The 71,755-nt window shown below is 44.9% G+C and overlaps 1 protein-coding gene and 1 long non-coding RNA gene across 6 annotated transcripts; one reads left to right on the forward strand and one right to left on the reverse strand.

Annotated features, from left to right (window-relative positions):
• Positions 1-7,668: 7,668 nt before the first annotated feature.
• PLP1 (proteolipid protein 1) lies at positions 7,669-26,629 on the reverse strand. 5 transcript variants are annotated; one of them, XM_017953984.2, is made up of 9 exons: positions 26,482-26,629; positions 25,960-26,109; positions 23,302-23,451; positions 14,504-14,690; positions 13,547-13,808; positions 12,313-12,481; positions 11,770-11,843; positions 10,879-10,944; positions 7,669-9,764 (listed from the first exon to the last, which is right to left on the reverse strand). In XM_017953984.2, exons 3-9 carry the CDS (start codon positions 23,303-23,305, stop codon positions 9,693-9,695), a joined length of 834 nt encoding a protein of 277 aa, XP_017809473.1. In that variant the 5' UTR covers positions 23,306-23,451; positions 25,960-26,109; positions 26,482-26,629; the 3' UTR covers positions 7,669-9,692. The 5 variants fall into 5 exon arrangements, with proteins under 5 accessions (XP_017809473.1, XP_003918123.1, XP_017809471.1 ...); XM_003918074.4 differs by having other exon boundaries at positions 13,652-13,808; positions 25,954-26,109; XM_017953982.2 differs by having other exon boundaries at positions 25,954-26,109.
• On the forward strand, positions 9,681-33,329 carry LOC103880832. The gene is made up of 5 exons (XR_642083.4): positions 9,681-11,870; positions 23,652-24,275; positions 24,628-24,730; positions 28,921-29,132; positions 32,911-33,329. It is a non-coding gene; the product is annotated as an uncharacterized LOC103880832 (long non-coding RNA).
• The last annotated feature ends 38,426 nt before the right edge of the window (positions 33,330-71,755 follow it).

Here is a 71,755-nt window from a genome sequence, read left to right on the forward strand (position 1 = left end):
AAAGTTTTAAAATAGTGTTATTGAATTGATTGTATATTTTAAATGTTTTCTCAACCAATGGTAATACCTCCCTCCACCTGTTATAGTAGAGGCCTGAAAAACTTATTACCTTAGAAAGAGATTTCCATCTTCAAAATGTTTTGGAGAAACTGCTACACAGTATGACCTCTAATGTGAGATATGTGTGCACTCTGTGGTGATTGCAACATGATCCATTTGAACTAGTATTTGTATTAGATGTTTTAGACTCTTAAAATAGAGAAATCCCCAAGCTTTGTACTCTAATACCTAATATGAATAAATATTAACAAGATTGACTCTGGTGTTCTCACTCTGCAGATTTGTCAGGGAAATATGCCTTTTTAACAATCAGTGAGAAAGTAAGTGCCTTCCTTTTTTTTCTTTTAGACAGAGTCTCACTCTTTCGCCCAGGCTGGAGTGCAGTGGCACGATCTCGGCTCACTACAAGCTCCGCCTTCTGGGTTCAGGCCATTCTCCTGCCTCAGCCTCCCCAGTAGCTGGGACTACAGGCGCCCGACACCGCGCCCGGCTAATTGTATTTTTAGTATAGACGGGGTTTCACCGTGTTAGCTAGGATGGTCTCGATCTCCTCACCTCGTAATCCACCCGCCTCGGCCTCTCAAAGTGCTGGGATTACAGGCGTGAGCCACCGCGCCTGGCCAAGTAAGTGCCTTTCAAAGGAAATGTGCCATACAGAGAGCATTTGAAAACAGATATGTGGAGATACCTTCATTAGCTTGTGACTTTGTTGCTGAAAACTATGTGTGTCACTTCTTTTCCATATATATATGGAAAATTTATATATATATATAAATTTGAGCAGATTTGCTGTGTGTAATTATATAACATGTATTAAAATATATATTAAACATATGCTTTAAGTATTGACATTATATTCATGTACTGCTGTTCTAATATACACATATAAGGCATGAAAAACAGAACATTTAAAAGTATAAGATTTTATATATATATATATATATATTTAAAGTAACAGGATATGTTTAACTTGCCTGAAACATCCTACTCCGATAGCTTGAACTCATTTGTAAAAATACTTTAGTTTGGGCCGGGCTCGGTGGCTCACGCTTGTAATCCCAGCACTCTGGGAGGCTGAGGCGGGCGAATCACGAGATCGGGGGTTCGAGACCAGCCTGGCCAACATAGTGAAACCCCGTCTCTACCAAAAATACAAAAATTAGCCAGGTGTGGTGGTGCATGCCTGTAATCCTAGCTACTCAGGAGGCTGAGGCAGGAGAATTGCTTGAACCCGGGAGACGGAGGTTGCAGTGAGCCGAGATCGCACCACTACACTCCACCCTGGGTGACAGAGGGAGACTCCGTCACAAAAGAAAAAAAAAAAATGTACTTTGCAAGGACCACTGAATGATGGAAGGGAGAGCGAAAATTTAATAGTCAAATTTCAACAAAAATCTTTGCATAACTGCAAAGTGAGGCTGAAAAATTAACATAATTTATTGAGCACTGCCACTGTCATACTACATCCATTTACATCTATGAATCTTTGTAAGTTATTATTTTCGGCTATAACATCCATTCAAGCCAAGGGTCAGTTTAAACTGAACTCAGTATTCTAAAATGTTAAACCGTGATTTCAAAATTAATGAGGCATATTCAGTCACATTGTTCTCACTAAAATATTAATATTATCATGTTTCAAATAAGATATAAATTGTGTATGTATATACTATCAAATAAAATATATTTTAAAATATTACTTCATATTTATCTTATATTTTTAAAAGTTGTTTTTCATGCTTTATAATGTGTATATTAGAACAGCAGTACATGAATATAATGTCAATACTTAAAGCATATGTTTAATATATATTTTAATACATGTTATATAATTACACACAGCAAATCTGCTCAAATTTTAATATGTATACAAATCGTCCTGGGATCTTGTTAGAGTGCAGTTTCTGATTCAGTGGGTGTAGATCAGGCTGAGATTCTGCATTTCTAACTAGCTCCCAGGCGGTCCTGATGCTCCTTGTTCTAAGACCACACTTAGAGCAGCAAGGTCTGGGGGCGGGGGTGTGGGCTCCATTGTGTTTTACTGATAGGATTGCACAGTAAAAAATATTTGGAGATGCCTGGGGAATGAATGGAGTACACTTCCTTCAGGTTATCCCCGCTTAACCACTGCTTCTCTCAGGGGAGTTTTTGGCAGGTACTATGAACAAATGTGAACCTGAAATAGGCAATACTTCAAAATGGATCCTGAGTGGCTAACTGGGCCTAAATTTTAAATAGAGCCAAGTGGGGCCATCTGCCAACTAAAGGTCAAAGGTCTCAAGTTCCTCCAAAACCCACACGACTGTTCAACTTTGGGACTTCCAGAGCTCACCTGAACCAACCAATCAGAGGCCATCTGCCTTGACCAATTATGACTTAGCTGCCTCAACCAATCAGGGCTCAGTTGCCTTGACCAGTCAGGGCTCAGTTCTATCAATCAATCAGAACCAGGTGAGTTTGAATACTTCATTTGCATAAACTTTTGCTATAAAAGTAGAACCCTACCTTTGCTCTCTGGAACACACCTTCGTTTTACACCTAAGGTTGTGTGTCTCTGGTGTCCAAACTGTTCTCTGGAATAAAGTCCCTTTCCTTGGAGCTAAGAGCAGTGACTCATGCCTGTAATTCCAGCCCGTTGGGAGGCCGAGGTCGGCCAGGAATTCAAGACCAGCCTGGGCAACATGGCAAAACCATGTCTCTACAAAAAAATTTTTTTAATTAGCCCTGAGCCTGGTGGCAGTCGCTTATAGTCCCAGCTACTGTGGAGCCTGAGGTGGGAGGATCACTTGAGCCCAGGAGGTCAAGGCTGTAGTAGCTGAGCTGGTGTCACTGCACTACAGCCTGGGCAACAGAGTGAGACCCTGTTTCCAAAAAAAAAAAAAAAAAAGTCTCTTTCCTCCAAATTCCTTTTTATTTTTAATAATTTTGTTTTATTTTTTATTCAAGACAGGGTCTCGCTCTGTTGCCCAGGATGGAGTGTGGTGGTGCAATCACAGCTCACTGCAGCCGCAGCCTCTGGGGCTATAGCTATACTCCGACCTCAACCTCCAGAGTAGTTGGGACTACAGGCACTAGGTACCATGCTGGAGTAATTTTTTTTTTTTTTTTTTTTTTTTTTGTAGAGGCGGGGTCTCGCTTTGTGGCCCCTTTTCAGAGAACTTCTGTTCACAATACTGAGCTACAATGATAGTGGTTCTGCTCCCTGACAAATAGCTGAATGCAGCTAGTCCCTGCAGTTTTGCCAGTCAGTTGAACTAGGATAGGATTAACATGCTCATGTGTAAACTGATGTGACCAACAAGGCCACATGCTCCAGCATGGAACTGAAGGATAATAGTTGCTTCTGCCTCGTAAGACTGATGTGACGATGAAATGAGATAAGATGTGTAACGTACTTTGCAGATACAGTGCTTGATAAAGTGCAGCTATTATTGTTGGAGGTAAGGTTGCCTACAGTCCTGACCAAGATTCTCTTCAGGCAATTATTATTATTATTATTATTATTACTGAGGGTCTCCCTCTGTTGCCCAGACTGGAGTGCAGTGGCACAATCTCAGCACTCTGCAACCTCTGCCTCCCAGGCTCAAGCATTCTTGTTCCTCAGCCTCCTGAGTAGCTGGAATTATAGGCTTGAACCACCATGCCTGGCTAATTTTTGTATTTTTAGTTTTGCGACGTTGGCCATGGCAAAACTAAACTCCTGACCTCAAGCTCAAGTGATATGCCCTCTTTGGCCTCCCAAAGTGCTGGGATTACAAGCATGAGCCACCACGCCCTTCCCAGACAATTATTTTGAATCTTCTTTAACACCAAGACAAATAGGGCATAAAGCATGACTTAACATTTTTTAACCTGGAAATACTTTAAAGTAGTTGTAACCCGCTAAGCTATTAAAGACAAACAAACAACAACACATGTGTAGAAATTCCATAAGCACCCATATATTACCTGGCTTTGAGAAACGTAATTTACTTTTGTCCTTTCAGATAAGCCAGCTGCAGAATATATCCTGAAGTACCTGCTTTATGGAATTACTCACACTATTCACCAACAAGAAGGTGGGAACATCTACTGAAAATGACAAATTTATTTTTAGGAAAGCTGATATGTATACTTTCTTCCTAGCAGTAATTAGCTGAGCCATTTGTTTGCTAAGACCACTCTGAGCTTCTGAAAATAATATCATTTGCATATAGGATAATTTTTATGTTTCTGTTCACTTTTATTTGATAATGTGGGCAGATTTCATATTTTAAGTCAAATGAGATGTCACCAAATTTCTATCTGGTACATGTTGGGGACATGGAAGGAAGCTTTGATTGCAAGAGCCACATTTCCCTGTTGTTTTTTAAAGTTGGTCTACATGCAAATTCATCATCAACTAGAATTAAAACCATCTATACACTTTCAAATATCAGTTGGCTTGTTTGGTTTTAATATTGCAACCCTCAGAATCAGCTTTGTATTTTGCCCCTTTGATGCTTGAAAGGTAGGGTTTCACATAATATATAGATCCATGAAGCTAGTTCCTTTGGAACCTAGAGCTGAGTCACTTTCCACATTGGGGAACAAAACAGTCCAAGCCTATTTAATGTTTTCCAATCTTAAATACCATTGCATTTATCTAAATACAGACTTGCATGTCTATATCTTTTTTTTTTTTTAATGACTCTTTGTTTCTCATGGGACTGTGCAAGTTTCTCCCTGATTCTATCTTTTCCACTGTTTCTGTGGAAGGATGTTAGCCTCATTCTTCACCATGCTCCCTGTCTCCCTTCCTACCCCTTTCTGTCTTTAGTTGAACTCCGTGAGGGCTGAGACTGTATCTCTTTTATTAACTGCTATACCACAAACACTTAGCATAACACTTGACACAGATAATTTATCAAATAAGTATTTTTTGAGAGTTTGGGTAAAATGTTAAGACTGGATTTCCTTGGACTGATCCATGATCAGTAAAACACTCATGACCTTATCTGATATTTTCCTGTAGAATAAAGTCAGTCAATTCAGGGAGTCCCAGAACAGGAGCACATAGACACCAAACTTTGTGGGACAACAAATATAATGAAGAGCATGTTTGCTTCTTTCAAACAAGTGAGTGAACAAGGAAAATCTTTCCCAATGTATAAATATTGACTTGAAGTCCTTACCTGCTTATTGATGTAGGAATAGCCAAGTATTGATTTTGTAAATATAATTATGAGTATTTCTTTTGTTACTTAATATTCATGAAGTTAACTGTTAATGTCAAAATAGACACACTGCTCACGCCTGTAATCCCAGCACTTTGGGAGGCCGAGACGGGCGGATCACGAGGTCAGGAGATCGAGACCATCCTGGCTAACACGGTGAAACCCCGTCTCTAGTAAAAATACAAAAAATTAGCCAGGTGCGGTGGTGGGCACCTGTAGTCCCAGCTACACGGGAGGCTGAGGCAGGAGAATGGTGTGAACCTGGGAGGCGGAGCTTGCAGTGAGCCGAGATCGCACCACTGCACTCCAGCTTGGGCTACAGAGGGAGACTCCGTCTCAATTAAAAAAAAAAGAAAAAGACAAAAAAAAAATAGACACACTACCTGTGTTCACAATTAAGGAAATCCAAACAGAGAAAGACTTGTTATCTTTTTTGTTGTCGTTGTATAAATTTAGGGGGTACAAGTGCAGTTTTGATATGTTGCATCTTACATTACCCTTCCTTGGCTTCTCAGATTTAGCCTGGATAGAGACAAAAGGCCAGGCTGAATAGCCTGTGTTTATGTAAATCTTGATTCATGTGCCCTCTGACTCCCCAAATGATTGAGTGGGTGGAAGCACGCACATGCATTGTGACAGTGTGTGCATAAATGCTGTCACATGTAAGGCAAGAAGCAGGGTGACATAGAAAGAGCAAGTCACAAGTTGTCAGGACTCTAAATTGAAGTTTTGTTTGTATCAGTGCCCTAAAAACCCAGAGCCACGTGAAGTCAAGGCCCTTAACACCCACCTCTCCCACATACTGAGGGGAGAATTCAGATGCCCACTGCAGTCAGCTGGTCAGACTGCACACTCCTTGCCTCCACTCCAGTTTACCCTGGGAGATCTCTCTGCTATGGCTGAATCTGAGAGAGATCCTTGAGTGTAAGATCTGGTCTTGATCACCTTTCTACCCATACCGCCCCCAAACTTGAACTTCCTGGGGTTTAACACAGTACTTAGTAGTTTCTCAATGAATGTTCACAGAAGGAATTAAGGAATGAACAAATGTTGCTCTGGACAAAGCTGCACCTTCCACATCCTGCATCACTACACTCAGTACTGACCCTGAAGATAGGAAAAGCAATACAACTGGTGCTGTAAGAAAATGTTTCTTGTTTATACTGCTGCATCTTGATCTTTGGCTGATCTAAGCACAAAGAGAGCTCTTTCAGTTAGAAAAAAGGAGGTTTATGGTGTGTGGGAGAGCTAAGAACAATGGACTCAATTGAGAGACTGGAGATGCTCTCAGCTTCTGAGAGCCTAGAAACTCCATCTATAGATTCATCCCAGAGGGCAGAGCCAAATAAGGGCAGATGGAAAACATAGCTTTCTTGGGAACTGGCTTTCGGTTCCTGTGAGGCAAAAATACAATCACTCTGTAGCACCCTGAATCAATTCTCCAAAATATGGTGCTGTGTCCTTGTTTGCCAGTGTCTTAAAATAAGTCCCTGTCATATTTTTATTCTTTATGTCTTAAAGTCATTCAACCAGACTTGCTTGCAGAATATTAATTGTGGTTAAGCAGAAATCAGGAAATTAAATTGAAACTGCTTTTGAACGGAGCTCCTTAACTGATGACTGATTTGTTATCCCTCCAGCTAAAGATTCCTTTCTCTCCAATCTTTTGTCAGCTGCAACTATGGGGCAATGAATCTGCAGCTGATTTTAAGTCAGCTTTCTTTAAGCTGGTCATCAGAGTGCTGTCCAACGGTGCCAAATTCTAACCTAGGGTTGTGAAAGGGCTTTAATGCTATGTCCCCGGTGAGCTAGTAGGCTGGCCATCCAGGGTGGTAGGTGTCACTAATTTATTTTAGTACTGCCCTGCCACAGCCTGTTTACATTTACATTGCCTTTTACATACCTGCTCTGTCCTTTAAGTACTCAACCTTCCATCCAGTACTATTCAAATAAAACTAAATATTAGTCACGTATGAATTACTAAGGGATAATTACTGGAACATCCAAACCATTTAAAGAGAAGGTAACAATAACTTAAATCTAAATGCACCGGGAACTGGGGCACCACTATGGTATTGACAAAGTAACCATGGTTGACTCTGAACACTCTAAAATCCAACTTCGAAGAGAAAAGAAACCTTTAAGTAGGCAATAAACTGATTTCAACATCTGTGTTTTAACACAAGCTCAGACATGTACTTATTGAATTTTTTGGGCAAATTACTTTGCTTCTATATCTTAGTGTCTTCAACTATAAAAATAGAAGTAATCTATTCATCTACTATTTATTTCAGAGAAATGTTATGAGAATGACTTGGATGACCTGAAAAATGAATGAGCTCCTTGAACAAGGTACGATTATTAAGTTTCTATTGTGAAGTCAAATAGAACAATTCACTCAAAGGACACAATGTTTGATTGAGAACATTCTTAATTTTATTTTCTTTAATTTTATAAAATACACTTTGTAAGATAAGTTTCTAAAAGTTTATCCTTTATGTGTGTTAAAATTGCAATTCTATATCAGAAATGAAGGAAACACTTTCAGTTGATTAACTCTCTTTGTGTGTGTATATATGTGTATGTATGCATGTGAGGTTTTCAGGGAAGGGTTGGTTATTTGTTATGTTATTAAATCAAAACAAAACGCAAGGTACGGATTACTTCACTGTCCTTTATCTTGATTGGTTTCTTACAAAACATTTTCCCTCTCCTCCCTCTATGCAGCCTGGAAGCTTATCTTGTATACTGGTTTGAAAACAAGTATCAAGTGTCTTTTTGTAAAGATCTTACATCTCCTTAAATATTTCTGAAACCACTTTGGGGGAAAAGAACAATACAACTCTTTACAACAAAAGAGCTGTAGTACAAATCTTTCCTTCAATTAAAACCAATCAGACTTTTTTTTTTTTTAACCCAAAGTTAACAAAAACAGGAAAAGACTGAAATCTGGGAGCTATTCAAGTTTCAAACTCTTTCTGCCTGTACTTTTTCCTGGAAGCTTACCAACTGAATAGCTGATGACTGGTGCATTCTGTTATGTGATCTATATCAGGAGAAAATAACCTTTATGTTAAACCTAACTCTTAACACACCAAGATAACACTGCTAAGTAAAATCATTTTCCATTAGCTAGAAAGAACGATTAGATTACTCAAATTGAGATTCAAATTCACCAAATCTGTTTCTGCAAAGGCAGAATACTTATAGAAAATCCCAATAGATTCATTTAACTAGCCAATTTTTAGTATGATTTGTGATGCTTAATGTCCAATTTTCCTATTTTAAAAAAGAGTCATAATCAAATAATTATTCTCCAGACACTTCTGATGCAATCCCAAATAAGTAATAAACAAACTGGAATACACGAAATGTGCATCATTCTAAAACAAATCAAGATCTTCAAATCCCCTACGATGACTGAATGGATAATACCCCATGAAAAGAGCACCATTGTGAAGATATGACAGAGGCCAGAGTACACAACTAATTAAAGAAAAAAAGACATGCTATCCAAAGAGTTATCTATCCTGTGTCTACCAGAGGGCCATCTCAGGTTACACCGTTAGCCACCAGCAACTGCTGCTCCTCAGGCCAGTCTGTTTTCATGTAAGCTAGTTTCCTTCTATTCTCAGCTCCTTGGAAACCACAGGGTTGTCATGGTAGCTGTTATCAAGGAGAAGGGAGTGAGAAGATGCTGACAACACCCTGTTTCTCTTCCCTAACGAGGTGTAAGGCCAGATGCCCCCTTCGTCTACACAGATTCTATGCTCCCTTATGCTGTAAGTAAGGTTGGCTGAGTTAGGGCTTCAGTAGTCCATCACCATCGGGGTCAGTGCTCTCTTTCTGTGGGTGAAAGATCCTTGCTTTGACCCCCTTCTCCCAGCTGCAATAGGCAGATTTGGGCAAACACTCTTATTGTTTTTCTGACATTCTTTTTTCTTCTGTCTTCAGTGGTAATAGGGAGACCAGAGTGAATTCTGTTTTGTACACCAAAGAGAATATATTTGGCCCCTATAAATGGCAAGGGGACCAAAGACATTCCTTCTCTGTACCTGAGCATCTTTCCTTCCACTTTGTTTCCATCAGTGGAAGTACTCTTTGAGAAGAAATTACTTTCTGATCCTCAGGAGATGCTTGAAAATTCAATTAGAGCCTCCATTCCTTTGTGACTTGCAGTTGGGGAGTCATCTTCTTAGGCATTTCCCATTTCTAGCAGGAACCAGCTGTGAAGCAAAATGACTAAAAGAGGTACATAAGAGGGGAGAGTCCAAAGAGAGACCTTAATCACTGCAAGACTCTCCTTTCTTGTTACACTCGTCAAGTAAGAAGAGGGCCAGTCGGTGGCAAAGGCAAAGAGTTAAGATGGGAGACGCAGCATTGTAGGCTGTGTGGTTAGAGCCTCGCTATTAGAGAAAGGGGGATTTCTATGGGGGATCAGAACTTGGTGCCTCGGCCCATGAGTTTAAGGACGGCAAAGTTGTAAGTGGCAGCAATCATGAAGGTGAGCTGTAGGGAACAGAAGAGAGAATGTGAATGAGGGTAGAAAAGAAAGAATGCCCTCCTCAGATCCCTTTGGGAATGAGGAAGGGTAGAAATAAAATCATAACTAAATAAGGGAAAAACTCCTGCTCTGCAAAAAATAGTACATCCCAGGCTTGGCTTTCTCCATATACACTTGACTGGAAGTCCGATGTGTCTCACGGCCCAGGCCCAGAGAATCAAATCATAAAGATTTATTCAACACCTCTGTTTGATCTAGCACTGAGTTTTCCTCAGGGAAGTGAACAATATTTGGGCTTTGCCACATCCGTATGTCCGAGTGACTTAGAGTCATAGGGTGCTTGCTGTAGACACACAGCCACATCATGCAGTACCGCCCTCTCCTGGTTAATGAATCAATTTATTTTACAAGATGAGAAATTACTTGACTCTGTATAGAAACCTTAGCAGTAGGGGCCAGGAGTTCTGTGAACTCATCTTGTCTGATCACTGCTTATAAAATGACTTCAGATAAATCACTTCACCCTTCAGTGCCTTACGTTTTTAATCTGCACAATGAGCACACTACATTCACAGGGCACTGTAACACTATCAGCAAGACCTGGGACATAGCATTGTATTATAGTCAAAACAATTCTAATAATGTTAGGAGGTCCTCCCAGTAGTTCCACATGAGTAACTAAATCCATTGGAGAGTATCTAAGGTGGATTCATATTGATAGTATATAGAATTCCAGGCTATAGCAAGTCATGTTTCGTGATGTTTCAGTGTTTTGTCATTGATCTGATCAAAATGTATTGAGAATTAACCATAATTTATGACTGCAAAGTACTTGGCAACATTACATGTTCTATAAATACTAAATATTATCATTGTGTCTATGAATCTCTTACCCCCTCTTTCCTCATACCACTTTTCTTGTTCCTATCTAATCTGTGATGTTTTTCTGCCTTGCCAGTGCAAGTAGAAGTACGGAGCCTCTACCCTTTGCTATTTTCCCAGAAGCTTCCCTCCAGCATTTCAAGGATGGAAGCAGTCTACCTTCTTGCCTTTCAGAATAGCTGTACCCACACTATCTCAGTCCTATTTACTTGCCAAGATCATTCAAAGTCAACTCACCAGGGAAATCAGTGTAGCTGCAGCCCCCACAAATGCAGCAATAAACAGGTGGAAGGTCATTTGGAACTGCAGGAAAATGAAAGAGGAAGAACTGTTTCTTGCAACAGCAATAATATGCCTCAGGGTAAATCATGAATACAGCTTTCTGAATGTGTTGATATCTTTCTTGTGTGCTAATTCTACATCTTTAACTAAGTTTTCACTTCCCTAAATGTGGGCCTCCCAGTCTTCAGTGTACACCATAGCACCTTGCCCATAACACCCAGAACACAGAATACTCGTGAAATAGCATAGTACTCCAAAATAATGAACTGGTTCCCTACAGTTGTGCCCAGGGGTCCAAAATTTAAAGTCAATATTTTGCTTTCAAAGAAATAATTTACTGCCTTTCTCCCCAGGATTCACTTTTATTCCCCTTGCCTCATTTGTATATAATATCTGTTCTCAATACAGTGCTTTCCTTTTCAAATGTACTTATTTTACCTCTCATTTGAGATAAAGAAGTTCCAAACTGAAAATGTTTTTATAAAACCTATGAATGCCTCTGTGCACAGCCCATTTTCTTGATACGGTTTTTAACTAAAGGAATGAAAATTTTCATGTGGGGGATTTTGCCATCAGGCTCTATCTTTACCTAAAACTACAAACTTCTCTTTTAAGAGGGGAAGGGTTGGAAAGGAAGTCTTTCTATGCAGCTCTAGGGAAAACAGGTGTTTTACCTTCTATGCTCATTGGCTCAGGCATACTTAGCCAATATGTTGTAGAAGGCAATCGGCTAATTCAAAATCCAGCAAAGATAAACTTTTAGTCCTTAAAATTGAAGACCATGGGTGTAAAAATTTGTATGGTATTAGCTACTCCCTTGTAAAATAACCCAAATAACCCACTCACCTCAGCTGTTTTGCAGATGGACAGAAGGTTGGAGCCACAAACCTTGCCAGGGAAAGCATTCCATGGGAGAACACCTAAGTAAGACACAAACATCAACCAGGGTAAGCTTTATGGAGTTACGGGGCCACATGGAGACTTTCCCCCAGAGCCCTTCTTCCGTCTCTAATTATCCTGGCTGTAAATTTGGATTCTACCAACAATCAGGATCCTCTTTTCTACAGGTTTACAAAAAAGAGAAGGTGGTATTGAACAATGGTGAAACCTTGTGTTTGTTATTGAAATGTGCTGCTTTGGGGTTGGGAACAGCAGTCAACTAGAGTAGGTCCACATGAACAGCCAAGAAAACTGCCACCACTTCCAAGTTCCCTTCCCAGGGAAGAAACCTCTCTGGTTTCAGTAGGAAAGATTAATAAACTAAGACCCAATCATTCATCATCTTATATTTTTCTCGTAATCACCACCCTCCTTACACTAAGAAAATAACCAAATACATAGTGCTTCCATAGTGGGTAGGACAGCCAAAGCACCCGTGCCCTTACTCACCATACATTCTGGCATCAGCACAGAGACTGCCTATACTGGCAGAGGTCTTGCTGGGGAAGGCAATAGACTGGCAGGTGGTCCAGGTGTTGAAGTAAATGTACACAGGCACAGCAGAGCAGGCAAACACCAGGAGCCACACAACGGTCAGGGCATAGGTGATGCCCACAAACTAAAATGATTGACATGGGGTGGTTAGAAATCAGAATCAGCCTGCAGATGTAGAAACACAAACTGGGAGATCCTGGAGTGGCGTGTGCCAGACATTGAAACCAGGTTCCAGGGCTCTCCCTCAAATGAAATTAGTGAGCAGGGCACCTCTGCCAAGGGTCATTGGCAGTATCTACTAGAGAACTGGCCCCAGCATGACGGAGGGTGGGGGGAATGGGTAGGGGAGGAGTGAGGAGGATCCCTGGGTTAGAGAGGCTTCAGAGGATGTTTTTGGGCAGATAAGGTGTAAAGAAATCAAAACAGATCTTGAAAGAAAGTCGTGCCGTTTTGTGCCTTAGGCTGAGCTTAGAAAATGTTCCTTGCCACAGGAACATTTTTGTTCCCTAGTCATTGAACAAAGCCAATAGGAGATTAAAATTTCAGATACAAAACCTTTCTAAGCTAACTGCTGGCCACAAAAAGACATTGCTAGAACCCACACATGTTCAGCCCCCAAAGGATCTTTAACTCCAGAGACTGAAAACAAATGTGCGCCTCACTCAAAGCATGGATAACCCTCAGGCAATGATAAAACATTCAACGTGCAAACCTACTCCAATGCCCTCTGGGACCTCCAACAGCGCAGGATCCCAGAATATTGTAAATTTCATCTTGGAGTCAATTATTTAATTTTTATTATCAATCCTCCCTCTCAGATCAGGTGCCCAAGTCTCAATCACATTTTAGATTCTTGTCCAGTTAGATCTTCTCTTGTGGTCCCTGCTAGGAAGGGAGTAAAGGGATACCAACAGATGGCTTAGAAATGGTCTGGTTGTACAAAGCATCCCACAAAACTCATGCTTTCCGTTTTGAGAAGAAATTTGCTTAGGGAACCTTTGAAAGGTGAGGCTAAGCCAGCTGGGCACCACGTTCTTCCTGACCTTCTCGTTCGGCTGCAGCCATCGCTTCCTCACTCAAATGCCAGGCCCCTAGAGAGGACCCAGCCTTGGGTGGGGACGAGGCCACAGACTCGCGCCCAATTTTCCCCCACCCCTTGTTATTGCCACAAAATCCTGAGGATGATCACCTTGTCGGGATGTCCTAGCCATTTTCCCAAACAATGACACACCCGCTCCAAAGAATGAGCTTGATGTTGGCCTCTGGAACCCCTCCCCTTCTGGCCCCCTGTTACCGTTGCGCTCAGGCCCTTGCCGCAGATGGTGGTCTTGTAGTCGCCAAAGATCTGCCTGACTGCGCCGGTGGTGTAGAAGCCCTCAGCCAGCAGGAGGGCCCCATAAAGGAAGAAGAAAGAGGCAGTTCCATAGATGACATACTGGAAGGCATGGATCCTGCATTAACAGGTAGACAAACGAGACCAGGGAATCTTATTAATTGAAGACCTGGTTCCTTTCCCCACATAAGTGAGGTATACACCAGAGCGAGCACCTTAACAAGGCTAGGGATTCTCCAGAGGAATCACTAGGTTCCTCCTGCATGCTTTCACCTTATCTTTGTTGAAATAAGTGAAGACAGGGTGTATGTGACCAGAAACATATGCTCCTCCCACCACACCTTGCTTACCCTGGGACCTGGAGAACCAGGGACCTACTCTCCCTGCCTGACCCTTCAGACATGCTACCTCACAGGAGTGGGGAGCTAGACAAGAAGAAATGTGGATGAAGGAACAGGAGCCTAACTTGTTCTAGGAATAGGAGAGGCTTAGTGCCTCCCTTGGCTTCTCCATACCTACTACACTGGAGGCTCCAACTTGGGCAATATTAACTACATCTAGCAGAAGTCAGAACACGTGTAAGAAAACAAGGGGCGGGGGTGGGAGGGGCTGACAGGCAGGCAGGCAGACCTGTCCTTTCTGAATGGGCTTCGAATGTGAAGCAGGAGAGATCTGCACAGAGGGAAGACTCAGGAATCCGCTCTGGTTCCACCCCAGTCCCCTGCTAGTTACTAAGGTACTGAAGAGTTCTCTATCTCCAGGATGGAGAGAGGGGAAAAAAAGATGGGTCTGTGTGGGAGAGCAGGTACTTACACATTGATGAGATACTCATAGTCCTGGTAGTTTTTGGAGAAATAGGTCTCAATTAGCTTTTCTGTGCCAGTGAGGGCTTCATGTCCACAGCCACAGAATAGTGCCACCCCAAAGAAACACAATCCAGTGGCCACCAGGGAAGCAAAGGGGGCCCCTACCAGACATCTTGCACAGCACTCTAACAAGCCTGGGGAAGAAGAAGGGGAAACAGTCAGGCATATCCAGTAGGTAGCTCATGCCACTCAAACCTCTCTGCCAGGCCAGCCAGGCCCGGTGCTCACAGGCTTAGAGACAGTGGGTACCCCAGAGTCAAAAAGCAGGAGTGGCTAGAGATTTTGGCTTTCAGCATGTGAGATTGACCCAGAATCCTTACTTTGTTCCATCCTTGAAAATAAATCTTTGGCCGGGAGCCGTGGCTCATGCCTGTAATCCCAGCACTTCGGGAGGCTGAGGCGGGTGGATCACGTGAGGTCAGGAGTTCGAGACCAGCCTGGCCAACATGGCAAAACCCCATCTCTACTAAAAATACAAAAATTAGCTGGGCATGGGCACATGCCTGTAATCCCAGCTACTCAGGATTCTGAGACAGGAGAATCTGTTAAACCCGGGAGGCGGAGGTTGCTGTGAGCCAAGATTGCGCCATTGCGCTCCAGCCTGGGCAACAAGAGTGAGACTCTGTCTCAAGGAAAAAAAAAAAAAAGAAAGAAAGAAAATAAATCCTTACCTTTTATTGTCAGAATTTTAAAAATATTTAATAAATAATAATAATTCAGCAATTCAAATAGCAAGCCAGAGAGATTATGAAATCAGTCTCTTCTTTCTTATTGTTCTGGTCTATTTGTTTGCTTACTTATTTTAGTCATTCATCAACTATTTACGGAATACTCACTATATGCCCAGCATTATGCTGGGTGTTACATGGGATAAGAAGAGAGAAAAGACACAGACTCTGCCATATGGGAGTCTTTAATTTCCTGAGGGAGAATTAGCTAGGTAGACCTAATATTTTCAACTAACAATTCAGGCAGCCAAGTAAGTGGTAAGAGAGGGTAAATGCATTAGGAGTTCCAGGAAGGGATGAGTGCAGGCCAGAGATGCTGGTATTGTCAGACAGGATTTTAGCATGAAGAACATTCCAGGTGGAGGAAACTTTGGAAATTGCATGCTCCTGGATATTTTTGAGCATCGTGTGTATTTGTTGCAAGGAATGCTTGATTCTTCTTAGTTTACATATGGGAGGAGTAGTCCAAACAGGAGGGAGCTAGCGCAGGACAAGAAATGAAAATAGGAAGATTGATATTACTTGCAATAATAAAAATGCAGGCTTCATGATTTTAGACACTTTGCATGGTGGTGTTGTCCTCCTATAATGCAGCTTGGCTAATGTCCCCACGCTCAGTTATACACTGAGATTCTGTCAAAACAGCTACAAACAGACTTTATACAAAGTCAGCAAAGCATGAAACATCTTTCTGGCACTAGAAGAACACACCAGGGCCTGGGAACACATGTGTCTTAAAGTGCTAAGAGTCCCTGAGATCCCCAGACCTGGTATCCCAGGCCCTACGCCAGTGTTGCTGAGAAACAGGAAAGGCACACAAGAAGTCACAGGCTCTGAAAGCATCTGTGTTCCAAGTACTAGTCCCATGCTCTAAGATGTCATATGGAGTGAACCTTAGCAATTGCCAAGTAGATGACTGACTACATGAGGAAAACAATGGCTTCCTCTGGCCTCTTGGCCAGATCCCTAAAATGTAGAAGAAATGAGAATGTTAAGCTCTTCAGAAAAAATGTCTTAATTCATATGTATGTATATATATAAATATATGTATGTATATATATACACACACCCACTGATGTTATATATCTATAAACACAGTATACACATGCACACACACAAATACTCAGCAAATGTACTGGGAAGCTGCTATTTTTGAATAAGCAGGTTGTGACAGCTTGTACAATAAAAATAAATTGTATTAATTACTTAGGCTTGGATTTTTGTATTCAAGCATTTCTCTAAGCCACACTCACTTTTCTATAGGGTACCGGGGAAAGGGCACTCCTTTGCCTGATTCTGTTAACATTAGTTACAGTTTGTTTTTAGCCCAGAGAGCTTGAACACCTGGTGATTTGCATGGCTGAATTGCATCAATGTGAGCAGATTTGGAAAGACCAAATTATCTCTGTCATGGGAAAATTGAGGTAGAGGCATTTGCCTCTGTTCTCAGAGACACAAAAGGAGTGAGTCCTATTACCCACCATCTCCTGAAATGACAGCCCTTTCCTGGCCTTCAAAGAGGCTCTTCTTCAAAGATACTTGTGTGTCACACCAAAGATGAGGCTCAGAAGCCCAAGCCAAACAAAGTAAGCAGCTAACATTTGAAACAGAACTTCCTTTTCCAAGAATTAAAGCATTGCTGCCAGGAAACTTGGCCTCTATGAGAAGCAATCTGTAGCTGTGCTGCTGTGAGTGGAGGCTGAGTTTACTCAGCATGAACTTTGCAAACGTGCTTGGGAAGAGTGTCTTTTCAGAACTGGCCCATGGATGTGCCTGTGTGTGCACACGCACGTGCATGCATGTGTACAAATCTGCACATACACACATGTGTACCATAGAGAAAAACGCAACAACTGAAATCGATTGTTGTTCTCAGAAAACATTCCAGAAATTGATCTTCCTTTTTCTCAACAGGTTAAGATACTAGATTCAGCCTATAAGTCAAGAAAAGGAGCTTGGAAGTAAACAGTACTGCCATTTTCCTTCTCTGCCTGTCCAACTCCTCCCCACCCCCAAACTCTTAGACTCTTCTAGTAAAGAAAGTCTCTGAAGCCTGGGAATAGGGGGAGAGGAAGGTCAGTGACCCCACTGTTCCCTTTCTCCCCAGCACAGGGTCAGGGCTTGGACAGAGCCCTCCATCGCTCCCCCGGACAAAGAAGCCTTGTTCTTTCCTGAGATCTCAGGAGCCTGATTGGTATTCCACAGGGGCCTGCAGGCCCGGGGGTGGGGAGGGGGGTCAGACCCAGGGAACAATGGCAGGACTGTTTGTTTAGCCGAGGGTAAGAAGAGCCATCCACCCTAGCAAGTGACCATCTTGGGCCTATTCACTCACCCCAGCATTTTCATCCGGGAAGGGCTAAGTTGTTGTGCAGGTATGGTCAGGGATGGAGGAACTTGAACTCTTGCTAGCCAAAAGAGAACTCCACTTTAAGCTTTAGCTGATGCCACCTCCAGGGTTGCAAAGATGAGGTTGCAAAGAGATACATCCTCTTGAGTGTATCTGATCCCTCAATCATCATCCAAATGACCTGAGAGTGTCATGGATTGTGTTCTTACTGGATGATAAATGGCTAAGCCTTAGGAGCAATTCTGAGTCACCAGATCATAGCCTTTCTTTTTACATCCATTTTTCCTCTATTTTCTTAGAGCTTTAAAAACTTAGCATTCCCTTTTTCTGCTCCACTACAGCTCAAAGCAAGGGACAAGAAGGAAGTAGGCTTTAATGAGTTTCTAATGTAGTCTGAAATAAATGACTTTAGATAAATCTATCACTATTAAGCTATAAACAATTCAGTAATATCAGCATAAGCATCAGATGTTCATCTCTTCACAACCTAGATAAGTGCTTTGGGGGCATTTAAGTTCAGCAGAAGTGAAGAATCTCAGTCAGTCTGTCCAAGCAAGAATCAGATTTTAGATTCTAACTGAGAAAAACTCAGAGCCTGCAAGAAATTATTTTTTCATCAAAGTAGTTAACAATCAAAGCATTCTGAGAAAAGATCCATTGGGCTCCCTTTGATTTTTCACAGTCCAAGAAATGTCCTTGGGTATGTGTGAACAATAGCCTAAAGCCAAAGACTCTCCATTTCAGAACCCCTCCTGGTTGAAAGGGTGTGAGTTTGATTCAAGAAGGCTGGAAGGGATTCTAGAGAAGTTCCTTGGCTCTCTCAAGAGACATTCTCACATTTCCAGTCTAAGTACAGACTGCAAGATGGGAGAGTTGGCATAAAAGAACCATATAGTAATAACATTTCTCAATGCAACTCAATTGGATTAAACGGCCTAACTTTGATGAGAGGTCATAGAGAAAAATAATGACCCCCTCCAGTGTTTTCCTTTCATTTCTGTTTATGTGAATTCAGTACAAGAATTAAGCACACTAGCAGTGACATAGACACTAGGAGAAACAGAAGGGAATTAAAAGGCCAGTCCCTTTCTTTAGAAAACTTGAAATCCTGTTGGGGCAAACAAACTGTGAATCTGTGAATCAAAATCCAAAGCCACATATAAACAAGTGTTAAAATGGATATAACGAAGTCGTGTGGGCAAAATGTAAGCAAAGGGAACAGATCATGTCATGGTCAGCTACATTTGTATACAAACTCCCAAAACAAGTCTAATCAATCTGTGATAGTTGACACTCCAACTTTAAGCCCTTCTCATCAGTGCTCTTCACAGGGGTCTGACAGATCAACAGAACCAATGTGACTTACACAGATCCAGGTTCATCAAGGGACTGTGTTGATCCTGATGCTGTCTCTTTAAGCAGGCGCCAAGAGCTCCCAACCCTCCCTCCCTCCTTTCCCATGCCCTGGGCCCGCCTCAAGGACCAGCTCCATGATGGAAATTCAATGTGAATCTGGGAACTCATCAAAGGAAGGAGAGGAAGGGCTTTCATAGAAAGGAATGGTAGAAAGAGACCAATTGTACCCTGCACAATTCCCAGCCTGTCCCTTGAATCCAGCTGACAAAGGGAGAGATAGAAGAACCGTATACAATAGAGCTAAACAACAGGCAGGCTCATTGAGTGAGAAACTGGCCCCATCTCCCTAGGTCTCGAATCTGCACTACAGTCTTACCCTCCTCCCAGAACCCACCCCTTAACCTCACCCCATGAACAGAGGCCTCCTTGATCAGGGCCTACAGCGATTGACAAGGCTGAAATGCTAGAGTAGCCGTGACTGGTACTAGGGATGGATGGGGATCAGTGGGTGGGTTCTAGGAGTAAAACAACAATTATCAAGAGGTGCCAGAGACAAACAAAGACTTTTGCTTCTGGCCCTGTCCTGGTCAGACAATGCCCTGCCTATAATCTTGTCTTTCCTACATATCCCTTGTGATATCAGCACTTATATACCACATTCAAGTGCTGGAAAACTGTCCCGAAACCTCTAGGGCCTGGGAATCCAAGCCTGCTGGATAGTCAAATCATGTGGACAAGGTTAACTAAAAAGGAATTTCAGCCTCCTCTTTGGACACAGTTTTAGTATTACCAAGGCAACAGCATCTGGACCATCTTGTTTCCTATACTCCCCACTCCTCTTCAGACACACACACACACACACAGACACACACAGAATGAATGATGTACACATTCCAATTTATGTGCAAGCATTGGGAAGCTGAGGTAGGACTTTGGTTGTTAAAACTTATCCTTGGCACATTGTCTCCACCTTGCCCACAAATGGGAAGATGAAAGGGAAGTAACTGGTACTAGAGACAATAGTAGCCATACCTTGTTCCTCAGGTCAGTCTCCCACCATTTCCTCCTCTCTCCTTAGTTGCAGTGTGAAGCTGATTTGGGGAACCTTATTCTCTTCCTTGGGACTCTCTTCTAGAGCCCTGCCTGGCAGACAGCTCAGAGGCCAGTGCAGAGCTGAGAGATAGCCCTCAGGGCCATTTTGCAGTAGCCAAGAGGTATTAATCAATCAGTACTTGCTGAGCTTTTGATGTAAGTTTGGCACTGAGTAGGCTCTGAAAGCAAAAAAGGAAGGAAAGGCTGCTCCATTCACCTACCATGGCTGCTGTTACCCTTCCTGATCATGTGACTGTCCTCACTTGGTCTTCTTTAGACCTGAAGTGCTGTGGGCAGGGAAGGCATTTCTACTATTGCTTTTCTACTGTTGCTTTTTTTCAAGACAAAGACCTGTACCCAGGGGTTGGCTTTCAAAGCTTCAGGATGAGAGACAAAAGCAACAGGGGAAAGTGATGTTACTGGCTGGAGTTCTACCTTAATGGGTTTGGAGACTATATTTCCCCTCCCACCCACTTCCCAGGGTTGAGGTTGTTATTAGTCAGATCGCTCTGAGAGAGCAGTTCTAGTTATCAGCCTGTTAAGTAAACTTGTAGCTTTCCTAGCTCAGAGCTAAGCCTAAGGCCCTGGAAAGCAGGGTAGACCTTTCAATCTGCCTGGCTCTCCAAGGACTCCTCTGGCTCTGCACGGCCAAAGGGAGAAGTGAGGTGGGGAAGGCTGCACTTGATTATTTTAGTCAGTGTCTCCAGGAAGACTAGGTGAACATGCCGGTTGGGATCTGGTTTATTTTTGGCTGCTGGCAGTCTTGGGGCATTCTTGCCATTTTGATGGGATTCAGTTAGTCTTCGGGCATTTTATAAAACTGGACCCCCACTCTGCTGCCACACTTTTTGCCTGGGCTACACCCACTTACTCCAAGCCAGCCAAAACTACACTGCTAGGCAAACAGCCACTTTTGGATGGAGGCATCACAGTCTGGTTACCAGGGTAACAGCCACTGTTCTCAGACGACAACAGGCTTGCAGACAATGTTTTGCTGTTCAATAATGGCATTGTGTTTCTGAGCAGAGAATAATCAGCTACTGCTCTTTGGCTCCTTTCTGGTTCCATCGTTATCCCAAAGACTCACTTGAAACATTCCCCTTCCAAATCAAGGCAAAAATTAATGAGTTATCATTTTCCCCATAAACTTTTTGTGCAGACACTACTGAATTAGTGTTCCTCCTTGCTTCCAATCCTAAGGGATTCTATATGGTTGAAGTAGTAAGTTCCCTGTTCCTGGAGGTTATTAAGCAGAGGCTGTATGAACATTTAACTGGTTGTTGTAAAAATGAATCCCGCATTGAAGGTTGGCTCAGACAACTTCTAAAGTTCCTTCCAATCCCAGATTCCATGATATAATGTGTTTACTGCAATTGTTGAACAGCAGTGCACTCCACATCAGAAGTAGTGGCAATCCGATACCTTGTTAGAGATCATCTATAATTCAAAGTACTTTAGATACTCTGTTATTGAATAAATGAAAACTCAGTGGCTGCTCCATCATATGTACCTGGCCCAAGTATCGTCCACCCTTAGGACTGGGGACCCAATGTGCATCCTCAATGGTGCCCTTATCTGTGGCAATCTTCCTCTGGAGGAAACCATCCAGCCTCCATAACAGGCAACTGTCCCTGTGGTCACCTTATTTGTTCCTGTCTTTCCTCAGGGATTTCATCCCCTGAGGAAGTAATATTCAACATTCTTCTTTACTCCCTCTCTGTTTTTAATGCACAACCTATCCAATCAGCTGGGCTGACATTAGATAGGATTCCTGATGTTACCCAGGGCAGGAATTGAGTTCCTCCAACATTCACCTCTCATCTGGCCACACTTAATTGGTCATATGATTCTGACCCAAGCACGCAAAGAAAACCCAACCACCCTGGAAAGAGGAAGAGTCAGCCTGTATACACATTATTGTCTAATAGTAGTTATTATCATGATTTACAGTTGTTATAGATCGTGCCCATTTTCAAAGGACTTCCACATTATTGTTACTTGATTCTCACAACCCTGAAAGTAGACAAAGTAGTTATTGCTATCCCCATTTTCCAGATGAGGAAGTGGTGATTCAGTGACATGACCAAGGTCACATAGTTCATAAGTAGCAGATCTGGGATTTGAATCTGATTTTTCTGACTCCCTGTCCGGTGCTCTCCCTCCTGTTTTACCTGAACACATGCTTCAAAGTGTTCTTTCTGTGTTTCATGATGAAACAACCTAAAGGCTGAACCAGCTCAATATAATTGCAAATTGATCTCTGTGGATGTTGTCTATGGGTGCTACATTTGATAGGGAATACATGGGACAACTGAGTCTCATTTCATTTAGTATGTGTTTAAGCTGCTATCTTTGTTTTGCCAAATGTGAACAATGTCTACAGGGCTCTGTGGAGTCCAGTAGGGACAAAGACCCTTGTGCTCTGCACACATTACTCTGAGTAGAAACTACCACCAGAGCCTCATAGCTTCTGTCTTTGTTCATGGAACCTAGAAAAGCCCTCAATACTCAGTCAAATTAGCAAGAACTCTAATGTCCCAGCAGCCTCCTTGTCACAGCAGAGAGCCCTCAGGAAAACTATGTCTGTGATATCTGCTAGAAATGGTCACTCCTATAGGTGCACACACATGCACATATGCACACACACACTCTCCTACCCATATCTGTTTCCCATGGTCAAGCCATTGAGGACTTTACTTTCATTTCCTGAGCCTGAGAATGGCCTCCTCAGCCATAGCCAAGCCTGAGTCCAGCTTGCTCGATCCCCAGCTTCCTATCGATGCCAAACACGGTTCAACGTTTGCATCAAGCAAGCAGTTATTTTGTACATCTGAGGGCTAGACAGTGCTCAGTGGTCTCCAGCAGAACCAGGAGGGCAAGCTGACCCGACTGTTACCAGGGCCTTGGAACCAACGGAAAAGAGAAGATAGAGGGAAGTGAGGGGGTAGGAGGACACATGACCACATCCATCCTGCTGGGCACTCTCTCCAGAGATCTGTGGGACTCTCCACGTGCTGCTGGAATTCTTTGGTAATAAAGCATCACGCTCAGTACAGCGGAGAAGGAGTTAATCTAACTGAATGTTAAGGAATTTACAAAGAAAACAAGTGCCAAAACACGACTCATTTAAACCATTGGAACCCCCGAACCCCAAAGTTGGAAATTCTCTTGTGAATTCCTGTGTCCGCTTGAATCTTCAATGCTAAAGTTTTTGAAACTTACCCATGTCTTTGGGACTCTGACTCCAATTGTAGCCGGCTGGCTAGTCTGCTTTGTGGCTGACTTTGTTCAGCTGGAAGAAGGATCCTGGTCTCTCCAGCCTCCTTCTTCGGTCTTTTACTTTTTCTCTCTGAGTATCTTTGTCCTCTCCTCCTGCAATGAAAAGGGCTTTCTGATTGACAGCCAACCCCCTTAAAGGGACAGGCCTGCTTTCCTCCTCCTCTCCTCCTCCCCTTCTCCTCCCCTTTTCCCCACCTCCTCAGGGATACTCCCTTCTCTAAGGGCTCCATCTTCTCTTTCTGCCTTTCACTGCCAATTGTTTCATTTTCTTTGTTTTTCCTTTTTTCCCTAAGGCTTGCCTGGAATTTCGCTTTGCTACAGAGACATCTGGAAATGTGGACTGAGGGTGGAAATAAAATGAAGATGTCTTGGAAACTCCCAACTGATCCTTGGGTCTAATTGGTGTGGGATATGCAGCAGAAGCATGAGAAGCCATGAAGTGAGAGCCCCGACAGGGGCTCAGAGTCAAAAACTTAGATGTTAGCTCCCAAAGTCCTTCCAAATCTGCCCCAGCTCCCCACATCACTCGTAGCTGCCCTTGGCCCTCTCCACTTTTCCCCTCCCGATTCCTTGGAAAATAAGCATTCCTCACCCACCGCCCCCCGCCCCGCCCAGCTCTACGAATACAATAGAGAAGAAAAAATTGTCTTTTAAGAAAATTTCCTCCAAATCCTTGTCAGTTTCAACTGCATGAAGACAAAATGCAGGCTGTCAATTCGATGAACAGATTATGATTAGGCTGGGGGAGGCTAGGATTGTAATAACTTTATAGCTATGATAATAAAGACTCAGAAGTGGGCAAGACCTATGCAAGTTCGCAGACTAGGTTAAAGAAAAGGCCAGTGTTGAAGATGTGGGTGATTTCCAAGGAGGATAATCGACTTTGAGACAAGTCAAGAACACGATCTGGGAATCAGGTAGTCAGTATTCCATCCTGAAAATGAAATGTCTTCATCAGAGAGCTTAAGCCAGGCAGGCGAGAGGCAGGGAGTGGGTTAGAGTGAAGCAGCAGGTGGCAGTGAGGGTGGAGAGGAGAAATGAAATATAGTCCTTGTCACAGAGAAAGAATCGGTAAGACAAAAATGGCTAAGCAGCAAAAACAGGGAAATACTATATAAAACCTGCCTTAGCAATAAGTTATTTCTAAAGACTGTGAAGGTATTTAAATGCCCAGTGCTAGATGGGATCAGCCTAGGAAGGTTTTCTAGAACAGGTGAATCTTAAGCAGTGTCTGTCTGGGCTACTTGTCAGTCCTGTCTCCCTTCACAGCTCCCTTGACCTAGAGGCCAGCGTCCTCCCATGGATGGCCTTCAAAACAACTGGCTGGCATATAATAAGAGGGGCACCTGTTGGAAGACTCCGGAGAAGGAAGGTATGGTCTCCTGGAACTTTTCCTGTGGTTTTGCCTTGGGAGAGGAGAGAACAGGAGGGAGATGCTGAGTAGAAACTAGTACCTTCCTGTGGGAGGGAGAGAGGCAAGATTGTGTCTTACAGTTTTCTCTTTGGGCTGTGACCTTGGACACATTACTGGCTTGGGCTCTGCTGTTAGGAAATGGGCAAGTCTTCGGCAGATGCCCCTGTGGGCCCACTGGGGGCCAAATCTTGCACAGTTTGAGGCTTGCTTAGAGTCCTAGAACTCTAGATCCTTTGCTCTTATATCAACCCCAAGGAAAAAGGATCTCTGGAAATGCTGCCCCTTGCAAAACGGTATAGTAGTAGCTTTCCAGAGCAGACGAGACTCAGGCCATGTGACTGATGAAAAGGGTCCTAGGGCCCCTTGCCCTCCCCAGCCCTGCTCACCAGCCATAGACTATGCCTGCTTTGGAAGCTCAACTGTGGGATTGTGCCAGCAATAAACTTCTGGATGGTCACTGTCAGAATGGCTCTGGAGAAGGGGGAGGATCAAGGGCAAGAAATCACCAAATGTGTCTCCTCAGCTCATCAGAGGGCAGGAGTGAGCCCAAACTTTGGAAGTTCAGATTTAGAGAATGAGACAAATGATCCTTCACAGCTCGAATAGATGAGACAGCTCTGCACACAGGGGACATCACTCAGACTGAGCCCTCTCACAAAGCTTCCCCTGAGTTCTCAGCAGCAGCTCTGGGGACAGCAACGCTACTGGAAAGAAAATATGTGTTCCCAATAAACTTACAGATACCAATTTATCAACCACATTCCCCTAATACACATTTCTCTTCTCCTTTCCTCCATCTCCATTGCCTTAATATTCATTCTATCTTCTCCCCAAGTCTCAATCTCTTTCTATCGCTGTTACCTGTCTCTGTCTCTGTTTCTCTCTGTGTATCTGTCTCTCTGTTTCCTTCTTTTTCTCTCTCTCCACATTCCCTGTCTTCACCTTGTTCTTATGCTTGTTCTTGTGCCCAGGGCCAGAAAAGGGATCCAGCCAGGTGACTGTGTCTCACTCATCCCAGTGCCTTAAGGTTCCCAACTCCCTAGAATCTAGTGTATTCTCATTGCTCTCTACACCCCGACACTCTGCCTCAGTACCTCATCAGCCGACCTTTCCTGAGGGCTCCCTACAGACCTCATAAGGTATCTTCCCAGGTCCTCCAGAGGCCATTTTTATCTACATACCCCCACCTATTTCTGTGATTCTGCTTCCACTGGTTCTGCTGGGTGCCCTTGGGAAATATTCTCCAGAGTCCAGCTGGGCTCCTGGCACTGCCAAGGGATTCCTCAAGAGGGCACTGCCAGACTTCTTGGTGGCAGCCTGCTGCCTGTACTGGGTGCCTGCGGGAACAATGCAGGATTGTATGAAACTCGTAAACAGTTTGCTTCATGCAATTCTGATGGTACCTCAGAGAATCTGGTTCCCCTTGATCATAGCTTGGTTTGATTGTGCAGCTTTCTTGCAAATAACTCAAAAACACTTGGATATTACCTCCACTCTCTGCTCTATGATCCCATAGTATCAGATTATTGAAGGCCACAGAACAAGTGGGTTCTCCTTGCTCCATTGCGTAGACTGATCTCTGAAACTCAGAGAAGTCCGGTGAATTTCTCCCAGTAAAAACTAGATAAGGGCTCAAGTGCCCAATCTAGTGGCCCACTTCTCCCTGAGCACAGAGAAGAGCATAAAGGGGAAGAGAGAAGGCACAGTACCAGTGAGAGCCTGGGGTCATCTGCTATCATTTGGGCTTCTAGAGCTGAGGCTTTGCTTCTCATTCCCAGGATAATATCTTCCCAGACCAAATTTTGGAAGGCAAGTGGCTGCGTCTTACAGCTTTCCTAGCCCTGGCATAGAAGACTGGCTGGTTGGCAGGCAGGCAGTATATTATGTCCTATGTACTTGTGGCTAGAACTTTCCACACCCAACTTCATGCCGATTGGCTAGACTATGCCTTTCTGGCCAAGAGAACCGTGGGCTGAGGGCCAGAGATGTCACATACTTTGAGCTGGCAGACAGGGGTAGAGAGTGGAGGGTGATCTTCTGCCTTTCCTGAAGGTTCAAGGAACAGTGTGAGGATGGATAGGGGCAGGCCATGAGGCTTATTTGTGATGGGGAGATGCCTGTAGCTTGGGATGGAGTAAAGAGTAGCCTGGAAGCCAAAACAATCACATGAAAAATCTCAGGTAAAGAATGCCCGAGGAGCACCACATAGCTACTAGCAATGTGAAGAAACAAGCTGTCCACAGAACCCACCTCCACCACCATAAAAACTTGGCCAACTTTTGCAGGGTTGCCCCTACAGAGAGGGTGCTTGTTTGATGTGATTTCTGAGCAAAGTAGAAATAAAACTAGTATTATTTCTGGGGAACCAACGTTATTTGTTCAACTTGACTGATGGGATACCGAAACAACTTTCCCAATGGCACCTAGCAAGCAAAGACCAGAGCCATCTCTAGAGAATGCCTGTCTCCAGACTCTTACTGCTTGGAAGTTGCTCGGGAGATTGTTCTGCTGTGAAAGAATGTGTGAATAGAGAGCCTTTGCCCTGAGCAACAACAGCCGGGGGCCAGGGGGAGGATGGACAAGCTTCAGGCTGCTGTAGCCCAAGTTTTCAACCTTCTACACTTCTCAGGTTAAGTAGGAGGCCCCTGTTTGAAACCCAGGGCAGAGGCAAACTTCCTGCAGTTTGTGGGATCAGTGGGATTCCAAATTAGTCAGCAAAAGTCAGTGGAGATTAGAGGATATTAAGGACTTTTTGTTCTATTTCTTGGGTGTGATAATAACAAGGTGATTATGCTTTTAAAAGGGTCATTATCCACTAGATATGAATACAGAAATATTTATAGATAAAATGTTATGATACCTGGGGTTTTCTCACTCCAGAAAATTTTAGTGTAACAAGGTTAGATGAAATAACATTGGTCAAATACTGCTAATTATTAGGAGATGGGTACATGGAGGTTTATTATACTATTTCCTCTACTTTGTGCATAATTGAACAGAAAAGAGAAGTCATCAGAATTATGCTTCAGGCTGATCCACAAGGAAAAAAAAAGGGTGGGCACAGTGGCTCACACCTATGATCCCAGCACTTTGGGAGGCCAAGTCTGGTGGATTGCTTGAGTCCAGGAGTTTGAGACCAGCCTGGGAAATACAGTCAGACCCTATCTCTACAAAAAAAATTAAAAATTTGAGCTGAGCATGGTGGCACATGCCTGTGTCCCCAGCTACTTGGGAGGCTGAAGTGGGAGGATGGCTTGAGCTCAGGAGGTTGAGGTTGCAGTGAGCCATGATCCTGCCACTGCATTTCAGCCTGGGCTACAGAGAGAGGATCTGAAAAAAAAGAAAGAAAGAAAGAAAGAGAGAGAGAGAGAAGGTGGGAGGGAGGAAGGGAGGGAAGCAAAAATATATATATTTCCAAGAGAAATCTCTGATGTTTCTGTAAGGATGCCTATAGCCTGCTAAGAGTGACAGCCTCTAGGGAAGGAAATTGGGGGTGTGGAGTGGGAGGGAGACTTTTCACTCCATGCCCTTTAGTATGGTTGGAATTTGTAATTTTATGCATTTCTGACTTATTCTATTGAAAATCTCATTTGAAAAGTCCTTCAGGGTGGGTTGAGTGACAGAAGTCCGCAGGCCCCTCAGGGTCTACTCATAATCCACTGACCTCAGGTGGATCATGAGAGTGACGCAGTCGCCGTGGCAGGTTAGCTAGCCTCCTCTGTCCTCACACAAACATCCACTCTGCCTACCCCCTTCTGCCTGTGTCTCTGAAACACTGATCTATTGTGAAATATAGGCTGCCCCTAGCCTGAGGCGAAGACTCCTGGGAACCTCTCTAGAGGCACAGCTGGATGGGGAAGAATAGTTGCTGCTCCCTGTGGGAGGGCAAGACATGAACCCTTGAAAGCCAGAGAGGTCCTTAGCCCAAGAGGCAGCCTCCCAGGAGAACAAGCCCCCTCCTTGCCCATCTACTGACCCCACAAAGACTGAGAACTACATCTGTCTCTGAAGGTCCCGGCTTTGGCAGCTGCCCAGGCCTCCTTCTTTCAAAGTCACTGCCCAGAGCAGCCTTTTAGAGATGTGATTCCACCCGCTCCAACATCATCATCATCATGATCATCATCACCATCATATGCTGTCCCTTTCAGTGAAACCAGGCCAAGCCCTTCATCTCTGGTTGCTTGACTGGTTGAAAGGTGTCACTCTGGGCTGTGGGTGACACTTCAAATCAAAGCTGGACTTCTATGGAGCAGATTGTCTAACATTGAGGTCGGAGTACCTTCCTTGACAAACCGCCAGCAGCCAAGATGGAGAAGAAGGGGAGCCTTGGTGCTCCCTGATGAAAGCTGCACATTCCCAGGTAAGCACAGATTATGTTGCTGGAGCTTACAGCAAATACCCCACACAGAGACCTGCCCCGTCCCTGCTTCTTAGCTGAGGCTCGCCATCCCCGCTTCCTCCTCCTCCCTCTTGGTCAAGCCCAGGAGGAGGCCTGGGCAGCTGCTGTCCCCACCACCATGCGCCCAAGTGACAGCCTATATCCTGGCACATGGAGGGAAGAGACTTGCTGCCTCCTCTTGCCTCTAAGTAGGATGGAGCAGGCTCTTTGGACCTTGGGGAGCCCCGACCCTCCAAATATTCCTTCCTGAGGAACTCTGTTGCCACGGGTTTTCTCTGTGATAGCCAGGAGTTCATGTCAGGCACTGGGACCTGGAGCTGAGGCTGTCTGCAGGCTCTGCTGAGCTGTCGCCTACCTCCAGCCCCCACAGTAGGGAGGGGTTAATGCATCCTGCATCCTGGCCTGCCCTTCCCTAGGCTGTGCACACCCTGGCACTCAGAGAAAAATGGTTTCTTTTTTTAAGCACAATTAGTTCAAAACCATAAAGTCTAAGAAGCGATTCCCCCTAAGGACCCTCCAAAGAGGGTTTTACATGCTCCTTAGGTTATCCTTGAAAATCCTTCAAAATTTATAAAGCACTGCAATTATTTCCACAGGCTGAATCCAGCAGTTCTTGGAAGGGTTTCAAAGGGTACAGTGGCAGCAGCTCCCTGTAGCCTCTTCTCCTTCTTCATAGCAGAAACCTTCAAAAGAAAATCCAACCCTCACTGGATGTCCTCTCCACCCTGACTCTACTGCTGCTGCCTGTCCATAGAGGGTCCACTCAGTTCTTTGCCCAAGAGACCCCTTCCAAGGAACTGGCTTTAGAGAGAGCCACTAAACCTAAGCTACAAGCCTGAAGAGCCAATAGAGCTCTCCATTATGGGGGGCAGGAGCTGTTCAGCTGTCCTCAAATGTCCTCAAAAGGGGCGACATGGAGGTGGCTAGTGGATATCGCAGTGGAGCTGGCTGTCCCAGTGAGAGCTGAGTTTGGAGAGAATGGTTATTCCTGGGCTTCCTGGAAGTAACTATCCTCTTCCACTGATAACATAACTGAGCAAGGGGGAAGTTGTTAGAATTGCAGCATGAAGAATTTTAGCTAGACATCAAGTGGGCCATCCAGATGATCAGGGCTCTCTATGATCAGTGGAATACAGTAGTTAATAACATAGACTCCAAAGTCAGGCACAATTGGGCTTGATATCAGCTCCACCAAATACCAGCTCTGTGACTTTGTGTAATGATTTAACTTCTCTGAGTCTTCATTTTTTCATCTCTAAAAAAGGAATAATAGCTGGGCGCAGTGGCTCACGCTTGTAATCCCAGCACTTTGGGACGCTGAGGCAGACGGGTCACCTAAGGTTGGGAGTTCGAGAATGGCCTGACCAACATGGAGAAACCCCGTCTCTACTAAAAATACAAAATTAGCCAGGCATGGTGGCGTATGCCTATAATCCCAGCTACTTGGGAGGCTGAGGTGAGAGAATTGCTTGAACCTAGGAGGCGGAGGTTGTGGTGAGCCAAGATCATGCCATTGAACTCCAGCCTGGGCAACAAGAACGAAACTCCATCCCCCCCCCGAAAAAAAAAAAAGAAGGAATAATAATAGTGGTGACTTCACAGATTATTAAAAAGATTATACAAGGCCGAATGTGGTGGCTCATGCCTGTAATCCCAGCACTTTGGGAGGCTGAGGTAGGAGGATCACTTGAGGTCGAGAGTTCAAGATCAGCCTAGTCAACATGGCAAAACCCTGTCTCTACTAAAACTATAAAAATTAGCCAGGTTGGGCTGGCGTGGTGGCTCACACCTGTAATCCCAGCACTTTGGGAGGCCGAGACGGGCAGATCAGGAGGTCAGGAGATCGAGACTATCCTAGCTAACACAGTGAAACCTTGTCTCTACTAAAAATACAAAAAATTAGCCAGTAGTGGTGGCAGGCGCCTGTAGTCCCAGCCACCCGGGAGGCGGAGCTTGCAGTGAGCCAAGATCGCACCACTGCACTCCAGCCTGGGCGACAGAGCGAGACACCGTCTCAATAAAAAAAAAAAAGAAGAAAAAAAATTAGCCAGGCATGGTGGCGCACGCCTGTAATTCCAGCTACTCAGGAGGTTGAGGCACAAGAATCGCTTGAACCCGGAAGGCAGAGGTTGCAGTGAGCCGAGATGGTGCCACTGCGCTCCAGCCTGGATGACAGAGCGACTCTATCTCAAAAAAAAAAAAAAAAAAGATTACACAAGATACTGAACATAAAATTCTTACCATAATGCCTATGCTCAAGTATAATAACAATAATAATAATAATAATAATAATAATAATCACCAAATGAGGTGACAGAGTATCTCTGCAAATGTTTGATAAGCATTTAAAAAATAGAGGCTGAACTTTAGTGATCTCTAGAACCAACACCTTTCAGATCCAGGATTCCTATACTTCCCCTGAACCTGCCTATCTTTAAAATGGAGCCAAGGATATGTGCTTGGAAGAAATGTTGAGACTTTTTGAGACACACCTAGCAGTTTCTCTGTATATTTGTTGTCTTCCAACATCTCCAGCACCTCTGGGTATGTCCATCACTAGGGTGACCAATCACCAATTATCCCGGTTTGCCAGGAACAAAGAGATCCCAAGATGTGGGACTTTCAGTGCTAAAAATGGGTACGGCCTGAGAAAACCAGAACAAGTTGGTCAGCCTACACCAGCACGGGAACACTGCCTTAAGCATTGTGCTTGAAGCAGTTGCCTCAAGGGCTGACAACAAAAGCAGGTGTTAGGTTCCCCTTGCTGAAACCACTAAATGGGAAATCCCAAAAGCTCCCCATTCTTCTGCTCTTTGAAATATCATGCCCAGGCAAGCAGGGTTGTCAGATAAAATACATGATGCTCAACTCAATTAAATTTGACTTTCAGATAAACAATGAATAATCATTTAAGTATATCCGAAATACTGGCTGGGTCATACTTATACTGAGAAATTGCTCATTGTTTGTCTGAAAGTCTAATTTAACTGAGTGCCTTGTATTTTTATTAGTGAATCCAGCAGCCCTACAGGCAAGGGCAGTCTGCCGTGGCAAGACAAGCTGGCTTTTGGGGTGTGAGCCAAGAGAATGGCTAGGGAAATCTCACACATGAAATCATGTTCCCTATGGACACATCTTCTTCTCTGCATCTCAGCCCTCAATCTCTTCATCTTGTGGGCCTGCCCTGGGCACCCCAGTCATGCTTTGTTCTGGGGAGGATCATTTGGGGCAAGGCAAGATGAGATGGGTCCTGAAGCAGGCTACATAATCCATAATGGTTAGGAGTTTAGGCTTTGTAGCTAGCCAAATTGGGTTCATATCCCCCCTCAGCCTGGGACATAGCACAGTAAATAGCAATTCCCTGTTAATACTTAGAGGCTGCCAGGCATAGTGGCTCACACCTGTAATCCCAACACTTTGGGAAGCCTAAGGGAGGAGGATCACTTGAGGCCAGGAGTTCAAGACCAACCTGGGCAACATAGTGAAACCCCCGTCTCTACAAAAAATTTAAAGATTAGCTGAGTGTCGTGGTGTGTGCCTGTAGTCCCAGCTACTCAGAAGCTGATATGGGAGGATCACTTGAGCCCGAGTGGTCGAGGTTGCAGTGAGCCCTCATTCCACCACTGCACTCCAGCCTGGGCAAAAAAGTGAGACCCTCTCTCAAAAAACTCTCAAAAAAAAAAAAATTACTTAGTTGCTGACATTTGTCTTTTCTTTTCTCTTCTTATCCTGTGTCTAGCACTTTGCCAGACATCGAGGGAAATATAAAGAAATGGGATGGTTTCCGGATGCAACCTTTGTTCTGAGAGAGCTTACAGCCTCCTCTGGAAGGAATACTACAGACGTTAACAAAATAAAGATTCAAACACAACTAACATTGAGCACCTACTCTGTGCTTATCCTGACCTAAGTGCACAAGCAAGCCAAATGTCAGCAGAGTGTCATCCTGTCCATCCAGGTCAAATATAATTGGTTCAAGTTCCATCTTATCCCTTACCAGGGAAGTCCAGTGTCTTCCTCAAGATTTCTGAGAATTCTGAGAGGGCTCAGAATTCCATGTGGTTCTGAATTTGGGCTCCTAAGGAACTTCTGATTTCGGTTCATCTTTTACGGCCACTACCGTCCGATTTCTTTTTCTTTCCCTTCTTTCTTTCTTTTTTTTTTTTTTGAATCGAAGTCTCTCTCTGTCACCCAGGCTGGAGTACAGTGGTGCAGTCTCGACTCACTGCAGCCTCCACCTCCCGGGTTCAGTTCAAGTGATTCTTGTGCCTCTGCCTCCCAAATAGCTGGGACCACGGGCGCGCCCATCACTCCCGGCTAATTTTTGTATTTTTAGTAGAAGACGGGGTTCCACCCTGTTGGCCAGGCTGGTATTAAACTCCTTATTTCAAGTGATCTGCCCTCCTCAGCCTCCCAAAGTGCCGGGATTACAGGCTTGAGCCACCGCGCCCGGCCTTATTTCCTGATTTCTATTAAAAAACAAAAACAAAACAAAACAAAACAAAAAAACAGGCTGGACGTGGTGGCTCATGCCTATAATCTCAGCACTTCAGGAGGCCAAGACAGAAGGATCTCTTGAGTCTAGGAGTTCGAGATCATCCTGGGCAACACAGTGAGGCTCCCGTCTCTACAAAAAATGAAAAATTAGCTGGGCATAGTGACATGCACCTCTGGTCCCAGCTACTTGGGAGGCTAAGGCAGGAGGATTGCTTGAGCCCAGGAGTTCAAGGTTACAGTGAGCTATGATCGCACTCCAGCCCGGGGAACAGAATAAGATGCTCATCTCTAAAATAGATAAATAAGTTTTTAAAAGACCTTAGACCTAAGTTAGCTGTAAATAATCTTTGGATGTTTGGACACTTTCAAAAAGAAAAAAAACGGCTACATAGGTTTATGGATTTTTTAAATGACTGTCAACTAACAAAAAATACAAAAGCCTCTGGATAATATTTTGTATATATTTTGCCTCCTAAAGCTGTAAAATTATATTAACTCATTGTGGAGGAAAAAAAGCCAAATAATTTTTACTTTTCTGTTCTCTAGTTTTCTCTTGTGTCTGAAAAAAAGTTGGTTATTTTAATTAAAAAATAATAAAAATGGTTATAGTATATATAACAACTACAGAGAAATATAAATATGTATGTAAGATAATGACTACTATTTTTATTCACCTTATTAAGAAAGTTGTTATAGTTTATTCACATGATTAGTATGATATATATTATTTTATTTAACATACCGATAAGGTAATTCTGTTTAAAGCTAGTTAAAAGCTTTAGATGATAACCTCTTTTTATATTTATATATCTACGTAGCATAAATGCATACATAAAGATATATTAATAAATTTTTTACTACAAATTGTTATATTAATAAAGTGCCAAAGGAGTAAAATTAGAATTTGAGACTTTTTAATGTGAAATTGTTACCAAACCGAACTTAAGTCCACCTGCCCCGTGCAGTAAGTCCAAACACTGACACTGGGATTGCATGGAAAGAGAGGCCTTTATTACAGGGCGCCAAGCAAGGAGAATTGGGAAGCTAATGCTTAAGACCGGAACTCCGGGATAGCTTACAGGTAAGGATTTTTAAAGGCGGGGTGGCAGAGGTTACAGGCAAAGTCATAAATCAATACATAAAGGCTACATACTGGTCTGACCTTAAACACAAGACATATTGGTCTGACCTTAAACACAAGACACTTCGAAGCAGGGGCCCACAGATGGATTCAAAGATGTTCTGATTTGCAATTGGTCAAGGAGATGAAGCCTTGTCTAAAAATGTGGTGTCAGCCAGCCTGGGCAACATAGTGAGACTACCTCTACAAAAAAATTTTTAAAATTAGCTGGGCATGGTGGTGCATGCCTGTCGTCAAAGCCACTCGGGAGGCTGAGGTGGGAGGATCACTTGAGTCTTGGAGGTCGAGGCTACAGTGAGCCATGATCGTGCCACAGCACTCCAGCCTGGGCCACAGAGTGAAACCTTGTTTTAAAAAAATGGGGGTCGGGGGAATCAGCAGAAAAGAATATTAGCTCTGGCTTTTGAGTGTGACCTCCTCCAGGCCCCTCAGGAAGAAATGTAAAACAAAGAACAACAGCAGAATTCAGTTCTCAGTTCCTATCTATCTGAGGTCTGCGTGTCAGTGGATCCATTTGGTGGGGGTCCAAGTTTCTGAAAAACAACTCAGGGACATATGTTAAGATGTTATCTTTAGTTTCTATAGGGGAATCAAACATCCTGTGATTCCAACTTCCTTGGCTATTGTTTTAAGCTACTATTATATTACCTTCCTGTTTATTAAGTTGCTTATTTACTAGCTAAGTGCCTGGAATTTCCCTCAAAGGAACCCAAGACTTTTGTTTATTTCTATGCTTGGGGGCCTGCAGGCCCCTAAGAGGGATCCCTGCTCCATCTCAGAATGACTAAATTATTTTATGCCCAGACTAGTAGAGGTTTCTTTTTGTCACCAAACTATTGTTAACTCTCAGAGCTTTGCAAAATATTCTAAAGACATTTATAAGAGTCTTTATTTTTAAACAAAAAGCTAATTTTCCAATAGGCACTGCTTATTGCTTAGTGATTTTACAATGTTGAATACAAATATTTCTCACTTTAGATGTTTATGACTTATACCTTGTCCTTTCTAACAACTATTAATTTTGCCTTTCTTAAATGCAAAATAATACAACTATTAAGATGTCTTTTATGCCTAAACTATATTTGGGTTTCCTAAAATAGCCATGAGATGACACAAAAATTTGCCCTTTCACCCTTTTAAAGAAAGGGCAATAAGAATAATTAGACGTCTGTAAATTTTTCCAACTTTTTTTTTTTTTTTTTTTTGAGATGGAGTCTTGCTCTGTCGCCCAGGCTGGAGTGCAGTGGCTGGATCTCAGCTCACTGCAAGCTCCGCCTCCTGGGTTTACACCATTCTCCTGCCTCAGCCTCCCGAGTAGCTGGGACTACAGGCGCCTGCCACCTCGCCTGGCTAGTTTTTTGTATTTTTTTTTTTAAGTAGAGAAGGGGTTTCACCGTGTTAGCCAGGATGGTCTCGATCTCCTGACCTCGTGATCCGCCCGTCTCGGCCTCCCAAAGTGCTGGGATTACAGGCTTGAGTCACCGCACCTGGCCCCAACTTTTAATTAAGCCAAACTCTTATGAAAACTTTGTCTACCAAATTTAGTATAAAATAACCTGACAAATTAAAAATAGAATTTATCGTCTGGAGATAAGTAAAAGATGGAAATATAAATGTCTTTCAATGATTAAATACTTTTCAAGTTAAAAAAACATAATCATATTTAAGCACAATAACTGATATAATACCTGTCTACCAAAAGATTTTTTTTCCAAGATTTCAGATTCACAAGCCCCTTTCCCTTGTTTTGTTCATAAAGTTTCTGGGTAGGTGCTAAGGGTACTAACTTACTCTCATGAGAATTGTCAGAGGTATATTGCTTATTTCAGGCTTTCATTAGATCCATTAGCTCAGGCATAGTTATTTTGTCTAAAAGCTATAACAGTAATAGCAAAACATGTAAAAACTTTAGCTTAGTTCTAGAGCTCCACTAAATGTAACGGTTACCCATGCTGTGCAAACTCTTCTATTGACAAAAACTGCTCAACACTTTTTAGCACGTTGCCTAACCTCCTAGGAAATATTATTGTTTTTTCCCCTTCACACTGTCTGTGGTTGTGACACTCTAAACTCAGCCATGCTTCTTCATTGACTTGAAGAAGAAACAATCTACATTGCTTATTTCTGTTAGAGAATTCCCCATACCCTACACAGACCTTCAGAGACACCAGCCTGCTTTGCAAGAACTGTTTACTAAAAAAATTTGTCAACTTTGAGGAACACAAAATGGGCTTACTCCTCTTATTATAAATGCTGATAACACTTTTGCTCCCAATATAGTCTGCATTCTACTAGGGTACTACTTCATATGTGGACATCAGGTGTCAATGTCACACCCTAACTTAGGCTGCAGGTTTAGCATAGTTTTTAGACTTTCAGATATTTAAAATTACCACTCCTTCAGAGGATCATGATTCTCTAAAAATAATTTTTCAAATTATCCCAAAATTGCCCAATTACCTCCAAAATGAGGCACACAAGGCTGCTTTGAAGAACACCTAGATTGCCTCTTCATGCACATTATGCAAGCAGTGATTCCCACATTAGAAATAATACAACTAGGCCAGGCGCGGTGGCTCAAGCCTGTAATCCCAGCACTTTGGGAGGCCGAGGCGGGCGGATCACGAGGTCAGGAGATTGAGACCATCCTGGCTAACACAGTGAAACCCCATCTCTACTAAAAACACACAAAAAAAATAGCCGGGCGTGGTGGTGGGTGCCTGCAGTCCCAGCTACTCGGGAGGCTGAGGCAGAAGAATGGTGTGAACCCTGGAGGCGGAGCTTGCAGTGAGCCGAGATAGCGCCACTGCACTCCAGCCTGGGCGACAGAGCGAGACTCCGTCTCAAAAAAATAAATAAATAAAATAAAAAATACAACTAGCAAAAATGGTTCAAAATGTGTTTCTTACCCTAGCAAAAGTCCTAAATAACATAACTTTTAATCCCAAAGCCCAGCAAAATATTCTAAATTTAGTAGCTAGGATTGTTATGGACAACCACAGCATCCTTGATTTCCTCTTAACTAGTCAAGGGGAATTTTATGCTATAGCAAATACTTCTTGCTGCACCTATGTACTACGAGATAAGTAGAACAGCTGAAAAATAAAGCCATTTGTTTCCTGGACTAATAATCATTTTGTTTTTGATAATTGTTAGTAGTACAGTTGGCTCACGTGTCCTGCCAAAGTTTCAAGTGCTACTGCACAAACATTGTCTTATTAGAGTAGGCAACAACTCATCCTGCAACATAATGAGCAGAACAGACTTATTCTAGTCCTACTACAAATTACATCCTCCTTTTTTTTTTTTTTTTTCCCCAAGACAGGGTCTCACTCTGTCACCTAGGCTGGAGTGCAGTGGCATGATCTCAGCTCACTGCAACCTCTGCCTACCGGGCCCATGTGATCCTCCCACCCCAGCCTCCCAAGTGGCTGAGACTACAGGCAAAAGCCACCACGCTCGGCTAATTTTTTGTATTTTTGTAGAGATGAGTTTTCGTCATGTTGCCCAGGCTGGTCTCAAACTCCTGAGCTCAAGCAATCTGCCCGCCTCGGCCTTCCAAAATGCTGGGATTACAGGCGTGAGTCACTGGGCAAGGCCCAGATTACATTCTCTAAACAACCTCCTGATCAGCAAAACCTTGGCAATGGTGAAAACCTGTATATCGTTGATTAATTATCTGCAGCTTGACTTTGTAAGGGAGGCACTAAGAAAGAAACAAGTAGCCCCTCCCTGTCAGCTAGGGCCTGGCCCTATCAGTTGGGACTTGCTGTTCTACTGCTAAACAATTTCACAGAATGTCAACATCAGACAAGGCCACTCTGGCCATGATGGATCAAGACATAACAACACCACTGTGTAATCAGATCTGAACACAGATAAAACACAAACAGTGTTTAAACCATAAACGTGATCAAACTTCTGGGTAATACGAATGACTGCTTCTTCTTTAATTACATCTTTGTCTTTCCTCTAATCATCCCTTCTTATAGATAACACTTATTGAAATACCCAATTATAGAACTACCCTGCTTCCTGACAGCATCCAATCAAGAGTAAAGCCCCACTTCCTTAGACCCTCCCCAAAATCACTTAAATCCAAATCCTATAAGTCATTCCTAACGCTGTCTTACTGAGGTTCCCCCTGATTCCTCATGGTGTGCACTCTCCCTTACTGCAATGAGTAATACATCTATTATCTTACTTTTATCCCACAAGAAAGAAATGATCGTCACCCCCATTTTACAGATAATAAAAGTGAGGCTCAGAATTTAACATTCCCAAGACTGATCAGCTAGTCAGCTGAGAACCCACACAAGAACTACGACTTGCTTTTTGCAGTGTGCCACACTGCCCTTAAAAGAGTGCTTAAAGGGGAATTCTATTACGTTCCTGGCTATTCCTCTAAAGAAAATTTCATTTTCCAACAGTCTGCATCTTACTATTAGTTGACATATTGGCATATCATCCCCTCCATGATTATCCTTGGCCACTTTGCTCCCATTTGCCTGGCACACTATAGTTGCTCATTTAACTGTGTGTGTGTGTGCGCGTGTGTGTGTGTCTGGGGCTGTGCCTGGTTACTAGAATCACCCTAACCATATCTGCACAGAACAAAAACAAGCAGAATCTCTTCCTTCAGGTCCCTTCCAGGCTGGTCCCAACAGAGCTGAGAACTTGGCAGGCTATGGTGAGGCTGCTGCTAGCTCAGCCCAGGGGTTTCGAGGGAGTGTGAAGAAAGGGGCCCAAGCTGCCTCTGCAGGGCTTCTGACTGTCTAGTGCTGACAGTGGAAAATGGCCATCAGTCACCCAGCAAGGATGAAGTGGATTCTTACTGCCATCAGCCTCCTGCCCACCATGTGCTGGACACAAGAGGAGCAGGAAGGGGTTCAGATGGGGTATAACATATGGCTTCTACTCTGGGGAGCTTACCTCAGCCTCTCCTACTGAGACTGTCTCCTTCCTTCTCTTGTTTCCTTCTCATGTGGGACCAAGTGTTGAGATGCTAAAAGAAATACTCTTGGGGGCAGAGGGTAGATATGCTGGCTGATGTGGGCATGAAGCACAGGCATGAGAGACTTTAGATGAAAAAGGAAGCATTCAGGTCGGGGGCAGTAGCTCACTCCTGTAATCCCAGCATTTTGGGAGGCCAAAGCGGGTGGATCACGAGCTCAGAAGTTTGAGACCATCCTGGCCAACATGGTGAAACCCCGTCTCTCCTAAAAATACAAAAATTAGCCGGGCGTGATGGCGGGTGCCTGTAATCCCAGCTACTCAGGAAGCTGAGGCAGAGAATTGCTTGAACCCGAGAGGCGGAGGTTGCAGTGAGCCGAGATCGTGCCACTGCACTCCAGCCTGTGTGACAGAGCAAGACTCCGTCTCAAAAAAAAAAAAAAAAAAGTGTAAGCATTCATTGACCTAGGGATGTCAGCTCTACGATAAAGACCAGACAAGAAAGTCTCCAGGGCTGGGAAGGCGAGAGAAAGGGAAGGAGGAGAGGAACAAAGTAGGGAAGAAGGAGAGCAACAAAGTTTTAGGTATTTTATGCAGCAGGGGCTTAGGGACAGTTATCTGAAATGTGTCTTAGGGGAACAAGGGAGTGTGCCTGGAGGCTGCATTTGTTTAAGGCTACCTTATTTGAATTATGCATTCATTTGGGGTGGCTTGCTGAGCAGTTGGTAGCTTGCATCAGTAAAAGTAGAGCTAAAGCTGCTCGCAGTCCCTGCCTTAAGGTGTTGTGAAAGGAAAATAAATCTCAGGACCCCAAAGTCACTAAGCCCGGGAAAAGTCAAGCTGGGACCTACATCAGGCAAACCTGCCTCCCATTTTATTCCTAAATAAGATAAAAAAGCTACATACCTCCCTCATAATTTGTCGCAAGGAAATTTCTTGTGGGATTCAAGATCTTTACGCTAAAACAGTTGTTTAATTTCACCCTGGCAATGTAAACTGATAGCTTATCTTCACAGGTACCAGAAAAAACACAGACAGAGCTCAAAGTTACCGATCTGCTCACCTGATTGCTTCCTCTGCCCTATTGTTTATGTAAAAATGTAGATTCACTAAGCCAGACTAAGGCATAAGTGACTATTCCTCTATCCACCTCTCACATGTAAATTGTATATTCAGTGAAAGACTAATCAGAGACTCAAAAGAATGCAACCATTTGTCTCTTATCTACCTATGACCTAGAAGTCCCCTTCTTTGAGTTTGAGTAGCCCGGCCTTTCTGGACTGAACCAATGTACATCTTACATATATTGATTGATATCTCATGTCTCCCTAAAACGTAGTATAAAACCAAGCTGTGCCCCAACCACCTTGAAAACATGTTGTCAGAACTCCTCAGGCTGTGTCACAGGCACGAACTTAACCTTGGCAAAATAAACTTTCTAAATTTATTGAGACCTGTCTCAGATACTTTTGGTTCACAGTGTCATGAGAGTGACTCCTTCCCTGGGCCAGGCAGGAAACAGAGGAAGCTAGTGAGATGGGACCAAGGAGGAGGGTCTGGAGTTTTGAGAAGGGGCTGGCAGGGTCCAAACTGTGTCAGATTCAGTGCCTTTTTCCTGAGAACCAGCTGGGTCAGTGGCTGCTATGGGCTGTCCAAGATTGTACTCAGGACCTTCCCTCAAGGGCACTGTGGCTGGTAGGGGTAGAGATGTGTGCTGGACAGAGCCCACATGTAGGAGCTATAAGCACAAGACATCCTCTCCCCACAAGGCCCTAGCCTAGTGTCAGGCCTCTGAGCCCAAGCCTGCACAAATACATCCAGATGGCCTGAAGCAAGTGAAGAAACACAAAAGAAGTGAAAATGGCCAGTTCCTGCCTTACCTGGTGACATTACCTTGTGAAATTCCTTCTCCAGGCTCATCCTGGCTCAAAAGCTCCCCCACTGAGCACCTAGTGATCCCCACCCCTGCCAGCCAGAGAACAACCCCCTTTGACTGTAATTTTCCTTTACCTACCCAAATCCTACAAAACAGCCCCACCCCATCTCCCTTCTCTGACTCTCTTTTCGAACTCAGCCCGCCTGCACCCAGGTGATTAAACAGCTTTATTGCTCACACAAAGCCTGTTTGGTAGTCTCTTCACACGGACGTGCGTGAAATTTGGTGCCGTGACTCGGATCGGGGACCTCCCTTGGGAGATCAATCCCCTGTCCTCATGCTCTTTGCTCCGTGAGAAAGATCCACCTACTACCTCTGGTCCTCAAACCAACCAGCCCAAGGAACATCTCACCAATTTTAAATCGGGTAAGCGGTCTCTGTTTACTCTCTTCTCTAATCTCTCTCACTATCCCTCAACCTCTTTCAATCCTTTCAATCTTGGCACCACACTTCAATCTCTCCCTTCTCTTAATTTCAGTTCCTTTCCTTTTCTGGTAGAGACAGAGGAGACACATTTTATCCGTGAACCCAAAACTCCGGCGCCGGTCACGGACTCGGGAAGACAGTCTTCCCTTGGTGTTTAATCACTGCAGGGACACCTGCTTGATTATTCACTCACATTTCAGAGGTGTCTGATCACCACAGGGACGCCTGCCTTGATCCTTCACCCTTAGTGGCAAGCACCACTTTTTGAGGGACAAACACCCCCCCACCCCTTCTCTCCGTGTCTCCACCCTCTCTTTTCTCTGGACTTGCCTCCTTCACTATAGGCAACCTTCCACCCTCCATTCCTCCTTCTTCTCCCCTTTAGCCTATATTCTCAAGAACTTCTAAACCTCTCAACCACACCTGACCTAAAACTCAAACGCTTTATTTCTCTTACATGCTGCTTAACCCCAATACAACCTCGATATCGGTTCCAAATAGCCAGAAACGGCACTTTTGATTTTTCCATCCTACAAGATCTAGATAATTTTTGAGACGCAGATCTGTCACCAGCTTTGCTGTGTAGGGCTGCATCTCGCTCACTGCAAGTTCACTTCTCCTGTTCATCGCCAGCTTCATTCTCCTGCCTCTCATAGCCTCCCGAGTAGCTGCCACCACAGGCGCCTGCCACCGCCTGCTGTTTTTAGAGTTTTAGTAGAGACGGCTCACTGTGTTAGCCAGGATGGTCTCGATCTCCTGACCTCGTGATCCGCCTCGCCTCGCCTCCCAAAGTGCTGGGATTACAGGCTTGAGCCACCAAGGGCCTGCCAAGATCTAGATAATTTTGCATGAAATGGGCAATGGTCTGAGGTGCCTGACATCCAGGCATTCTTTTTTACACATTGCTCATCCCTAGTCTCTGTTCCCAACGCAACTCGTCCCAAATCTTCCTTCTTCCTCCCACCTGTCCCCTCAGTCCCAACCCCTGCTGAGTCTTTCCAATCTTCCTTTTTACTGACCATATGACTCCTCCTCCTCCCAGGCTGCTCCTTGTGCTGCTTTCAGGTCTCATTTCTTCCCTCGTCCTGCTCCCCCACCTCCCAAATCTTTTGATCACCTCCCTCCCTCACACCCAGTCCAGCTTACAGTTCTGCTTCATGACCAGCCCTCCCACCCTGCCCAGCAATTTGCCCAGGAAAAGTGGCTGAACCAGCAAGGCATAGTCAAGCACTGCTCCTTTTTCTTTTATCTGACCTCTCCCAAATCAGTTAGCGTTTAGGCTCTTTTTCATCAAATATAAAAACCCAGCCCAGTTCATGGCTCGTTTGGCAGCAACCCTGAGATGCTTTACAGCCCTAGACCCTAAAAGGTCAAAAGGCCATCTTATTCTCAATATGCATTTTATTACCTAATCCACTCCCGACATTAAATAAAACTCCAAAAATTAAATTCCAGCCCTCAAACCCCACAACAGGACTTAATTAACCTCGCCTTCAAGATGTACAATAATAGAGTAGAGGCAGCCAAGCAGCAACATATTTCTGAGTTGCAATTCCTTGCCTCCACTGTGGGAGATACCCCAGCCGCATCTCCATCACACGAGAACTTCCAAACGCCTAAACCTCAGTGGCTAGGCGTTCCTCCAGGACCGCCTACCCCAGGAACTTGCTTCAAGTGCTGGAAATCTGGCCACTGGGCCAAAGAATGCCTGCAGCCCAGGATTCCTCCTAAGCTGTACCCCATCTGTGTGGGACCCCACTGGAAATCGGACTGTCCAATTTGCCTGGCAGCCACTCCCAGAGCCCCTGGAACTCTGGCCCAGGGCTCTCTGACTGACTCCTTCCCAGATCTTCTCGGCTTAGCGGCTGAAGACTGATGCTTCCCAATTGCTTCAGAAGCCTCCTGGACCATCACAGATGCTTTGAGTAACTCTTACAGTGAAGGGTAAGTCCGTCCCCTTCTTAATCAATATGGAGGCTACCCATTCCACATTACCTTCTTTCCAAGGGCCTGTTTCCCTTGCCTCCATAACTGTTGTGGGTATTGACGGCCAGGCTTCTAAACCTCTTAAAACTCCCCAACTCTGGTGCCAACTTGGACAATATTATTTTACGCACTCCTTTTTAGTTATCCCCACCTGCCCAGTTCCCTTATTAGGTTGAGACATTTTAACTAAATTATCTGCTTCCCTGACTATTCCTAGGCTACAGCCACACCTCATTGTCACCCCTTTCTCCAGTTCAAAGCCTCCTTCACACCCTCCCCTTGTATCTCCCCACCTTAATCCATAAGTATAGGACACCTCTACTCCTCCATCCTTGGTGACCCATAATGCACCCCTTATCATCCCATTAAAACCTAATCACCCTTACCACACTCAACACCAGTATCCCATCCCACAGCAGGCTTTAAAAGGAGTAAAGCCTGTTATCACTCGCCTGTTGCAGCATGGCCTTTTAAAGCCTATAAACTCTCTTTACAATTCCCCCATTTTACCTGTCCAAAAACCAGACAAGTCTTACAGGTTAGTTCAGGATCTGCACCTTATCAACTAAATTATCTTGCCTATCCACCCCATGGTGCCAAACCCATATACTCTCCTATCCTCAATGCCTCCCTCCACAACCCCTTCATTATTCTGTTCTGGATCTCAAACATGCTTTCCTTACTGTTGCTTTGCACCCTTTATCCCAGCCACTCTTCGCTTTCACTTGGACTGACCCTGACACCCATCAGGCTCTGCAAATTACCTTGGCTGTACTGCCACAAAGCTTCACAGACAGCCCCCATTACTTCAGTCAAGCCCAAATTTCTTCATCTGTTACCTATCTCGACATAATTCTTCATAAAAATACAGGTGCTCTCCCTGCCGATTGTGTCTGACTAATCTCTCAAACCCCAACCCCTTCTATAAAACAATTCCTTTCCTTCCTGGGCATGGTTGGATACTTTTGCCTTTGGATACCTGGTTTTGCCATCCTAACAAAACCATTATATAAACTCACAAAAGAAAACCTAGCTGACCCCATAGATCCTAAATCCTTTTCCCACTCCTCTTTCCATTCCTTGAAGACAGCTTTAGAGACTGCTCTCACACTAGCTCTCCCTGACTCATCCTAACCCTTTTTTTAATTACACACAGCCAAAGAGTAGGGCTGTGTGGTCGAAATTCTTACACAAGGACTGGGACCATGCCCTGTGGCCTTTTTATCCAAACAACTTGAGCTTACTGTTTTAGCCTGTCTGCGTGCGGCAGCTGCCTCTGCTTTAATACTTTTAGAGGCCTCCAAAATCACGAACTGTACTCAACTCACTTGCTACAGTTCTCATAACTTCCAAAATCTATTTTTTCCTCACACCAGATGCATATACTTTCTGCCCCCCTCCACTACCTCTCAGCAAGCTGAACTCATTGCCTTAACTAGAGCCCTCATTCTTACAAAAGGACTATGTGTCAATAGTTATAATGACTCTAAATATGCCTTCCATATCCTGCACCACCATGCTGTTATAAGGGCAGAAAGAGGTTTCCTCACTATGCAAGGCTCCTCCCTCATTAATTCCTCTTTAATAAAAACTCTTCTCAAGCCGCTTTGCTTCCAAAAGAAGCTGGAGTCATTCACTGCAAGGGCCGGCAAAAGGGCAAAAGGTGTCGGATCCCATCACTCAGGGCAACACTTAATGCTGATAAGGTAGCTAAAAAAGCAGCTAGCCTTCCAACTTCTGTCCCTCAAGGCTAGTTTTTCTCCTTCTCATCGGTCACTCCCACCTACTCCCTCACTAAAACTTCCACCTATCAATCTCTTCCCACACAAGGCAAATGGTTCTTAGACCAAGGAAAATATCTCCTTCCAGCCTCACAGGCCCATTCTATTCTGTCGTCATTTCATAGCCTCTTCCATGTAGGTTACAAGCCGCTAGCCCGCCTCTTAGAACCTCTCATTTCCTTTCCATCGTGGAAATCTATCCTCAAGGAAATCACTTCTCAATGTTCCATCTGCTATTCTACTACTCCTCAGGGATTGTTCAGGCCCCCTCCCTTCCCTACACATCAAACTCGGGGATTTGCCCCTGCCCAGGACTGGCAAATTGACTTTACTCACATGCCTCGAGTTAGGAAACTAAAATGCCTCTTGGTCTGGGTAGATACTTTCACTAGATGGGTAGAGGCCTTTCCCACAGGGTCTGAAAAGGCCACCATGGTCATTTCTTCCCTTCTTTAAGATATAATTCCTTGGTTTGGCCTTCCCACCTCTTTACAGTCCAATAACGGACCAACCTTTACTAGTCAAATCACCCAAGCAGTTTCTCAGGCTCTTGGTATTCAGTGAAACCCTCATACCTCTTACTATCCTCAGTCTTCAGAAAAGGTAGAAGAGACTAAGGGTCTTTTAAAAACACACCTCACCAAGCTCAGCCACCAACTTAAAAAGGACTAGAAAATACTTTTACCACTTTCCCTTCTCAAAATTTGGGCCTGTCCTCAGAATGCTACAGGGTACAGCCCATTTGAGCTCCTGTATAGACACTCCTTTTTATTAGGCCCCAGTCTCATTCCAGACACCAGATCAACTCGGACTGTGCCCCAAAAACTTGTCATCCCTACTATCTTCTGTCTAGTCATACTCCTATTCACCGTTTTCAACTACTCATAAATGCCCTGCTCTTGTTTACACTGCCGGTTTACACTGTTTCTGCAAGCCATCACAGCTGATATCTCCTGGTGCTATCCCCAAATGACCACTCTTAACTCCCTCTTAAAGTAAATAAATAATCTTTGCTGGCAGGGCTGTGCTGAACCTCCTTGGGCAGTTTCTAATTGAATGTCCTGGGTCCTCCCAATTCTTAGTCCATTAATACCTGTTTTTCTCCTTCTCTTATTCGGACCTTGTGTCTTCCATTTAGTTTTTCAATTCCTACAAAACTGCATCCAGCCCATCACCAATCATTCTATACAACAAGTGTTTCTTCTAACAACCCCACAATATCACCCCTTATCACAAAATCTTTCTTCAGCTTAATCTCTCCCACTACAGGTTCCCATGCCACCCTAATCCTGCTCGAAGCAGCCCTGAGAAACATCATCCATTATCTCTTCATACCACCCCCCAAAAGTTTTCGCTGCTCCAACACTTCAACGCTATTTTATTTTATTTTTCTAATTAATATAAGAAGACGGGAATGTCAGGCCTCTGAGCCCAAGCCTGCACAAATACATCCAGATGGTCTGAAGCAAGTGAAGAATCACAAAGGAAGTGAAAATGGCCAGTTCCTGTCTTAACTGGTGATATTACCTTGTGAAATTCCTTCTCCTGGCTCATCCTGGCTCAAAAGCTCTCCCACTAAGCACCTTGTGACCTCCACCCCTGCCAGCCAGAGAACAACCCCCTTTGACTGTAATTTTCCACTACCTACTCAAATCCTATAAAACAGCCCCACCCCTATCTCCCTTCTCTGACTCTCTTTTTGGACTCAGCCCGCCTGCACCTAGGTGATTAAAAAGCTTTATTGTTCACACAGAGCCTGTTTGGTGGTCTCTTCACACAGACACATGTGAAACCTAGTATGGTGCCTTGTTCATGGCTGGCCTTTATTAAATAATCAGAGAACATCCTCCCATCTCTATTCATATACATAGGAGGACAGTAGAATCATTGGTGTTCTTGAGATTTGATCCTTCAAGTTTTCATCCAGGAATTAGAATAGAGGGCTGACTTGGTCCATCTGTATATCCATCCTGTTGTTCATCCCACAACCACCATAGCCACCAGCACAGTTTCTGCTCCTCCTCTTAGAAAGCCCCAATTCCAACAAAGATACAATGCCTCTTTCCCTTTCCCCAGCAGCCCTGATGATACGGTCTCTATTTTTAAAGAGAACCTCCCTCAACTTCTTCTCCAAATAGGAGCTAATGAATAGGAAAGAAAGTATTGCCAGGCCTAGTGGTTCACACCTGTAATCCCAGCACTTTGAGAGGCCAGGGTGGGTGGATTGCTTGAGCTCACAACTTCAAGACCAGCCTGGGCAACATAGCAAAACCCTGTCTCTACAAAAAATACAAAAATTTGCCAGGCATGATGGTGCATACCTGTAGTCCCAGCTACTCAGGAGACTGAGGGGGAGGATGGCTTGAGCCCAGAAGGCAGAGGCTGCAGTGAGCTGAGATCATGCCACTGTACTCCAGTCAGCAGTAGTAGAGACAGATTCCAGCCCCAAAAAGTATTTTTTTTTTTTGAGACGGAGTCTGCTCTGTAGCCCAGGCTGGAGTGGCCGGATCTCAGCTCACTGCAGCCCTCCCGGGTTCACGCCATTCTCCGGCCTCAGCCTCCCGGAGAAGCTGGGACTCAGCAGGCTCGCCCCGCCCGGGCTAGTTTTTGCATTTAGTAGAGGACGGGGTTTCACTGTTAGCTGTGGGATGGCCCCGATCTCCTGACCCGTGATCCACCCATTCCCGCCTCCCGTGCTAATTACAGGCTTGAGCCACCGCTACTCGCCAAAAAGTATTAATTGACATCCAATTCAAAACACAAAGCACCACAAACAAGTTACTAGAGTCAGCTTACTGAAAGAGAGTGGATTTTCCCAAAGCATGACCAGAGATTGTCAGCTCCACTGGATGGTGAAAAGTCTAATGTTAAAAAAAAAAAAAAAAAAAAAATTCCGCAGGCAAATATATTTGGGGAAGGCTGGGTTAACCAACGTTTTTTGCTTTTGTTTTGTTTGTTTCTTTGTTTTAGTGTCTCTTTAGCCATGCATGGTGGTATGCACTCCTAGTCCTAGCTGCTTGAGAGTCTGAGGCAGGATTGCTTAATCCCAGGAGTTTAAAACTGCCATGAGCTAGGAGTATGCCACTGCACTGTCACCTGGGCAATAGAGTGAGACACTGACTCTTAACATTTTTTTTTTGGCCAGGCACGGTGGCTCAATGCCTGTAATCCCAGCACTTTGGGAGGCCAAGGCACGCAGATCACGAGGTCAGGAGATCGAGACCATTCTGGCTAACCCGGTGAAACCATGTCTCTACTTAAAAATACAAAAAAAAAAATTAGCCGGGCGTGGTGGCAGGCGCCTGTAATCCCAGCATTATTGCCTCTAAAAGACAGAGATGATAGAGCTTGCAGCTTGATGCCATTAATTAAGCACTTACTGTGTGCTAGGCTCTGTACTAAGTGCTTCAAGTGCATTAATCCTCATCACATCCATTGGATACTCATGTTATCCTCGTTCTTTAATTCTGTCCCACATCCCAATAGCCCAAGGTCTGGCTTGAGTTGGCAGGCTTCTTGTCTCTGTTACTAGCATCCAGCTCCCTCCTGGCCAGTGTCTTCTTGGCAGCATTTTCCCTTACCTCACCCTCAGGAACTAGTCCATGCTCCATCCTTATCCTATCCCAGACAAATGCCAAAGTCCCAAGTGAAGCTATAAAGACCTGATATGGTTTGGCTCTGTGTCCCCGTCCAAATCTTGCCTTGAATTGTAATCTCCATAATCCCCATGTGTCAAAGGCAGGACCAGGTGGAGGTAATCAGATCATGTGGGCGGTTTCCCTGATTCAATTCTTGTAATAGTGAGTCTCATGAGATCTAATGGTTTTAGAATCATCTGGCATTTCCTCTGCTTGCACTTATTCTCTCTTCTGCCTCCCTGTGAAGTGATTCCTTCCACCATGATTGTATGTTTCCTGAGGCCTCCCTAGCCATGCAGAACTGTGAGTCAATTAAGCCTCTTTTCTTTATAAATTACCCAGTCTCAGGTATTTCCTTATAGCAGTGTGAGAATGGACTAATACACCACCCAAGGCATTCTTCTTGCCTGCTACCTAGATAGAGCCAATTTATCAAGACAGGGGAATTGCAATAGAGAAAGTTTAATACACATAGAGCCAGCTAAACAGGAGACTGGAGTTTTATTATTAGTCTAATCAGCCTCCCTGAAAATTTGATGGGTAAGGTTTTTCAAGGATAGTTTGGTTCTGTGTGAACTCTGGCAGTTATCAACCTGCTTTTTTGTCCCACTACCTCCTCCCCTTTGAAAAACTGATAGCAGTAAACCTTATAGCCTAAAAAGGAAATAGGAATAGGAAGAATACAGATATGGATATTCAAGAGACAATCATAGGGCTGTGGAAAATGGTCCTCATGTGCTGATTCCACGTCTGGTTGGGACCACAGAGGAGTCACTGGTCCAGATGGAGTCATCCAGTCAGTTGTCAGAAATGTAAAAGTCTGAAAAGACATCTTAAAAAGCCAATCTTAGGTTCCACAATAGTGATGTTATTTACAGGAGTAATTGGCAATGTTGCAAATCTTGTGACCTCTAGAACAATGGCTATTAATCATTTAACTACACCTATATCTTAGCAAAATTCAGGCCCCTTTCATAATCTTAAACTTGTGGCCTTGCATTAGTTTTATAAAGGCAGTTTAGTTTTGGGAAGAGCTATTACCATTCGATCTATAAATTTCTACCAAAGTTACCTTGGCCCACACCCAGGAATGACCAAGGGCAGTTTGGAGATTAAAGGCAAGATGGAGTTGGTTAGGTAAGATCTCTTTCACTGTCATAATTTTATCACTGTTAAAGTTTTTGCAAAGGCAGTTTCAAAGAGGTCCTCTCTACTGAGGACCTCTTTAGAAGCCTTTGTGGGATGAGTAATGTCCCTCTTCCAGACTGGAGCCCTCAGCTCCAACCTCCTCTAGAGTCCTCTGAGCTGACCCCTGTGGCTGAGCCGGGCCAGGGATATGCTGCCTCCCTCCACTGCCAGTGTCCAGTTGAATGCCACCTTCAATGCACAGGGACCAAATGTGTATTCTTCAAGTGTGAGCCAACCTGGTGCCACTGAATCCTGCAAAAAGGCATGCCCAGGCCCTGGAAATGTTATAGTAGGTAGTCAGACATGAGCAGGGCAGTAGAGGGCTCCCCCAAAACTAGGAATGTCAGGCGACCATTAAGTGTGATGGTCAGGTGATTGTTAAACTGTCTCTCTAAAATAATTGGTTGCAGTTGGCACCAGGGAATGTCTCCCAATAGATAGAAAAACCTGAAACTGGTTATCAGCAGCTTCCTGATAAGATCTCAGGAGTTGGGCTAGTGAGTTCAAGCATGTGCACTAAGAGACAAAATGGCAGAGTTTAACTGGTATATGGCCTTCCTTTAGGAACACTCAACTGGTAAGGGAAGAACGCCTCATGTGAGCATGCTTACAACTTCAGTAAACATACTGTGCATGCGGCCCCTCCCAAGTACTGGCAGGCCAGAGCACGTGTGGACAGCCCACCCTAAGGGAAGAATCAAGAGAGAAGAGATGCAACCCCCCAGAAGCATGCCAACATATAAAACCGCAAGTCAAAGGTCAAACCATGCACTTGAATCTCTCACATCGCCTGCTTGGTCCTCTTACAAGTATACGTTGCATCCTTTTGTTCCTGCACTAAAACTTCTTCAGAAATTTTCACTCCTGCTCTAAAACTTTCCTCAGTCTTTCCCTTTGCCTTATGCCCCTCTATTGAATTCTTTCTTCTGAGGAGTCAAGAATTGAGGTTGCTGCAGACCCGTATAGATTTGCCACAAACAGGAAGACCAGAAGTTTCAACAGCTGCAGGCAGAGGGTAGGGGTGAGGTGCTCAGTGCAAAGAGAATTCTGGTGGCAAGGGGATCCTTCACCTGTGGTGATGTGTGACCACTCTGGGCAGTGATCCAAAAAATTAAATTCACACACACTCACTTCTTTCTGGAGCAAGCAGAACAAATGTTTCTTGCATCCTACTCAGCTCCAGCCCTCCTCAAGCTCCACCCATTCCCCCACCACACCAAAAAAAAAAAAAAGATTAAAAGTTCAGCTATTTTGGCCGGGCGCGGTGGCTCAAGCCTGTAATTCCAGCACTTTGGGAGGCCGAGAAGGGCGGATCACGAGGTCAGGAGATCGAGACCATCCTGGCTAACACAGTGAAACCCCGTCTCTACTAAAAATACAAAAAATTAGCCGGGCGAGGTGGCGGCGCCTGTGGTCCCAGCTACTCGGGAGGCTGAGGCAGGAGAATGGCGTGAACCCGGGAGGCGGAGCTTGCAGTGAGCCGAGATCGCGCCACTGCACTCCAGCCTGGGCGACAGAGCGAGACTCCGCCTCAAAAAAAAAAAAAAAAAAAAAAAAAAAGTTCAGCTATTTTTAATTTTTTGCTTCTCCAAAAGTTGGCCTGGAGCTCACAACCATTTTCCTCTTTTCTCTACACTGGAGTTTTCATAAATTTGAAACTCTCTTAATCCTTTAGGCCATGGGCTGATGAACCTTCTGAAGTAACCTCTTTGGCAAACTGCATAGGTGGGTGTCAGTGGGGAGCATGCTCTTGAGGGCAAGAAGGGCCTTCCTCAGCCCTTACAGGCCAAGACTGCCTCTCTGACCCTTGTCTGACATTTCCTGCTGTTCTTGGCTATACATTTCCTAAAATCCTTAGAATCTCCCAAGTGATGCCTTTTTGTATGCTAATGAGTTGACTGATGGCTGGCAGCAGGTAGGTAGCCTCAGGATGGGAGTTGGTCACCAGAAAGACCAAGGCAGGATTAGAGGATTGTGACATTCAGCCACACCCCCAGCCTCCTAGGAGGGGAGAGGGGCTGAAAGTTAAGTTGATCACTGATGGCCAATGATTTAATCAATCATGCCTACATAATGAAGCCTTCATAAAAACCCAGAAAGACAGGGTTTAAAAAGCCTGTGGATAGCCAAACATGGAGTTTGAACATCTGCCCACGAGGAGGATGGCACATCCCAACTCCACAGAGACAGAAGCTCTTGTGCTCAGGACTTTAGATCTCACCCTATGTATCTCTTCATCTGGCAGTTCACTTGTATCCTTTAAAATATCCTTTATTGAACCTGGGACGCAGAGGTTGCGGTGAGCCAGGATCATGCCACTGCACTCCAGCCTGGGCAACAAGAGCAAAACTCCATCGCAAAAATAAAAATAAAAATAAAATAAATATTCTTTCCAACTGGTAAAATTAAGTAAGTGCTTCCCTGAGTTCTGTGAGCTGCTCTAGCAAACTGATCAAAGCTGTGGAGGGGTTCATGGGTGTCAGGCCTCTGAGCCCCAACCAAGCCATCGCATCCCCTGTGACTTGTACGTATATGCCCAGATGGCCTGAAGTAACTGAAGAATCACAAAAGAAGTGAAAATGCCCTGCCCCGCCTTAACTGATGACATTCCACCACAAAAGAAGTGAAAATGGCCGGTCCTTGCCTTAAGTGATGACATTACCTTGTGAAAGTCCTTTTCCTGGCTCATCCTGGCTCAAAAATCTCCCCCACTGAGCACCTTGTGACCTCCCCACTCCTGCCCGTCAGAGAACAACCCCCCTTTGACTGTAATTTTCCTTTACCTACCCAAATCCTATAAAACGGCCCCACCCTTATCTCCCTTCACTGACTCTCTTTTCAGACTCAGCCCACCTGCACCCAGGTGATTAAAAAGCTTTATTGCTCACACAAAGCCTGTTTGGTGTGGCACATGACAGTGGGAACCCCGATTTATAGCCAGTTAGTCAGAAGCAGAAGCAAAATAACCTGGGGCTGGTGATTGGCATTGGAAGTAGGAGACAGGCTTGAGGACTGAGCCCTCAACTTGCAGGATCTGATGCTGTCTCCTGGTAGGTAGCATCAAAATTGAATTGGAGGACAGCCAGCTGGTGACTGCTGCAGAATTGATTGCTTGCTTGGTGTGTGAAAAATTGGGAAACGCACAACACAGTTGGTCACAGAAGTGTTCCATGTTGAATGTTGTTGGGTAAGAGCATAAGAATAACAGCTTATGTTTTTTTCTACGCAGGCATCTATCTCTTCCTCAAATCTAGCTCCTTCTGTCCTCTGTGCGGAGAAGACTACTAGGCCTTAAGCTTCTGAAGGAATCACAGCATTGGAGCCAGCACAAGCAGCACTTCCTAGAAATCTCCAAGGCTTCAGAGCTGATCACACTTGGCTAGGGCTGAGCCCAAGTTCCATGGAGAGAAAACTTTACAAGGTGCCGTGGCACCTGCCTTAAAGAGGGCAGGCACCCTCATCAAGGCAGGCAACTAATAGGAGCCCCTGGCAGCTTGGGAGTTGGAAACAAATCTTAGAAGACAGACTGAAACTAACAGCTATTAGTTTTTGAGTACTTGGTATATGTCCAGCCCTGTTCTAACTACTTTATAGATAATTAAGCATTGAATCTGTGAAACACTCTTATAAGGAAGGTACTGTTATCTCCATTTTATAGGCAGGGGAACTGAAGCACAGAGAGGCTACATTGGTGGTAGAATACAGAACAACATTGTGAACCTAGACAATCTGTCATCAGATCCCAGGCTTCTAACCAAAAGGCACACCACATGTACATGAGTCCCCTCTCCTGCTCTCCACTTCCAGACTTAGTCCTTCACTCAGGACCTGGTTTCTGATGCCTGCAGGCTTTTTAGTGTTTTGCTGCAGTCGGGCTCTGGGACAGTGTAGCCTTAGGGCACAGAGCAGGGAGTGAGCCCCTGCCAGGAATCTGCGGAGGGCCAGGAAAGGAAAGGAGGGAGGGCAGCAAAGGCAAATACCTGGAAGCAGCTAGTAAGATAACAGATTAGTGAGAATCCTCTCCTCCCCGGCAATACAACTGCATCCCCCACCTCTCCCAAGTATACAGCTATGCATGCACTCACATGCACATACATCTGTGCTCAATTATTCCAGCCGAAGGGGAGAGCAGGACTGCCAGAGAAGAGGTTGTTTGTTAGTGAAGGAGTTTGGCAGATGTGCCCTCCAGCTGTTTTTGAAAGAAGCCAGAGCTTTGGGGACTGGGTTACCTGCAGAACTCCTGGAGCTTAGAGAGTGCCTCCAGAGAGGGCAGATGCTGAGAAGATCCCGGGCTGCGCTGCAGGACAGGCCCATTCAAAACTCTGTGAGCCAAGCTTTGTGGATGACCTCCTGGACTCTTCTTGATCAAGCCCTAAGACTCCATTCTGGAACCTTCCTAAGGCAGGCTTAATGGCAATTTTTCTCTGGCCCTGATTATTCTGCAGAAACCCCTCCATCTTCTCAGTCAGTGGGCTACCTGAAAATAGGACTCAGTCTTCATCAGTTCCTTAGGCTTTGACTCCTCTGCATAAAAACAGTCTCGGTGACCCCTCAGTTTTCCAAGAATAAGCTGGCTAAACATGAAAGCGAGGTCTACCCATAGTGCTTCTCTCCCAAAGGCTCACCGTGCTGTGTGGTTAGAACCTACCTCACATCATCAGACATCTCTGCAATTGGCACCTACTCTATTTTTATTCTTACTTTTACAGGCTCACATGTACTTATGCGACTCAGTTCACCAAAATGAAGATGATACTGTCCTGCATATCTCCTAGAAGTTTTGAGAATCTGATGAGCTAAAGTCCTGTATGCCCTTGTGAAGTACACGAAGTGCTCTATGTGCTACAAGACACATCCGTCTCACCCACCAGCCTGTGAGCTTCTTGTCTATCTGAGTGTTCCCTTCCTAGTGCCCAACAGAGTACTTTGTACATAGTAGACTCCCAATAAAATGGCGCTTCATGAATTCAAGATATGACTGGGAAGAACTGCAGCATTTTAGGATTGCAAATGACTATCAAGCCTCTGTTACTGTGAGTTGCTTCACGGCCCACGCCTTGGACTAGGCCCTACCCGTAGTCCCCAAGAGCAGCATCAGATGACACAAGTGAAGCCGACATCACAAATTTTTCTTTAGAAGGGTACACTGGGAGTAGGGCTATGCTGGGCTACGAGGAGATTGGGTTAAGCAACTGTCTCTCCCGTGATTAACAACAAGGAGGTGGGAATGAGAGCAATACCTGGGACCAACACTGTGATGGTAGAAAGTGAGGGGAGACAGAAGAAGGCATGGGGTCTTTTGGGCTCTGACTTCTTGTTCATTCCAAACTGTTTCAGATCCATTCGATGTAAGCAGAGTGAAGAGAGAAGGCTGAGTGGGACCGTCTCCGTCTAGCAGCAAGCAGACAGCCTAAGACTCAGAGAGGGGAAATGATCACAGCCCCATAGACCTGCAGGAGCCCCTTTGAGGCCACCTCCTTCAGTTTACAGTTGAGGCCCAGAAACCTGAAGTAATTTTATCCAAGGTCAAGAACCAGGGAAGGACACAGCCATGACTGGAACCCAGGCAGCCCAACTCATAGATCAGGCTTTGTTTGATTCCCTACCCTCCCACAAAGGGGAATGGTTCTTTATTATTCCATATGCCTTAACCAATTTGACCTTCACAGCAAGCCCAGGAGTCAGGCAAAGGGCCATCATTCCCATTTTATACCAGAGGAATCTGAGGCCCAAACAAATTTTTTCATTAATAGTACATATTGGGCCGAGTGCAGTGGCTCACGCCTGTAATCCCAGCACTTTGGGAGGCTGAGGCAGGCAGATCACCTGAGGTCAGGAATTTGAGACCAGCCTGACCAACATGGAGAAACCCCGTCTCTCCTAAAAATACAAAATTAGCCGGGCATGGTGGCGCATGCCTGTAATCCCAGCTACTCGGGAGGCTGAGGCAGGAGAATCGCTTGAACCCAGGAGGCGGAGATTGCAGTGAGCCAAGATTGCACCATTGCACTCCAGCCTGGGCAACAAGAGCGAAACTCCGTCTCAAAAAAAAAAACAACAGTACATGTTGGTGACATGGCCAGGAACGTAAGCTAGTGCTCTTAACAGAGCAGCTGTTAAGGGCATTACAGCTGGTCAGCCACCTGCGTTTGAATCTTGACTCAACATTATTACTGTCTGTGAGACGTTGAGGGAAGTTGATTATCCTCTTTGGGGCTCAGTATTCTCAACTGTAAACTAGGGAACGATTAATATTACTAACATCACAGCCTGTTGTGAGCATGAAGTAAAGCAATATATGTAGAGTTCCTGACATGGTTGGAGGCACGTAGTGAGTGCTCCATAATACAGTAATTCTTCCTTTCTTTCTGCTCCCACCCCAACCTCAGTGCCTCTCTCTTCAGGAGTCCAGTAGGAGGAGGGGGAGGAGCAGTAATAGAGCTGAAGAAGCTTTGGGACACATAACCAACAGTATTCTCTTATCACCTGGCCCTAGCTCCTCCTGCCTCCCTCCCTCATCCCACCAAGGACATTGGACAAAAGAGTATCCAGAGCGGATTGGCACTCCATTTGTGTTCCTGAGCCGGCAGCATGCAAAACCTTTAAATATAAATTTAAATCAGCAAATCCCAATTGCCTGACGTTGGAGGCAAAAAAACAGATAGGCAACAGATGTGGAGGAAGGAGCCAGGAGGACCAAATACCCCACAGCTTGGGGTTGGGGGAGGAGGTAGAGATAAAGACGAAATGAAGGCGAGGAGACAAGTGTGCACAAATACGGATGCTTACCATGTGGCCGAATCCCTTTTCCCCTAGACAGACAGTCAAGCAACTTTGTGGCCTGGTAGGACCAGGCCTCCTTGTTTCTTGGTATTGCTAAAACCAAGGTTAATGTCAGGTCCTGACACTGGCCCAATGACAATCCTAGCCAGCAGGAGCTTGACTCAGAAGAAACGAAAAAACAAAAAGATAAGCAAGCGCTCTTTGCAGAAGTCTTTCCCTTTTATGACCCCATATATATTTGTCTGTTCCTTTCCCATTTATACCATTTTTCTAGTTTGTAGGAAACTGGCCTGCTTCTGTCTTGGGACCACTGCAAGGGAATGTTATTCCTCAGCTATAAAGTAGGTCAGAGCCAGACTGGAGACTTGCATTCCTGTGTAGTTGTCTCCATTGTCACCACTCAGGTATCAGGGATTGCTCTTCCTAAAAACCATGTCCTTGGGGTCGGGCGCGGTGGCTCAAGCCTGTAATCCCACCTTTGGGAGGCTGAGGCGGTGATCACCAGGTCAGGATCGAGACCATCCTGGCTAACATGGTGAAACCCCATCTCTACTAAAAATACAAAAAACTAACTGGGCGCGGTGGCGGGCGCCTGTAGTCCCAGCTACTCGAGGCCGAGCAGGAGAACATGCGGATCCCGGGAGGCGGAGCTTGCAGTGAGCCGAGAATGCCACTGCACTCCAGCCTGTGACACAGCAACAGACTCCGTCCTCAAAACATGTCCTTGGGAGCAAGGCTTTGTCCATTGTTTTCTCTTCTCTTCTCTAGCAGAAGGTCTCTAAAGGCTACTATCCCAGAACTGGCCATCTTCAGGCTGAAGCTAGGTTGTGCTAAAATGATCAGCCTTCAGTAGAAATCAAGGCTGAAACAGGTGAAAAGCAGGCTGTCTGGCATTTCCCTACCAGGGACCCTTCAGCTTAATGTCTGGGTATACTCAAACACCATCCCTGCCTTTGTGTTCGGCAACGAAACCCCTATTCAAGAAAGGTAGTTTTCTTCCTTTCTCTCTCTCTCTTTCTTTCTTTTTTTTTTTTTCTTTGAGACGGAGTTTTGCCTTTGTTGCCCAGGCTGGAGTGTATCGGCGCAATCTCGCTCACCACAACCCTCCGGGCCTCCGGTTCAAGCTGCATTCTTCTGCCTCAGCCTCCCGGCTAGCTGGAATTACAGACATGCACCATCATGCCCGGCTAATTTTGTATTTTTTAGTAGAGACGGGGTTTCTCCATATTGGTCAGGCTGGTCTCGAATTCCAGACCTCAGGTATCCACCCGCCTCAGCCTCCCAAAATACTGGGATTACAGGCGTGAGCCACCACGCCCGGCCTGGCAGTTTCCTTAAACCAGCTGTCGGGTGTCTTGGCCCTCAGCTTCCTGAGCTATGCTGTCCATTTCTCATAGCAGCCGGGGGAATCTCTGGGCAAATATAGTGTTGCATCTGTCAGAAGAAATAAAGCATTTTAATGATCCTTGAGTGAATAGAGAGAGTAGTTTCATTAAATACAGGACTGCCAAGCTGGCAGCCTTACTGATTAGGCTCCTTGGGTCAAGTTCTCAGCACAAAGATGGTGGAATTGGGATTATGAGGAACAAAGGGAGCTCACATCCCAGTGAGAAACATTCAGGATGTGGAGGCCCCTTGCTGGTCTCCAGCGAGGTGCTTTTGTTTCACTTTTGGTGCCCTTCAGCAGGGGCACCTCTTCCAGGTGGACCAATTGACATCCAAGGACAGGTCTAAATGTTTAGGTGCCATGGACTCGATGTGTTCCTTAAAATTCATATGTTGGAAACTAATCTCCAAAGTCACAGTGTTGGAATATGGGCCTTTTGGGAGGCTCCAACCACATGAATGGATTAATGTCACTATAAAAATGGCTTGTGAGAGTCGGTTCACTCTCAAGCCCTTCTGCCTTATCCATTTGAGGGTGCAGTGTTGGGGACACAGCAAGGCCCCATCTTGGAACCAGAGACCAAATCTATTGGCGCCTTGATCCTGAACTCTCCAGCTTCTAGAACTGTGAGAAATAAATTTATGTTCTTTATAAATTACCTAGTCTTTGGTTTTCTGTTATAGCAGCACAAAACAGACTAAGACAACAGATGTTTGGCTTCTGGGCTCTTGGTATTCCCTGCTCATTACCACTTCCCTCTCAAGGAAGAAGAAGAATGAAGCAGGAAAGTGGAAATTTGCATTTGCTGAGCAAGTATTGGTTGCCGGACACTGCTTTGGGCACTTTCCTATACCTTATCCCATTTCTTTCTTTTTTTTTTTTTTCTTTCTTTCAGGGTAAGGGATGTGCTTCAGGTGCAAAGAATTTCATTGACTGGAATACTGTTAGAGTCATATTATCATTATCAGTTTATGCATCACCCACTTTGTATCATTTTATTTCTATTTTTTATTTATTTATTTTTTTTCCTCTATATCACCCTTCTCAATCTGATCTTTCATGATGGATATGCACTGTTTTTTGTTTTTTGTTTTTGAGACAGAATTTCACGCTTGTTGCCCAGGTTGCAGTGCAATGATGCAATCTCGACTGACTGCAACCTCTGCCTCCCAGGTTCAAGCAATTCTCCTGTCTCAGCCTCCAGAGTAGCTGGGATTACAGGCATCCGCCACCATGCTCGGCCAATTTTTTGTATTTTTGGTGGAGACGGGGTTTCACCATATTGGCCAGTCTGGTCTTAAACTCCTGACCTCAGGTGATCCACCTGCCTCAGCCTCCCAAAGTGCTGGGATTACAGGCGTGAGCCACCGCACCCGGCCCAATATGTACTATTAATGATATGCACTCTTGTGTGTTTGATTTACATAAATGGTATTGTTCTGTACATCTTTTCTGCTTCTTTGTTTCGTGTAATATTACAATTACTGAAAGCTAATTCTGTTGATAACTGTGAAACTAATATGTTCATTTTAACCACTATATAATATTCCATGATTTGCATATTTTGCATTTTATTCATCCATTCTTCTGTTGATGGACATTTAGGTTGTTTTCAATTCCTCTGTATTACAATAGTGCAACAAACATTTCATGCAAGCTACTTTGTGTACCTGTGAGAGTAGTTCTAGGGAGATATAGAAATGTTGGCCAGGCACGGTGGCTCACACCAGTAATTCCAGCACTGTGGGAGGCCAAGGCGAGCGGATCACCTGGAGGTCAGGAGTTCCAGACCAGCCTAACCAACATGGAGAAACCCCGTCTCTACCAAAAATACAAAATTAGCCAGGCGTGGTGGCACACGCCTGTAATCCCAGCTACTCGAGAGGCTGAGGCAGGAGAATCACTTGAACCCGGGAGGCGGAGGTTGCGGTGAGCCAAGATCGTACTATTACACTCCAGTCTGGGCAACAAGAGTGAAACTCCGTCTCAACAACAAAAAAAAAGTTCTACCTTATAATTAGAGAAAGACAAATTAAAATGGCAGCAAGGTGCTCTTTTCTCTATCAGGTTTCTTGTCTCTTTTTTACCCTAGATATTCTGGATTTTCATCAGTTTTGCTCATATACATCACAAATATTATTTTCTCCAAATCTGTCATTTCTATATTCAATGTGCCCATTCTGCCCTCTGTAGAACAGAAACATTTGCTTTTAATGGACTCTAATCAGATCCATTCACTTTTCCCTTTACAGTTTGTGATATCCATACCTTGTTTAAGAAAACCTTCTGGCCGGGTGTGGTGGCTCACGCCTGCAATCTCAACAGTTTGGGAGGCTGAGGCAGGTGGATCACCTGAGGTCAGGAGTTTGAGACCAGCTTGGCCAACATGGCATAACCCCGTCTCTACTAAAAATACAAAAATTAGCTGGGCGTGGTGGTGGGCACCTGTAATCCCAGCTACTCTGGAGGCTGAGGCAGGAGAATCGCTTGAACCCGGGAGGTGAAGGTTGCAGTGAGCTAAGATCACACCACTGCACTCCAGCCTGGGCAAGAGTGAGACTCTGGTTCAAAAAAAAAAAAAAAGAAAAGAAAAGAAAGAAAAAAACCTTCCTACCCCAGTGCTGCAAAGATATTCTCCTGCTTTTTTTTGTTTTGTTTTGTTTTTTGTTTTTTTTAGACGGAGTCTCACTCTGTCGCCCAGGCTGGAGTGCAATGGCGCGACCTCAGCTCACCGCAACCTCTGCCTCCCGGGTTCAAGCGATTATCCTGCCTCAGCCTCCTGAGTAGCTGGGATTACAGGCACATGCCACCACGACCAGCTAATTTTTGTATTTTCAGTAGAGACGGAGTTTCTCCATGTTGGTCAGGCTGGTCTCGAACTCCTGACCTCATGATCCGCCTGCCTCAGCCTCCCAAAGTCCTGGGATTACAGGTGTGAGCCACCGTGCCCAGCCTCTCCTATATTTTTATAGTTGTATAGTTTTGCCTTTCATGTTTAAGTGTGCAATACCTCTAGTGTTTATTATGTACATGGCATGACATAAGCATTTAATCTTATTTTTCTATGTAATAAGTCAATTTCCCCTATTTTATGCCTGTTATTCATAGCATGGACCTTTCCTGTGGCTCTTAATTCATGAGCAGTAAGTCAAGATACGTTCACCAAGCTCCTATTGTATTCAGAGCCCTGAAGAAGGATTTTAGTGGGGTTTGTGATGCAGAACCTGCCTTCAGGAAGTACGCCATCTAGCTGGAAAATAAAACATGGACAGAAGAAAAGGTTTTGAGAGTATACACAAAGCAACACCTAAGTGAGGATAAATAGAAACCTTGGAAACTGAGAATACATGTTTGGAGGGTCAAAAAGGGAGCAGGGTACCCATTCCTAGGCTGGGATGGATAAAAGGGACACCATTCGATATTTTCACTCTGAGATGATCCTCGAATCAAGATAGCTTTATGCAGTTGCCACAGAATGAAAGAGGAGATAGGAGATACTGAGACTTCACCATTGGCCATCATCTGGCCTTGCTGGTCCGCTCAGAGTTTCCTTCCCATGCCCTCGTCCTTTCTTATTGCTCCTCAGCCCCAGGGTACTAATTAATAAGGAAGCAAGGTCATTTTTTACTGCAGTTCAGGTACCCAGTCCAAAAAATCTCCCTGAATCAGCTGTCTCCATTCTCAGAACCATGGATTAAATTGAAGGGAACTAATTCAAAATAATAGTAATAACACAAAAACACTAATAACAACAGGAATAATTGTAACATAATAACCTCACACCCTTTCAGGAGCTCATGTCTTCTCTATGAATATGATCTACCTTGGTCACCAGTGGAAAGACAGGAAGCTGATTGAAGGAGATTTTGTGGAGTGGGTGCCTGGACTCTGGTAGAAAGGGACCTTGGGGTGTGGCAGACACAGGACAAGAGTTCTGGACTTAGCTGCCTTTCTCAGCCTAAACTGGCTTTTAGTTTGCCTGTGACTTTCCTATTTGGCCAGAAAGGAAAAACTGTGGAGGTTTCAGAGAATTTCAGCGCCCCCTCCTCCCCAAGCAGGCCCCTTCTGCCTCAGGATGCTGTGCCATGTCACAAAGGTGGTACATCTTGCCTTCCAAACTTGGCCCTCCCAGGAGTCTACATTGCAAAGTACACACCGATTACCCTCAGCAGGGCAGCCTGGATTTAGTGTAGCCCACATCAGGAGCTGATTCTGCTCCTAGTAATCTCCTTCTGCTTTAGCGGTTTGAAACTCTGGAGGGGTAGGTGGGAGGGGAACATGGGGGCAGGTGGGTGGAGGAAGAAAAGCAAACAAAACTCATCAAAACCAACAAACAAAAAAACTACAGCTCCCTACTCATTAATCCTCTCAGGGCCTACTTCTTACCATGGCAACCAGTAAGCCTCCAGGCCTCCTCAGCCCTCACTCCAGTTGTTAGTAAAGAGAAGAGGCTGGCTGCTTTGCTTAGGATAATTTCAATAGTGGGCAAATTAAACTGGTCCTAGGGAGCTGTGGAAGTTGAAGGAGGAAAGAGGCAGAGAGAGGAAAGGGGATGCTGAAGTGAGGAATAGCAAGTTTCCATTAGGCAGCCTGTCTCAGGATCTCTCTTGGGAAGGTGGTGAGGGCCTCCAATGCCAACCTGTATTAACCCTCAATGGTCTTGATGAAGGTCAACCCTGCCCACTCTCTTCCCCATCCCCCTAAGGCAAGATGATGCAGTGTGTGGGGGTGTCAGTCAGCTCTTTGCAGCATAAAGTGATTTGCTCCGTCTTGAACCAAAAGCAAGAAGAGGAGACATAAAGTAAAAGTCAGCAGGGTACTCACTTTCACTTCACCCAGAAAGCAGCTGGTCATTGGTGAGAGTGTAACTCTCTAAAGAAACAGAAGGCACATTCCTCAGGAAAGGTTCTGGGCAACTTAGCTTCTCTGACCTCCAACTCCGCCTCACCAAGTCTCCCAAAGGCACCATTGCCACAGCCCTCATTTGGTTCCATCTGATCACAGGTCACTGAGCCCCATGGATGCCAAGGTGGTCAGTTTTTCAAGTTACATCAGAGGCTGTATAACTCCCACTGGCTTCTTTCCTAAGAAACTGAGGCTGGAGCCAGATTCCTTGATCCAAATAATGAGCTGAGATTTGACTATGACATCACTCCTGAAGCTAGTCCCCGGGCAATTCACATTGGTCCTACAACACAAAGGTATGAATGAATTCTTAGATCCTTTCTTAAATTCCTGCTTTGACAAGGAAAAGAAAGGCAGAATGTTGGAAAGGAAGGACTCAGGTGAGGCCCCTTGGTGTTTTTGTCCTGTCCACAGTTAGTGAAGGGTTACTTGTTCATTTTGTTTTCTTACTTGGTTTGGTTTTTCCTATCGCAAAGGGAAATAGTACTACTTCCTCCTTAAAAACACTACCTTTCTTCCTCTGTATGTCCTCCTGTGCCTGATACTGTCTGCACACTTTCCCATTCCTTTAATGAGTAGCTAAGTCCCAGAGTCTAAAAAAAAAAGCATCTCCGCTTCAACCTCAGCCTACAAGACCTTAATAGCTTAGGCATATTAATTTCTGAGCCAGAAAAGAGTCTTGCTTTCACTCACTGTCAAATGTTTATTGAAAGTCAGGTAATTTGGCCACCGCTGTATCTCTAGTACTCCTTGGCACGTGGTAGGTATTCAGTAAAGATCTTTTGTTTGTGTTTTTTTTGAGATGGGGTCTGACTGTGTCACTCAGACTAGAGTGCAGTGGTGCAATCATGGCTTACTGCAGCCTTGACCTTCTCGGTTCAAGTGATCCTCCCACCTCAGCCTCCCAAGTAGTTAGGTGGGACTACAGATGCTTACCCCCACACCTGGCTGATTTTTAAAATTTTTTTATACAGATGGGGTCTCATTATATTGCCCAGGATATAGTGAAGAAATTTTAAATGAATCTTACTATATGTGTAATTTCAGAGTTTGTCGTTCACTTAAAATAACAGCAGCATCTAAAGCTTCCATTTATTGAACAGCTACTGTGTCAGAGCCTGTGCTGTGGACTACATATGGACATTCTAATTTAAAACTTAGGACATTTTTGAGGGACAGAAACTGTTATTAATTCTGTTCCACAGATGACAATCATGAGGCTCAAGGATGTTGATTAATTTTCCCACATGGTTGATAAATGGCAGAGCCTAGTACCAAACACAGATACCTTGGACTCCAAAGATTGCCTCTCTATGCCTCTGGTGATAGGAAAGAGCCCTTGAGACTAAGATCACTATTTGGCTTTCTGACATGCCAGTTAGCTTTGCACAGAAACAGTTCCATGGCCACATACTTTGTTCTCAACCCTAGCAAATCAGTTTATCCAAAGGGGCTCAGGTGAGAGTGTGCTAAGTAGAGAGAAGTTGCCAAGTACCCCTTTCTACTTGTAAATATCCCTTACATAAGTACAAATTTTCCGTTTAAAAATTTTTATTTCCTACAGTCTTCAGAGCAAGCATGAGAGAGTTTTGTTACAACTACTCAGTTTTCAAATAAGGACACTGAAGATCAGGGAAGTGTTATAAATTGTCTAAGGTCACACAGCCAAGAAGTAGTAGAACAGGGGCTAAAATCCACTCTTCTGATTCTAGAACACCAGAGTATAAGCCGCTGGATCCTTTTGCCACATAAAGCATTAGAAACCTTGCTTTGTGTCAGATGCCACCTCCCACAAAAAGATTGCTTCTTGCTGGTGGCCCATGCCTGTATTCCTGGCTACTCAGGAGGCTGAGGGGAGGATATCCTGAGCCCAGGAATTTGAGATCAGCGGAACAACACAGAAAGATTCCATCTAAAAAAAGACTGCTGCATTTTATTCAGACTAGGGTGAATTAGAGCCCCAGTTCTATGTCCCAAATGGCTAATTGACAATTGAGAAGAAGGTTTGCATCTCACATGTTCTGTCGGAATTCGAAACACATCATCAGGAAAACCTTTTTATGTCTTCTAAAAGTTGCTGTCTAAGGATTAGCAGCCTCCCTGCCACCCCACAACAGGCACTGAATGAGGACTGGGAGTGCACATCACTCCCCTCCATCTGTCCTCTTTCCCCTCTGAGTAGTCTTAATTATTTTGAAATTTCAATGAATTAAGAAAACAGGCTTCCACCTAGAGATGTCATCCACCTAGAGATGACAACATCTCTCTTTGGAAGTAGATATTGGTCATAAAGAGATCACTGCTTTATGGGGCAAAAGCCATCAGATTACTGGGGATTTTGCACCAGCCTAAGTAGGCTTAACTCCCAAATGGCAAAGAGGCTTTGATAAGGATCCCTCAGAATTCTGTTAGTGATTCATGTGGGGCTTTCCTCCTCCTCACCTCTCTCTACTTCTGTCACCCCAGCCCCCGCTCCTCCCATAATAAGAAGCAGTCCTTCCTTGCCTCTCCCACTGTCAAGGGATTCTTCTCTGAAAGAATAACATTCCCGGCCGGGCGCGGTGGCTCAAGCCTATAATCCCAGCACTTTGGGAGGCTGAGGCGAGTGGATCTCCTGAGGTCAGGAGTTCGAGACCTGCCTGGCCCACATGGTGAAACCCCGTCTCTACTAAAAATACAAAAATTAGCAGGGCGTGTTAGTGGCTGCCTGTAATCCCAGCTACTCGGGAGGCTGAGGCAGGAGAATCACTTGAATCCGGGAGGTGGAGATTGCAGTGAGCCGAGATCGTGCCACTGCACTACAGCCTAGGTGACAGAGTGAGACTCCGTCTCAAAAAAAAAAAAAAAAAGAGAGGGGGCTGGGCCTGCAGCCCATGCCTGTAATCCCACCAGTTTGGGAGGCCGAGGGGGGCAGATCACCTGAGGTCAGCAGTTCGAGACCAGCCTGACCAACTTGGAGAAACTCCGTCTCTACCAAAAATACAAAATTAGCTGGGCATGGAGGCTCATGCCTGTAATCTCAGCTACTCAGGCGGGTGAGGCAAGAGAATTGCTTGAACCTGGGAGCGGAGGCTGCGGTGAGCCAAGATACAGCCATTTGCACTCCAGCCTGGGCAGCAAGAGTAAAACTCCGTCTAAAAAAAAAAAAAAAAAAAAAAAAAATAACATTCCCTGGGCTTCTTCACTGAAGTTTTCATCTTTGCTGCCTTGGTATCAAAACTTCTCATTAAAAGCCCTGAGTGAGGCCGGACGCGGTGGCTCACGCCTGTAATCCCAGCACTTCGGAAGCCCAAGGCAGGCGGATCACAAGGTCAGGAGTTCGAGACCAGCCTGGCCAATATGGTGAAACCCCGTCTCTACTAAAAATACAAAAATTGGCCGAGTGTGGTGGCAGGCGTCTATAGTCCCAGCTACTCAAAAGGCTGAGGCAGGAGAATCACTTGAATCCGGGAGGCGGAGGTTGCAGTGAGTTCTGGCCACTGCACTCCAGCCTGGGCAACAGAGCAAGACTCTGTCAAAAAAAAAAAAAAAAAAACCCTCGGTGGGAGTGACCTACTTAGCGCAGCCCTCACAATTAGACAGAGAGAAGCCAAGGGGAGGAAGAGATGCAGTGGCAGGGGTGGGAAGCTCCCCCAGCGAGGTTGTGACAGGGAGTCCCCAAAACCCAGGGACTTGAGAGGCTGAATGGCACCTCTGGAGGCTCCTGGCTGTGGGGATGACCACGGTGTGCTGCTTACCTTTCATTCTTCATTCACTTGTACACATGAGAGGCAGCACACATGCTGCTGCCCTGAAGACCATGGGCTCTGGGGCCAGGCTGCTGGGTTTACATCCCACATATCTTCCGAGATACGTGACCCTGAAAAACCATTTAAGCTAGCCATGGTGGCTCATGCCTGTAATCCCAACACTTTGGGAGGCAGAGGCAGGAGAATCACTTGAGCCCAGGAGTTCTAGAGCAGCCTGGGCAACATAGTGACACCCCAGCCCTAAAACAAAACAAAACAAAAAATTTAATTAGCTGGGTGTGGTGGCGAGTGCCTGTAGTCTCAGCTACTCTGGAGGCTGAGGTGGGAGGATCGCTTGAGGCAGGAAGGTCGAGACTGCAGTGAGCTGTGATCACACCACAGCACTCCAGCCTGGGCGACAGAATGAGACACTATCTCAAAAAAAAAATAAAATAAAAGTAAGAGGAAGAGACTAGAGTGCACGCGCTCTCTCTCTTACAGAAAGAATGGGGGCTTGGAGTGGCAAAACAGGTTAACAGGAGAAAGAAGAGGAGGCCTGGCTAGCAAAGACGGTCTTGTTATGTAAATGAAACCTTACAGGTAGCAGCCCTCACAGAGAATAGGTGGTAAATGTTCCTTTCAGACCTTTAAAGTTGTCAGAATCTCAGTTAATCTTTCCTAGATCCCAAAAAGGAAAGGCCTTTGGAAACTCTGGCTGCAGTGATGCAGATTTTCTCTACAAATGCAAATCTCCCCTACAAAAGACAGCTTTGCAAGGCTACTTGAGTTTGCAGGCCCTCTGAGCAGTCATTTCAAAGTATGTCAAAAAATTATATTTTGGGTAAAATACTTTGACTTCCTTCACTAGGAAGAAGGCCCTCAGCAGAACCTGACCATCCTGGCACCCTGGTATTGGATTTCCAACCTCCAGAACTGTGAAAACTAAATTTCACTTGTTTTTTTAGTCTCCCAGTCAGTGGTATTTTTTTTTTTTTTTTTGAGACGGAGTCTCGCGCTGTGTCACCCAGGCTGGAGTGCAGTGGCGCGATCTCGGCTCACTGCAAGCTCCGCCTCCCAGGTTCAGGCCATTCTCCTGCCTCAGCCTCCGAGTAGCTGGGACTACAGGCGCCCGCCACCACGCCCGGCTAGTTTTTTGTATTTTTAGTAGAGACGGGGTTTCACCATGTTAGCCAGGATGGTCTCGATCTCCTGACCTCGTGATCCGCCCGCCTCGGCCTCCCAAAGTGCTGGGATTACAGGCTTGAGCCACCGCGCCCGGCTACCAGTGGTATTTTTTTATGGCATCCCTAGCTGACTAAGACAATGATGCTGCAAGAAACTTTGCCACCAGAGCAGCTAAGATGAGCCCCCATGGAGCAACTGACACTCAGCACTGTTGTCCAAGCTGGGGCAGGCACCAGTGCCTCCTCATTCATTCTTGTAATTATTCATTCATGCATTCATTTACAAATATTTAGCTGGCACCTACCCTGTGCCTGGCCCTAAGCTAGGTGCTGTAGGGTGCACAGCAATGAGAAAATCAGGCCCAGGCCTCACCCTTGGTGAGACCCAAGAATGCATTTTAACAAGGACCCCAAGAGGCTACTAAGGAGGAGCATCTCTGAAGAATCACACACACCAATGTGAGACACAATAGAGTTTTTTAAAAACCCAAGATGTTGTGAACACCAATAAGATTGGGTAAGGGGCCAGGAAAAAACTCCGAGGCAGCTGGGTGAGGTGGCTCACGCCTGTAATCCTAGCATTTTGGGAGCCTGAGGCGAGTGGATCACTTGAGGTCAGGAGTTCGAGACCAGCCTGGCCAAAATGGCAAAACCCCGTGTCTACTAAAAAAATACAAAAATTAACTAGGCTTGGTGGCAGGCACCTGTAATCCCAGCTACTCAGGAGGCTGAGGCAGGAGAATCGCTTTAGCCCGGCAGGCAGAGGTTGCAGTGAGCCAAGGAACACCACTGCACTCCAGCCTGGGTGACAGAAGGAGACTCCATGACAAATAAATAAATAAATAAATACTCCAAAGAGGTGATGTTTAAGTCTGGACACTGGGAAAGAAAGAGAAGCCATCAAACAGCAAAGAGTGAAGGAGAGACTGGTGCAGGTGGAAGGGTGAAGTTAGTTCCTTTCCCCGGTCCAGGTCATTTCCAAACCGTTTTGTCTTAGAGTGGTGAGGCTCTCTGAGGTCTGGATGCTTGTTGGCTTTCACTTGCCAAACTCTGACTGCTACCACATGGGCTTTCCCAAAGCCTAGCCCACAGACTACACGTATCAGAGTCACCACGAAAACTTGATAAGATACAGATACCTAGGCTGCTCTGGCCTGAGAGCATTTTAGTAAGCAGTCATGGTGGAGCCCAAAAATGGTGAGGCCCAAGCAGTAATGGTGAGACCCAAAAATGCATTTTAACAAGGACCCCAAGAGGTTGCTCGAACTTGGAGAATCTCTTTTTTTTTGTTTTTTTTTTTTGAGACAGAGTCTCGTTCTGTCACCCAGGCTGGAGTGCAGTGGTATAATTTCGGCTCACTGCAACCTCTGCCCCACTGGGTTCAAGCAATTCTCCTGCCTCAGCCTCCTGAGTAGCTGGGACTACAGGCACACACCACCACGCCCAGCTAATTTTTGTATTTTTAGTAGGTACAGGGTTTCACCATGTTGGCCAGGCTGGTCTCAAACTCCTGACCTTAGGTGATCCACCTGCCTTGGCCTCTCAAAGTGCTGGGATTGCAGGCATGAGCCACCGCACCTGGCTGGGAATCTCTTGACATACTACCTAGTATGGGGAAAATGGGTTGGTGGCAAAAACTGAGCTAGTAAATCACTGCCCATGTTTACAAGCCTGGGTTTAATAGTGACTTTCTCTCAAAAGCTATCTCTGGTCTCTGCATGTTGTTTTTTCTAATAATCAGGCTCTGAAGAGTGTTGGCTCTCTTTAGCCTGGAATTTCTTTCTTTTTTTATTTTTTTTGAGATGGAATTTCGCTCCTGTTGCCCAGGCTGGAATGGAATGGCGCAATCTCGGCTCACCGCAACCTCTGCCTCCCAGGCTCAAGCAATTCTCCTGCCTCAGCCTCCCAAGTAGCTGGGATTATAGCTGTGTATCACCATGCAGAGCTAATTTTTTTTTCTTTTTTTGTATTTTTAGTAGAGACAGGATTTCTCCATGTTGGTCAGGCTGGTCTCGAACTCCTGACCTCAGGTGATCCGCCCACCTCGGCCTCCCAAAGTGCTGGGATTACAGGCGTGAGCCACCACGCCTGGCCAGCTTGGAATTTCTATGTGGATTTTTTTCTTAAGGAGACCAACCCTCCTGGTTTGCCTGATACTCTCCCAGTCTTAGCATTGAAAATTCTGTGTCCCAGGAAATCCTCAGTCTTGATATTAATTGGTTCCCTAATATCTTTGGCAAATGAGGATGACAGGTTAACTTAGTGTCCTAGAGAAGTACCTAGCTGGGTTCACCTAGAAAAGGGAGGAGTCACTAAAACTCTCCCCAGTCTCCCTATGGCCAAGGTGCTCCCACCTGCTAAACTTGCCTTCTCATCCATGTGACAAGACGTACACAGAAAATCTTCTCCCGGCCGGGCGCGGTGGCTCAAGCCTGTAATCCCAGCACTTTGGGAGGCCGAGACGGGCGGATCACGAGGTCAGCAGATCGAGACCATCCTGGCTAACACGGTGAAACCCTGTCTCTACTAAGAAATACAAAAAACTAGCCGGGCGAGGTGGCGGGCGTCTGTAGTCCCAGCTACTCGGGAGGCTGAGGCCGGAGAATGGCGTGAACCCGGGAGGCGGAGCTTGCAGTGAGCTGAGATCCGGCCACTGCACTCTAGCCTGGGCTACAGAGCGAGACTCCGTCTCAAAAAAAAAAAAAAAAAAAAAAGAAAATCTTCTCCCTCCAACTCCCCAGTGTGCATGCTTTCTCCTGTTTCTTTCTGGACAGTGCCATATCAAAAAGGAGACATGACAATAAGCCGGTAGGTCCCACAGCATAACCAATGTACTTGAGATGGAATCATCAAAGCTTTACCAAGGGCTAAGTCCTGGTCTTAGAAACTGGAGCAGAAGGAAACTATCAGCTAACATATTCACAGGGTAATAGAAAAGAAGACATATAGCATCGCCATGGCAACCAGCCTCCAAAGGCCCCCAGCACCTGCTCCATTCTACACAAGATTTCCCCAAACAGGGATATTTCTTACTTCCTTGTTTTCCTTTTC

The sequence above is a fragment of the Papio anubis genome, chromosome X, assembly GCF_008728515.1.
Source record: "Papio anubis isolate 15944 chromosome X, Panubis1.0, whole genome shotgun sequence".
Lineage (NCBI taxonomy): Eukaryota > Metazoa > Chordata > Mammalia > Primates > Cercopithecidae > Papio > Papio anubis.

Coding starts and splice junctions, on each gene's coding strand:
- PLP1 (XM_017953984.2), bottom strand. Junction 13,809..14,503: donor TATGAGTATCTCATCAATGT/GTAAGTACCTGC, acceptor CTGTTAATGCAG/GATCCATGCCTTCCAGTATG. Junction 11,844..12,312: donor TGCTGATGCCAGAATGTATG/GTGAGTAAGGGC, acceptor TGTCTTACTTAG/GTGTTCTCCCATGGAATGCT.